This window comes from Aplidium turbinatum, chromosome 14 (assembly GCF_918807975.1).
Source record: "Aplidium turbinatum chromosome 14, kaAplTurb1.1, whole genome shotgun sequence".
Taxonomy (NCBI): Eukaryota; Metazoa; Chordata; class Ascidiacea; order Aplousobranchia; family Polyclinidae; genus Aplidium; species Aplidium turbinatum.
Window position 1 is genome coordinate 4,291,921 of NC_137485.1, and position 72,089 is coordinate 4,364,009.

General features: G+C 37.4%; 4 protein-coding genes across 7 annotated transcripts; 3 read left to right on the forward strand and 1 right to left on the reverse strand.

Moving 5' to 3' along the window:
- Positions 1-12,151: 12,151 nt before the first annotated feature.
- On the forward strand, positions 12,152-38,768 carry LOC145783530 (uncharacterized). Of its 4 annotated transcripts, none has more exons than XM_082595424.1 (7): positions 12,152-12,208; positions 30,434-30,537; positions 32,372-32,599; positions 33,369-33,620; positions 33,955-34,041; positions 34,239-34,377; positions 35,403-38,768. In XM_082595424.1, the coding sequence occupies exons 2-7, from the start codon at positions 30,504-30,506 to the stop codon at positions 35,671-35,673; spliced, it is 1,011 nt and encodes a 336-aa protein (XP_082451550.1). In that variant the 5' UTR covers positions 12,152-12,208; positions 30,434-30,503; the 3' UTR covers positions 35,674-38,768. The 4 variants fall into 4 exon arrangements, with proteins under 4 accessions (XP_082451550.1, XP_082451549.1, XP_082451548.1 ...); XM_082595423.1 differs by lacking the exon at positions 12,152-12,208 and adding an exon at positions 19,640-19,790; XM_082595422.1 differs by lacking the exon at positions 12,152-12,208 and adding an exon at positions 26,279-27,030.
- LOC145782816 (uncharacterized) lies at positions 25,181-26,797 on the reverse strand. The gene has a single exon (XM_082594583.1). The coding sequence runs from the start codon at positions 26,795-26,797 to the stop codon at positions 25,181-25,183; it is 1,617 nt and encodes a 538-aa protein (XP_082450709.1).
- A 7,698-nt stretch (positions 38,769-46,466) lies between the features above and the next one.
- Positions 46,467-58,109, forward strand: LOC145783398 (uncharacterized). The gene is made up of 5 exons (XM_082595258.1): positions 46,467-46,614; positions 52,949-53,200; positions 53,538-53,624; positions 56,400-56,517; positions 57,295-58,109. Exons 1-5 carry the CDS (start codon positions 46,503-46,505, stop codon positions 57,491-57,493), a joined length of 768 nt encoding a protein of 255 aa, XP_082451384.1. The 5' UTR covers positions 46,467-46,502; the 3' UTR covers positions 57,494-58,109.
- Positions 58,110-62,691: 4,582 nt separating this feature from the next.
- LOC145782817 (uncharacterized) lies at positions 62,692-67,406 on the forward strand. Its single transcript, XM_082594584.1, has 4 exons — positions 62,692-62,758; positions 63,636-63,941; positions 65,336-65,444; positions 66,491-67,406. The coding sequence occupies exons 1-4, from the start codon at positions 62,692-62,694 to the stop codon at positions 66,735-66,737; spliced, it is 729 nt and encodes a 242-aa protein (XP_082450710.1). The 3' UTR covers positions 66,738-67,406.
- The last annotated feature ends 4,683 nt before the right edge of the window (positions 67,407-72,089 follow it).

Consider the following 72,089-nt stretch of genomic DNA (forward strand, 5'->3'; position numbering starts at 1 on the left):
CTTCAAATATATCCTCAACGTCAAGGCAGCCAGTGACGGAAGAGAGGAAGATGTTTTCAATGTCCTTGAAACAACGATAGAAAAGTTAACATTATATGCTCCAAATGCAAACGTTTCGTTTGCGAACAGCACCGAGTCACCAACCCAACTGTGACAAGTGCAAAAGAATGTGAAGATGACAGTGGATGAACTGTGCGTTTATGAATAAGATCCTTTGTCTAAGTAATTTGTAGAAACACATGTGTTATACTATATGTGATGCTAAGACTAAAATTTTAGTTTTTATAACACTTGGGGTAACAACAGGGGTTTGTTACAGTGTCATAAAAATGGCATCTGCTTTACTTACAATTTCGGCAATCTTCCTTTGTTACATTAGCTGTATAAACTGTAATCAAGGATGAAGAAAGTAGACTACAAATTGGCTTGTGCTTTGGTGTGCCGGTATACAGATTGTATGTATTGTGAGACAACGCAAAACTGGCTCAGCCAATTTGCCGTTTTTAATTTCCAAGGAAGAATGGCCTCCTTCATCCACAAACCTGAACCCCCTAGACTTTGGCATCTGGTCTTACCTGGAGAGCAGGGTTTCGACTAAATACCACCAAAGTTTGGAAGCAGTGAAGGATAATCTGAAAAAATAATGAGCCAAAATACCCAAAAAGTTATTCATGACTCTTGCAGGTCCTTTTCGAAGCGTCTCCGACTTGTTATCGACGCAAATGGCTGACACATTGAGTAAAACTTGTTTTTCCTAAATATTTAATTATTTGACAATAATATTATATGTTTATTACTCAATTATTATCTATCATTTGTTAAATACATTTGTTTGAAGTTATAACGTTAATTATTGATGACCCTGTATATACTGTATACTTTAAGCAATAGAAACGATGGGGTCCTTGGAGGACCCCACCTTGGTAAACGACGTTGGTGAGCTAGGCTTGGTATGTTAAGGGTTAAATAAAAATACCAAACCAACACAAATTAAAAGAGTATGTCTTGCTTTATTAACCTGCAATCTACTGTAACTACTGTAGCTTTCTCATTTCTGCTCGGATTTTAACAATTTTACCATCGTTGGAAAGCACGATACTGCATCTATCCGAATCAATTGGTTGCATGTCCAAGGTATACAATACATTTATCTAACGCTAATGTAAACTTTACTATTATAACATCAATTATTCCAAAAGTGATATGACGTTTGGACAACACCATGAACTCCAAACAGATTTAGCAATGATATCCATAAGCAGACAATAGGCAAAAAGTGTTTACTAATTCCCTTTAACTGTGTCTTGCTTGAACATTTTTAAATATTCCAGACATGTTGGATCAATGTGCTTGGCCTACGCAGTTTTTGAAGTCAAGATTCAGTTGGTCAAGCAAAATTAGTAGGCTACACATTTAGCCAAACGCAGCAGCACCACTTTTCAAGATTAAACAATAGAAACCCTTTAATGATGCAAAAATCAGTAGTCTTAACAGCATCAAGTTTTACGTCTTGAAGCAGTTTAACATCGCCTATCTTAATACGAGAAGTAGAATGGGTTGACTTTGGTCCAGTTATGAGACACGGCTTACTTTAATTTTGCAATGGTTCTGGGAGTCTTAGATATATTGGCAAAACTCACTCTTTTAATGCAGTTTCATTTAAAATAAGGCAAGCTTTGTTTTAGAGACATAGAAACTGAAAGCATTATTCTCAATCTCGTGACGTCACACGCGTGCCAAAGGGAGGGTTGTAACCCTCACCCACCCCCCCCCCCCCCCCTTGGCTACGCCATTGTGTTGTACATTGCAGGTAGGTCATCTATGCCAGTGGTTCTCAGCCGGGAATCCGCGGACCCCAAGGGGTCTTAGAGCGATTTCAGAGGGTGCGTGAAAGTTTCCGAGTTTGCAGCATGATTGATAAATTACGAAATTTAAAAGTAGGATGTGCTTTATTTGTGTATTACCGTGATTCTCAAACTGTAGCCTACCTCGCGACGTTCTGGTGCGTCGTTTGAAATTTCAAACGACATCGTAAGAAGGTTTGGTTTCCTGACTATTCAAAAGCTTTTTTTAGGGCTACCAAAACAGCCCTTTTTAGGGCTACTCAACAATACAAAGAGTAGTCCATGTTGTGCGAATTTTACACTTAAAAACGACAAAGCTTTCACAGCCATAACAAAGAAATTGTTTCGTTTGTTTGGATAGGTATGCTATAGGCTACTCTCTAAACAATTCTGAGGACAGAGAGTTTAAACTTGAATTGTGTTGCGTGTACTTTGAAGTGAAGAAGTTACCAAAACGTCTAGCGCCTTGCTCTTGCTCTAGCTATGAGAAACATCAGTTTGTCCCATTATGACATTTATACTGTAACACTTTTCTCTTGAACGCGTTGCGACAACATAGCCCACTGTACAGACAATGACACATCACAGATGCAATACAACAAAAGCTGAGACATATAATCAGTACATTGACAAGGAGGTATATTTTTTGGACTCGGACCCGAGGTGATTTGAGGGTTCCGCAACCCTTCCGAGAGGTCCGGGAAATTGAAGAAACTAAGTCATATATTTATACAAAGTGCGTTTTTGTTAGAAGTGCCTTAATTAGGGGCCCGCGAATCTCATGGGTACCGAGCAGGTGCTCCGAGAGGGGGAGGGAAGTCGGGCAACTTTCTTCCCTAGCAAAGCACTGTAAAGGAAAAACGAGTAGTTTTTCGTTTATTTAAGTTTGAAGGGGTCCCTTTTTGCCACAAAAATAATAGTGTACCAACTTAAAAAATTAACAAATTTTTGGATGAAATAGGCAGTTCCAAACATTTTTCGATCATGGATAGATGCTACTTCAGATGTTTCTCATCAAGAACAAATTATTCCGTAAAATGGTTTGACATTGGCCATCAGGGGTGACTTTGTACCAAACAAAAAAAAGGTTGCTGGTTAACTTGAGCAACTTAAAATATTTCTGCAATATTTTGGTCATTTGCATAGGTTTGTAAATATCCTCTTTTGTGTGTTTTCAGAATTTTTAAGAAAAATGTGAATTCAGTTGTTCACTCTGGAGGATCCAATATGGCCGCCAAATAACACCAAAAAATAACTTTGCAAACTTTTACCTGGCACGCCAGTGTCTGACCATATATACTGGGTATGCCAAGCATTGACAGAAAGTAGGTCTTAGCTCTAGGTTCAGTATTAATTATGTAATTTGGCAGCTGGGCATTTGCTTCTTTCACCTAGGTGGCTATATAGTCACCCCTTGACATGTAGAAAATATGGTGTGACTTTGGCCACTTTTGTATGATGTTAATCCACTTTTTATCGTTTATTGCAGAATATTAGCTGTGTTAGTGATCCATTTTCTTCAATTTTGGCTTGATGGAGTGCAGATTAATATTTCAAAAATTGACATACCTATAGGAAATACAAACGGAAACCAGGTGCCAGGCCATATATTAGTGGTACATTTTCGTTCGATTAACTTGATATTTGATACGTAATCACGAGTGTTGATTGTTGAAAGTATTTTAAAAACTCTGAAAGAGGCCAGTGACACCCCTTTTTGGGGTTGACAATGCGCATGTCTTAAAAAAGGATTACTGCTTATAGTTTTTTTAAAACACTGGAGTGAAAACCACTTATGATATAGTTTTTTTTTTTTTAAACTCTACGCATGGACCAAATGACTTCAAACTTGGTAACATGTAAGGGCTCTTGATAGCCCTCAATATGGGTAAATTAAAGTTTTCTCCCAGAACCATTGTAAAATTAAAGTAAGCGGTGTCTCATAACTGGACCAAAGTCACCCCATTCTACTTCTCGTATTAAGATAGGCGATGTTAAACTGCTTCAAGACGTAAAATTTGATGCTGTTAAGACTACTGATTTCTGCATCATTGAAGGGTTTCTATTGTTCAATCTTGAAAAGTGGTGCTGCTGCGTTTGGCTAAATGTGTAGCCTACTAATTTTGCTTGACCAACTAAATCTTGACTTCAAAAACTGCGTAGGCCAAGCACATTGATCCAACATGTCTGGAATAATTAAAAATGTTCAAGCAAGATTCAATTAAAGGGAATTAGTAAACACTTTTTGCCTATTGTCTGCTTATGGATATCATTGCTTAAGTCTGTTTGGAGTTCATGGTGTTGTCCAAATGTCATATCACTTTTGGAGTAATTGATGATTAAATTAGCGTTAGATAAATGTACTGTATACCTTGGACAAACAACCAATTGATTCGGGTAGATGCAGTATCGTGCTTTCCAACATCAGTAAAATTGTCAAAAAAGCTTCATCGAGCGGCTACGTTTGAACAACGATTTCTCGTTTTGTAGATAATATATAAACGTGAAAGTTGTTAGGTTAATAAAGCAAGACATACTCTTTTAATTTGTGTTGGTTTGGTATTTTTATTGTAAAAAATGAATTGCTAAGAATTGGTACAAAATAGTAAAGTTTAAGTTAACGCTACATAAATATAATGCATACTTTAGACTGGCAACCAATCCATTCGGGTAGATGAAGCATAATGCCATCCTACGATAGTAAAATTGTTAGAATCCGAGCAGAAATGAGAAAGCTACAGCATATTTGGTGGAGGCAGTATTCATCGATCACAGCAAACTGTGGGCGGCTTATACTGAACCACGATCGAATCGCCTTGAAAAATGCATTGGAAAAAAGCTTCGTCGAGCGGTTACGTTTGAACAACGATTGCTCGTTTTGTTGATTAGATATAAATGTGAAAGTTAACATATGAATAAACCAAGACATACTCTTTTAAGTTGTGTTGGTTTGATATTTTTATTGTAAAAATTGAATTGCTGAGAATTGGTACAAAATAGTAAAGTTTAAGTTAGCGCTAGATCAATATAATGCATACTTTAAACTTGCAACCAATTAATTGGGATAGATGCAGTATCGTGCTTTCAAACGATAGTAAAATTGTTAAAATCCGAGCAGAAATGAGAAAACTACAGCATATTTGGTGGTGGCAGTATTCATCGATCACTGCAAACTGTGGGCGGCTTATACTGAACCACGATCGAATCGCCTTGAAAAATGCATTGGAAAAAAGCTTCGTCGAGCGGTTACGTTTGAACAACGATTGCTCATTTTGTGGATTAGATATAAATGTGAAAGTTAACATATGAATAAACCAAGATATACTCTTTTAATTTGTGTTGGTTTGGTATTTTTATTGTAAAAAATGAATTGCGGAGAATTGGTACAAAATAGTAAAGTTTAAGTTATTGCTACATAAATATAATACCTACTTTAGATTGGAAAATAATCCATTCGGGTAGATGAAGCATAATGCCATCCAACGATAGTAAAATTGTTAGAATCCGAGCAGAAATGAGAAAGCTACAGCATATTTGGTGGAGGCAGTATTCATCGATCACAGCAAACTGTGGGCGGCTCATACTGAACCACGATCGAATCGCCTTGAAAAATGCATTGGAAAAAAGCTTCGTCGAGCGGTTACGTTTGAACAACGATTGCTCGTTTTGTTGATTAGATATAAATGTGAAAGTTAACATATGAATAAACCAAGATATACTCTTTTAATTTGTGTTGGTTTGGTATTTTTATTGTAAAAAATGAATTGCGGAGAATTGGTACAAAATAGTAAAGTTTAAGTTAATGCTACATAAATATAATATCTACTTTAGATTGGAAAATAATCCATTCGGGTAGATGAAGCATAATGCCATCCAACGATAGTAAAATTGTTAGAATCCGAGCAGAAATGAGAAAGCTACAGCATATTTGGTGGAGGCAGTATTCATCGATCACAGCAAACTGTGGGCGGCTCATACTGAACCACGATCGAATCGCCTTGAAAAATGCATTGGAAAAAAGCTTCTTCGAGCGGTTACGTTTGAACAACGATTTCTCGTTTTGTTGATTAGATATAAACGTGAAAGTTGTTAGGTTAATAAAGCAAGACAACACTCTTTTAATTTGTGATGGTTTGGTATTTTTATTGTAAAAATTGAATTGCTGAGAATTGGTACAAAATAGTAAAATTTAAGTTAACGCTAGGTCAATATAATGCATACTTTAAACTTGCAACCAATTAATTAGGATAGATGCAGTATCGTGCTTTCCAACTATGGTAAAATTTCTCAAATCCGCGCAGAAATGAGAAAGTTACAACACATTTGGTGGAGGCAGTATTCATCGATCAATGCAAACTGTGGGCGGCTTGTACTGAACCACGATCGAATCGCCTTGAAAAATGCATTGGAAAAAAGCTTCGTCGAGCGGTTACGTTTGAACAACGATTGCTCGTTTTGTTGATTAGATATAAATGTGAAAGTTAACATATGAATAAACCAAGACATACTCTTTTAATTTGTGTTGGTTTGGTATTTTTGTTGTAAAAAATGAATTGCGGAGAATTGGTACAAAATAGTAAAGTTTAAGTTAGCGCTACATAAATGTACTGCCTACTTTAGACTGGCAATTAATCCATTCGGGTAGATGAGGCATCATGCTTTCCAACGATAGGAAAATTGTTAAAATCCGAGCAGAAATGAGAAAGCTAGGAGGCACTATTCACTACAAATATTTAAAAATCAATAGCCTTTCCGGTTTTACTTCTATTCCGCGTTTTTGCACCCTTCCTAAAAGTAGTTGCGTTTTTTTGCATGACGTCAGTAACCAAGGCGGCCGATGCTTAACCAGCACCCTACTTTACACATAGCCTATTGGAAACAAAACACAACCGAAAACACATTTATTCAGTGTGCTGAGTGCGACTGCTTTCTGCTGCAAAGCAAATCCAGTCGTTGCTCAATGTTTGTTACTGCTGGTCTCAAGGCGGTTTCAATGTCGCTTAGTCTGGAACGGTATTTTCTTGCGATTGTCGTCAACTTTGATAACGTTGACTCGCACAGACGCGTGAACACAAACGGCAGGGGTGCATTCACTGCTGAGTGAGATAATTAGGCCTATAGATACTCCACTTTAACCAGACAAAAAGTGTGAAACTTTTTTCAGAAAATTCAAGCCGCAACGTAGAGTCGGAAAATAGATCAGCATGTTATTCCTGAGATTTGGAAGAGAGGAGCTCGGTATTTTGTTTTTGTAGGCTATTACAAATAGGTTTTGGATCCAATCTAATTTGGCATCTTGTTTAATTCTGGAAGAAAATACTTTTAAAACTGTTTCAACAGTTTTTACAAGTGGTCGATAACCACAGGCTTAAACATTTGGTTCCACATCACTGTTAGTTAAAAACTCTACAGTAGATGAAAAAATTTCAAATGAATCATTTTCAAATGAATCATTTTCAACTTCTTTTTTCTAGATGTTTAAATTTTTAACAAACGCTTCAAGTTTTTGATTTCTTGATTTCAATGTAAAAACGTTGGTGTATTTTCATTAGATGGATAAATTAAGTTCTTTCCATTTTTCAAGCAAATCTCACAAATAATCTCACTAAAAAGCATAATTTTGAAAGTCAGATGTCATTGCAGAAATGATGGACCAAGTTTGACTTTTTTTTTCCGTTGGAAAAACCACGACTTCATTTTTCAGCGTTAATAGCATTTTTAAAGTTTTGTTTTTGAGAGCCATCTTACTTCACAATTAATGCAGTAAAAGGTATTTAAACTGAACCCTCATTACATTTCACCATATAAACTTGCAAAAATACGGGTATTGAGGGCTCGACTCAAAGTTAATATTTTCATAGCATCTTGCACAATAGCATTTCGATAAGGATATATTTTTTTTAGATATTAAGGTCTCGCAATGAATCATAGGTCATAGCCCATAGTGTGTAAAAACAATATGTGTAGGCGTATCACTCGCAAATCGCACTTTTGCATGAAACCCAGGTGTATGTCCTGTCATTGCAGAAGCTCCCTCAGTAGACATATGCCAACACAATCCTTCCTAAATAGCTCCACTTCCATGCAAAAATTGACGAAATTATCGTTATCGTTCGATTTTTTTACCAGTTTTCGATTGATTCGATTAGTTTTACTTTTTCAATATATAGCTATACTAGTGAGAAAAACTAACTGCTAAAGGTGATCAGGTACTATGACACTTCCTCAAATGGGCGATCAACCTAACACAGAAAGCAATCATTAAGAAAATAAATCAATAGTTTTTTTTCAAGTCTAAACCTTAAACCATTTGATCAAGTAAACACTCACAATAGTATTTCAAATTTTTTTTAATATAATTTATGTTGTGGAACCGGTTTTCTTCCTATAGGATTCATCAGCACAACTGGATGAACTGCATCCTCAATATCAGGAGGAGAGGTAGCACCTTACTCCAGGTCTGGGCCCGTTGGCACCGGAACACGTCCCGCTGGTAGTTCTGGACCTCACTTCTGACATTGATGCCCGTGCCAGGCAGGTTGGCGGCGTAGGCGGATGATAGCTACATGCTACAACGGCTACAATGGCAACATCTTTCAAGAAGGAAAACTTAAGTCAAACCCGGGTTGGCCGAACTCGTTAGTTGTCGTGCAGAGGCATCCGGTCATCAAGACCACTCCGGTCTTTAAATGGAGGTTGGGGGTAAGCAAGGGCATGCTCCCTGTAGAAAAACATGCACCAAAAAATCCTAATGATGAGTGTCAAAAATAGAATGGCCCCCAGTCCCCGGCAGCCCTTAAATGGGCAGGGGGTGCGAAGAATCTCCGGGTTGTCTGACGTTTCTGTTAAAAATTCAGGGATACGACTGGGAAGTCTAAATGTTGGAAGTTTGCGTTGTAGAGGTACTGAGGTGAGTGAAGAGCTGAGAATGAGGAAGGTAGATGTTTGCTGTTTACAGGAAGTCCGATGGAGGAACAAAGGAGCCAGGTTTTTGGGTGTCAAAGGACGGAGATACAAGCTGTGGTGGTCGGGCAATGATATTGGGACCGGAGGAGTTGGGATTTTGGTAAAGGAAGAGCTATATGAAAATGTTGTTGAGGTTCGTAGACAGAGTGACAGAGTAATGGCGATAGTGATGGTGGTCGAGAATGTAGTGATGAGAATAATTTGTGCTTATGCACCACAAAGTGGAAGATCCGATGCAGAAAAAGAAAGGTTTTATGACGAAATGGCCTATGAATGGAGCACAAGAAGTGATCAGGAAATTGTATTGGGTCTTGGGGACTTTAATGGCCACGTTGGCCAACAAATTGATGGGTTTGAAGGTGTTCATGGAGGGTTTGGCGTGGGAGAAAGAAATCGCGATGGAAGGCGACTACTTGAGTTCTGTGATGAAAAGGACCTGTGTGTTGCAAATACCTGGTTTAAGAAAGAGGAAGGAAGAAAAGTGACTTTCAGTGCAGGTGGAAATGAAACCGAAATTGACTTTGGGTTGGTATGCAGGAAAAACAGAAAACTGATCAAAGATGTGAAAGCGATACCATGCGAACTTCAGCATAGGTTGGTGGTTATCGATTTGGACAAGAAAGGTCTGAAGAAAACTGTAAATAAAAAAAGGGTGATCAAAAGAAAAGTTTGGAAGTTAGAAGATGCCGACACAAGAGAAAGGTTTAAAAAGAGAGTTGAAAGTCTTTTTCACAACGATGTGAATGATGTATGGGGATCCTTCAAGAATGGAGTTTTGCAAGCTTGCGATGAAGTTTGTGGGAAAACAAAAGGCAGGATGGATCGAGGAGATACGTGGTGGTGGAATGAAGATGTGAGGGAAGTGATTGGGGAGAAAAAAGTCGCATACAAGGCTTGGTGCAGAAATAGATCAGAAGAAACTAAGCTCAAGTACAAGCAATTGAAAAATCGGGCAAAGAGAATAGTTGCAAAAGCTATGAAGAAAGAAGCTGAGCAGGAATTGACCAAATTAAAAAACAGTCCTAACGAAGTATATAAGTTTATGAAGGTTATGAAGCGGGATGGGAAAGATGTAGATGGTGGACGATGTATTAAAGGAAGGGATGGAAAACTTGGTTTCAGTGAGAAAGATCGTGGAAGAATTTGGAAAGAACATATGGAGATGATAATGAACGAGGAAAACGATTGGGATCAAAATGTGGAAGCCGACGTGGTAGCAGGTCCATTAAAGAGAGTTACTCGAGAGGAGGTAACGCAAGCAATGAAGAAAATGAAATCGGGGAAGGCTCCTGGACTATCTGAAGTCACTGTGGAAATGATACGCGCAAGTGGAGAGACAGGACTGAAAGCAATGCAGGAAATCAGTCAACGTGTGTTAGATGGAAAAGGAATGCCAAATGAATGGAAGATGAGTGTGGTGATACCCATCTTCAAGGGAAAGGGTGATGTAATGGATTGTGGGTCATATAGGGGAATAAAACTGTTGGAGCATGCAATGAAGGTAGTGGAAAGGGTGTTGGAGAATAGAATAAGATCTGTGGTGAAGCTGGACGAGATGCAGTGTGGATTTATGCCTGGGAAGGGAACGACAGATGCTATTTTTATTTTGAGAAGGTTGCAAGAGGAATATCGAGACAAGGGTAAAAACTTGTACATGTGTTTCGTGGACATGGAAAAGGCGTTTGATAGAGTTCCAAAAAGAGTGATGGAATGGGCAATGAGAAAAAAAGTAATGCCAGAAGCTCTCGTGCAAGCCGTAATGGGTCTTTACGACGGTGCAAGGACGAGAGTTCGCGTTGAATCTGCCCTCTCAGACGAGTTTTCGGTGAAGGTTGGTGTACACCAGGGTTCTGTCCTCTCTCCTCTAATCTTTGCCATTGTGATTGATGTGATTACCGAATGTGTAAGAGAAGATTCATTAATGGAGATACTGTACGCCGATGATTTGGTTTTGTTGAGTGACACAATGGAAGATCTGAGAGGGAAATTTGAGAAGTGGAAGGAGTCGTTTGAATGTAAAGGTATGCGTGTGAACATCAAAAAGACAAAGGTCATAATAAGCGGAACGGAAGGGGAAATCACAATGAGCAAAATTGACCCATGTGGCGTCTGCGGAAGAAGAGTGATGGCAAATTCTGTTACATGTACGAAATGCAAGAAATGGGTGCATGGAAGATGTGCAAAGATGAAGAGAGTGACATGCAGATCTGGAGATGGTTTTGAATGTGAAAGATGCAAGAAGATTGAGGAAGGAATGATTGGTCCTGTTGAAAAGCTGAATGACGAAGTTGAATCAGTAAATGCCTTTTGCTATCTAGGAGATAGATTGAATGCCAGTGGTGGTTGTGAAGCGGCAGTGACTGCAAGAGGAAGGTTTGGTTGGGTGAAATTCAGAGAGTGTCGAGAGTTGTTATGTGGTAGAAGATTTCCGTTGAAAATGAAAGGAAGAATTTATATTAGTTGTGTGAGATCTGCAATGCTGTACGGAAGTGAGACATGGTGCTTACGGGAAAACGAATTGGCGATTTTAAGAAGAACTTAGAGAGCGATGGTGAGAGCAATGTGTGGTGTAAAGCTGATGGACAAAAGGAATACCGAAGAACTTATGAGCTTGCTTGGGTTGAATGAGAGTGTTGATAAGTTGGCAAAAGCGAATGGAATGAGGTGGTATGGGCATGTTTTGAGAAGGGATGAAGATGATGTTTTGAGAAGAGCGCTGGAGTTGCGAGTGGAGGGTCGTAGAAAACAAGGAAGACCAAAGAAAACATGGAAAAAGCAAGTTGAGGAAGAAAGCAGCAAGGTGGGCTTGACAAGAGAGGACGCGCTAGACAGATCGATGTGGAGGCAGGGTGTGAAGACGATTGCGGCACTTGGAGGTGAATCCGGCCACCCTCGGTAACGGAGACATCACCGGATTAAAACTGGACTACTACTACTACTAACTGGATCGAAACGAAAAAATTACAGAAGATTACTATTAGCACAACTAGCCCAAAAAACAACGCAAATTTACATGTTAAATAAATAAAAAAATAAAAGTCACTGAATGTCCAAAACACTCATATCCTTGCTTTATTCTTTTTCATTTTTTTTTTTTTCTTCATAGTATTGCCAAATACAGAAAATATTGCAACAATTTGATACGGTAACTTACTAAAGCTGACCGTACAAGCAGCAGTAAAAAGTAGAATAATTGAGATGATTTTTACAAGTATGATTAAGAAATGCTTATGACGGTGCAATATGGAACAAACACTTCTATTACATCATCATGCTAAACTTGCAAGATGCAAAAGGTTAGCAATCAATGCGGCAGAAATAGGTGACAAGGGATGGAAAAACTAGAAAAACCAATCTATGATCAAAAGTGAGAAAAACTAACTGGTAAAGGTGATCAGGTACTATATGACACTTCCTCAAATGGGCGATCAACCTAACACAGAAAGCAATCATTAAGAAAATAAATCAATAGTTTTTTTTCTATTTAACATGTAAATTTGCGTTGTTTTTTGGGCTAGTTGTGCTAATAGTAATCTTCTGTAATTTTTTCGTTTCGATCCAGTTGTGCTGATGAATCCTATAGAAAGAAAACCGGTTCCACAACATAAATTATATTAAAAAAATTTGAAATACTATTGTGAGTGTTTACTTGATCAAATGGTTTAAGGTTTAGACTTGAAAAAAAAACTATTGATTTATTAGCTATACTAGCATGCAGTCCTCAAGCTAGCCCACTACCAGGGCTAGAGGCCTATTTACGCAGAATTTACAACTCAGTAAAAATAATGTTTTGAACAGTTATATCAGTTTCAACAACTGCGTTATAAAATAAACGTCTGAAAACTACCATAGGATAATACGCACTACTTTATGCAAAATTGGTGTACTCACTGCGACCCCTGAAGTTCGTAATGCGACCCCTTGCGGGGTCGCGACCCCCAGTTTGGGAAGCCCTGGTCTACTGTATATTAGGGTGGGCCGTTTTTCACTTTTTTTCGAAATTCGAAAACGGCTAGTCATAAAAAGTGGTACATGCATGAAAAAATTACGTGTGCAAAATTTCATCAGTTTGGGGGTGCATCTTCTGCCCCCGCAGGGAGGTCAAACTTTCAATTTTTTGAAAAAAAATGGGAAATTTTACTTTTCGTTTTAACATAATTTTTTTTTATAATTTTTCTACTGGCTAGTTATAAATTGTAAGTGGGATGTGCCCAGAACTTTCCTATGTAAAGGCATGTTCGAAGCTTAAGGTTCACTGCCCCCGCATCGACGACCAAAATGCTGAATTTTCACCAATTTGAGATGCTATTTTGTCATTGCTCAATAAACAAACTTGTCGCAAAAGGGCGAGATGGTGTTAACGCTGTACGCTCATTTATGTTCTGTCCATTAACTTTGCAGGATGATACGAATGAGGTACGAACATCAGTAGGCTACATATTTATGATAAACAGTTACAAAAAAAAAATATATATAACCTTTTGAAGTCAAATTCTAGAGGTGCGCCTAAATTTCAGCAAAATTTGGACCAAATGAAAGAATCTGCAAAGCAAAAATATTTGAAATCGGTTGTTGTAGCCTGAGTGTTTCAATTTTCTGCAATGTACTTGCCCGCAGGAAAATCGTGTCCCTGTTACAGAACAACAGTTCCTTCTTGATCATAGAACAACTCGCATAATGTTGATTGATAAACATGATAAATCGGCCACAAAATCTAATTTTAAACGTTTTCTGAGGAGAGTCGCAAGATCAGAACAATTCCGTTCTTTACGTGAAGACGCAGGAGCAGGCACAAGTAGCGCTTTCGTTAAAATACCTTTAACTTCTTATTCAAGCTCAGAAACTTTGTCATCCAATGAAGAACGCTGCGAAGATTTTGATTATCAACCCAGTTTTGCCTCGGAAAACCCCAGAAAAAGCAAGGTTACTTCCAGTTTAGTAGTATATACATGGGCGTCGATTTTTTCTTAGAAGCGAGAAATTCTGGGTGGGCGAGAGTTTTCAAACAGATTTCATTGAATGTGTATGTTCGCAAATTCGCAACGCAAATGGTTAGTTTTTCTTGCAAAGGCTGCGTTTCGCGTCGCTGCAGCAATTAAGATTTAATAGGTTTGATGTTTGCTTTCTTGCGCCTTGCGATCTAGTGAGCGCTGCTAAACTAAACAAACTTCTTTTATGTTTTCCTTTGCGACCTAAAAAGCGTGTAACTCGTGACCTGTTGTCTTTAAAGTGGCGCCTTTGGATTTGCCGCAAACTTTTGCGGACAAGTGTCTGCTGACTGTGCTGACGGAACCTTCCCGAACCGGAAGCTGATCCGGCAGCATGCTAATGAAGCAGGTAGATTTCCATGGCTCATGCTGTCTTCTACAACTAGGCCTACCGGTGCATTGCCTGAGACATTGACTTCACCACTGTCCATCCTTGAAGCACTGCTTTCTTCATCAATGTCATCTCTACGTTCATTCGTGTTGGACGTGGCTTCTTCAGCGTTATCGTCTGACGCCTTTTGGAAGCTGGTTTTAAGAATGCGCGAATAGATGTTTGACTTTGCTTCATGTTTAACTTTCAACATCGTGCGGTGCCCCAATTTATACCCAGCAACAAGTTTGTAAGGAAAGATTTGTAAAAAGCGATTGTTTCAGTACGTCTTTCGTTTGTATCGGTTATTTTATTGTCATGTTCATTGTGATGTCATTGTCATATTCATATTCCCTTACGCTGACCCGGAACTGAAGTTTGTTTGTGACGTAACGAAAGTGAGACCATTGGGACAAAAGAACAAACGTGGCTCTCACCAGGAATTGCCAGCGTGTGGCAGTTGCCGTAGCAACAACAATGCAGTGAGTACTGCCTTTTTTTCAATGCAGCATTGTTGTGGAATTGCTTTGTTCTGTCGGATACCTAGCGAGAGACAAAGCGTAAAACAAGAAGTTGCGCTACAGTTGTTTGGATAATTCAGCGTTTAACAAAAACGGCAATAATTGTAACGAACACTTCATAAGTGTCATGAAAACAGGGTGGGCGAAACATACTTTGCCTACCCTCGTTTCACATCAGAGGGCGACGCCCACCCGGCCCACCCTATTTCGACGCCTATGGTAGTATATATTTGCTGAATCATGTGATCGTACTGGTATTTCAGATAGGTCTGCAGCACTTATTGCTTCATCATTTCTACAAGATGCGGGAGTTGTAACGGATAGCGAATCTCAATCAGTCATAGATAAAAGCAAAGTGAGAAAAGCGAGGAAAAAAATGAGGTTTACAACTCAAATGGAAAGTAAGCCTATCATGTGCATAAATTTGCAAAGCATATATTTTGATGGCCGAAAAGATTAAACCATCAAACAAAATGAAAATGCTGGGCGACTTCGAAAACATTTTGCAGTTGAAGAGCACAATACTTTACTTGAGGAGCCAAGTTCTCATTTCATTGGTCATTTTACTGTAACCAACTGATCTAATGTGTCAATAGCTATCGGGACTCTTGAATATCTTGGATCCAATAAAATTAGCTACGATAATGTAACGGCAATTGGATGCGATAGAACTGCAATCAACACAGATCAAAAATGCGTCGTGATAAAGCTCCTGGAAGATCATTTCCAAAAGCCACTTTAATGGTTAATATGCCTACTCCATAGTGATGGATTGCCTCTTAGGCATCTTATAAAAGATATGGCAATACTAGCAGACCTGATAGCTTCACTGGGCCCATTATAAAGCAGGTAGCCACTGTCACACAACTAGATGTTGTAAAATGTAAAGCAGTTCCGGCACCAGAGATTGAAATTGATGAAAATGACCTCAGCACTGACCAAAAATATCTTCTACACATGCACAGAGCAGTGAAAAGTGGAGATATATCAATTCATTTCGCATATAGGAGTCCAGGTATGATGAACCACTCAAGATGGTTGAACACAGCCAATAGAATTCTACGTTTATACGTTGCATCTAACGCGTCAGCTGTATTGGTGGAACGTGTGGACTATATTATGAATGTTTATATTCCAGTATGGCTTTCCATTATAAAGGAAAGCAATTTCAAAACATTTCTTTAAAATTCTACACTCTGCTCAGAAGCTATCGAATAAAGCTCGCAATATCCTCAACAAAGTAATATAGAGGAATGCGTTTTATGCCCATCCTGAAAACATTTTGATTGGATATTTTATACCAAAGAGTACGGTATGTAAGGGAACTAGAATGGAGAAGAATTTTCTATTCAAGAATATTATTACTAGGGCCATTTTTATATGACCTTAAAAAATCAATAATATGACTTTATTTTTTGGAAAATATGACTTTATGTGAAAATCGTTTATTTTTACATGCGAACAACGTCACTCACGGAACTAAAGAGTAAAACATACGCAACATAACAGTAATACACATCCATTTTTATTTTGAACCACTGTTGTAGTACAATTTCATGTAGTGTGGAATGTTAGAGTCTTTGAAGTTACGATTTGGACGTAAAATGACTTTAGTAAGGAAAATGAGCGCTCCACAGACGCTGACGTGGGTTGACACTTCTGCAGTTTTGCATAAAGCGCTGGTAAAATGTCTTGTCTTTGTAGCTCCATAATTTGTTTCACATGGTTTTTGTCCAATCGCTTTTTAATGTAATTTTTGAGCTCAAGCGGATCTTTTCCGAAATCAAGGGCATTTAGATCAGCATGGGCCTTTTTGATGGTGTACGTACAACTTTCCATTTTGAGTATTAAGTTTGAAATATTGTTGTAGTGGAGGCATATTTCTGTTAACTGACTAGTCAACTTTGGATCGTTGACTGAATGTTTGACGCTCTTTACAATAACTCCTTCACCTTCCCATGCATTGACTATTTCTTTCACTTTAAAGGCATAGCCTACTAAAGGAAAATTTCAAACCGGAATTAAGCATTAAAATGAGTAAACTGAACATTCAAGAATACATTTCAAAAACAATTACCCAAAAAAATTTGTTTTCAATGGCGCTGGCAAGGCCCAAAGTCCAGTGTTTCATTTATTTTCATTTTTTTCAAAATTACCAAAACGTGCAAACACAGCTCAAGAATACGTCATAAAGTCCAGCAATAACAAAAGCCACGTTACCAATCTGATGTTTTGAGCAAACTGTCTGCTGTTTTGATGTTAAAATGTGCTGTTTTGATGTAAATACATACATAGCCTACAGTCAAATCGCCCGCAGTAACAATTATTGCGTGATCGGTTGATTGCTAGACTTTATGACGTAGACTTTATGACGTTCTTTACAGTCGCACGCTTCGTTGCTCAGGCCAATCTCGTTTTGAAAGCTCTGACAAAAGCACGCGCACAATGGTGGTCAGACCGCAATGGGGCAAAATTTTATTGAAAATCGTTTTATGGTAGCATGTTAAACACAAAGAACGTGGAAAATCGCCAAGTCAGGCTTTTCCTTTAATACCCCTTTAATGCAATGTGTGACCTCATAAAATATAGGTCTCTGACTGTAAGTGTTATGTAGGCTAATCCTACAGTTTGCCTTCGTTCAATCAGAAATTGCCTTACATTCTTAGTACTTAATTGCTTCACCGCTTAAATTGGTAGTTTTTATTTAAAGTATACAACGGTATGACTTTATAACTCAAAAATATGACTATATAACTTACTGTAAAAAGCTGATTTATGACCTAACCAGGAAAATATGACTTTATATGACTTCATAACTTTCTTAATATACCTCATAGGGATGCGGTTTTTGCGTTAAAATTGATTTCACGACTTACTGATGCATAGAAAAAAATATGGCTTTAATGACTTTAAATGGCCCTAATTATTACCTTACAGCACTCGTCAGCAAAAATTCATCCTGTCAATATTGCAGTTCAGTTCCGAACGTTACTTTGAGATGATAGACTGGCAAAATATTCCAGTTACGGAACCCCCAGCGATGCGTGGTGTTGACAGCTGTTGTAGTATTTGCAATAATATGCTGGAAGCACTGCTTGATGCAATCAGCGCGAGGAATGTCCGATTCTCCAGAAGCTACATTCTTGCGCTGACTGCAACGTGTTTATGTTAATTTTAATCAGTTCGACTTATGCACTGGTAGAGAGCACACGTGTAGTTCTTTTCCCTCAGTTTTCACAAATAAAAGGTATCAAACATGGCGCTGCAAACAGGATAACGATCCTTTTAAAAAATAAAGTGAAATGCTTACACGTTTAGAAAAAGCGACGTCCCTAGGCTAGACCTGGAAGTTGACAGAGGCGCTTCCTTCAACCCTTGGGAGGAAGAATGGAACGCTTATGTAGCAGTGTCTGGGTTAGCCGACAAAGATAATCTTACAGTTTACAATGTACTAAGACTTTCGTTCTCAAGGGAAACCGCCAACGTCGTTAGCAACTTGGGGTTGAGAGAAGATGAAGAGAAAAACCCTAGACGTATCATAGAAGCATTGAAAGCCTATGTGAAGGGGTCTATAAACGAAACTGTGGAGCGCAGAAATTTGAAAAAACGCCTGCAGGGACCGCAAGAGTCTTTCGATGACTATTTAGTATCGTTACGTGACTTAGTGAAAACCTGTAATTACTGCAATGAAGAATGCGCAAACAAAGCCTTGAGGGATCAAATCGTGGAAGGAATCCACGCTGAAGAGACCGTCGAAGAGTTATTGAGAGAAAAGCCATTAACATTGGACAGTCGAGCTCGCAAATCTGCCCTTCGGCAAAGAACAGATCTTACAGTAGATCGAGTAAACCACGCTTCGGCCTACAAGCGGAACAAAAGAAATTTAACTCAGAAGGCTAAAGGGACAACGGCGAGTAAAGAAAGCTTAACTTGTAGCATGTGTGGCCGCCCGTGGCATAAAACTTTAAAAGACTGTCCAGCTCGCAATAAAACCTGCTATAAGTGTGGCAAACTTAACCATTTCTTGGCTCAATGTAAGAACCACATGGCAAGATCTGGTAATAAATTGCAGTTACTAAGCACTAATAAGGCAGATAAAGCTCTAAAATTGATGACGTTTCAAGAAACGACGCGTTCACTACGTGGAATCGGTAGCGCACCACGAGTAAATTTGGAAGTTAGGTCACCTAATGGATCGGCGAAAATCACCGTGCTGCCGGACTCAGGAGCGGATATCTCAGCCGCCGATGAAACGACCTTACGTTTGCTCGGAGAAGACGCACGGAACATAAGCCGTACCACGGCACCAAGAACTATATACACAGTCGATGGATCACCACTGAAGGAGATTGGCCAGCTCAAAGTACAGCTGACGCTGGGTGAGGTAACTACTGAAGACATTTTACACATTTTTCCTTCTATTCCAGGCGGCATGTTAATCTCGTGGAGAACAGCTAAAACTTTACGAATCCTCCCATCGTTTTATCCTAAGCAGATTAATAATGTATCACGGAAAGCAACGACGAGCGCTACACTGGAAGACTTGGTCGAGGAATTTCCAACCGTCTTTGATGGAAAGATCCGGGTAATGAAAGGAGAAGAATTTCGCATCGACTTAATGGATCAAGCGCAACCATTTTGTGTGAGTACCCCTAGGGTGGTGCCTTATGCTTATAGAGACAAATTAAAAGAAGAGTTAAAGCTTTTGGAATCTCAAGGCATTATAAAGGCCGTGACGGAACCTACAGAATGGTGTGCACCTATCGTGGTCGCACCAAAAAAGAATTCGGATAATATTAGATTGTGCGTTGATTTCTCTAAGCTAAATAAATTTGTGCGACGTGAACGTTATACATCTTCCTCGCCGGCTGAAGCTGTAGCCGACGTTGATGCAGAACAAGCACGTTTTTTCACAACATTTGATGCTTTAAAGGGTTACTACCAGTGTCCTTTAGAAAACAATAGCCAACTGCTAACAACCTTCATCACTCCATTTGGCCGGTACAAATTTCTACGTGCCCCATTTGGTATTTGCTCAATCTCTGAACATTACAATCGAAGAATGGATGAAGCTTTCTCTTGATTAGACAACTGTCGAAAGGTAGTAGATGACGTTATTATATTTGACTCTAACGTAACCGATCACATCAATAGAATAAGAAAATTTCTTCAAAGATGTGCAGAACGAGGGATCTCTCTTCACAAGGAAAAGTTTAAATTTTGTCAGCAACGCATTAAGTTTGCTGGATTCGAACTATCCCAGGAAGGCTATAAGATTGATAGCTCCTTGTGTAATGCACTTAGTGACTTTCCAATACCTGCTAACGTCACTGACTTACGTTCGTTTTTTGGTCTCGCTAACCAGTTGTCTAGCAACAGCAAAACTGTAAGCAAGTACTTATTGCATTTAAGACCTCTGCTTAGCAGTAAAAACGAATTTATCTGGACTCCGGAATTTACTGAAAGTTTTAAACAAGCGAGAAAAGCGTTGTCTGAAATCCCTCTTCTTGCTTTTTACGACGTTAACAAACCAACGCGATTGCAGACTGACAGCTCGAACAATGGTCTAGGCCAGTGGTTCTCAAACTTTTTTTGTTGCGACGCCTCTGGAAAAGTTTTCTGGACTTGCGACGCACCAGCAAATAAACGTAAATAAAGAAATTTATGATTAAAGTTTTGTTTATTGATACAACAACAAAAAGCAATGTATATTATTTAATGTGACGTGTGGACTTGTTTGTTTTCGCAAAGTTCATTGAATCTTGGGAGAATTTTTGAAATTGCCATTCGCATTTCTGTTTCGCCGTTTATTCGTGATCGATATTTGGTTTTATCACCGCCAAGGCAGAAAATCCTGCTTGACATAAATACGACGTGGCAAATGGGATAATAATTCGCAGTGCTTTGTTTCACCAAACCTGTTTCACCAAATCGTCATTCATTGAATCCAAAAATTTTCGAATTTCCTACTACAAAAGGATCACATCTCCATTCGTAGTTTGATAAATTTTCCGGGAAGTATTTTGCAAATTTCGACTCGAGCTTGGACAAATATGTTGGCCAAATGTGCTTCGCAAATTTGAAGGAAAAAAATACACTTGCAACCTCAACTCTTCACTGTTTTCAAACATAAATAACACCAAGAAAAATGATACAGAGTTTCCATTTTTTTTTATTTAATTTGAAGAATAGACTATCCATCCAATACTACGTTAGGGTATCAGCAGTGGCAATTTTTTTAGTTAATTGCGGTGTAATCGGCTAAGTGCATGGAACACATGTGTCCCAGTGGTGCTCAAAGGGTTAACCTCATTTTAATAAGATAAACTGAGTTCAGCCGCGTAACGGAACTATTCTGCGACGCCTTTGGAAAAGTGAAACGACGCACCAGGGCGTCGCGACGCACAGTTTGAGAACTACTGGTCTAGGCTTTTTACTTCAACAATGCAGTGACAGCAACTGCCGCACGGTTCAAGCCGGATCGCGCTTTCTGACAGATACAGAAACTAGGTATGCCACAGTCGAAAAAGAAATGCTGGGTGTCACCTGGGCGATAAAAAAATGCCACAAATTTCTTGCAAGCCTACCTCATTTTGACGTCATAACTGATCATAACCCTTTAATTTCAATTTTAAACCACAAGCGTTTAGATGAAATTGAGAATCCACGGTTACAGCGCATGAGGATGAAGGTCATGGAATACAACTTCACTGCTCACTGGCAAAAAGGTGCATCGAATCAAGCCGCTGACGCCCTGTCTCGTAGCCCCGTGTCGGACCCTACACCAGATGATGAAATAGCAGAAAACGGTATCCAATCTGTGCACAGGTTTGCAGAACTCAACGCTTGCGTAGATTTAAATTTAAGGCTTGTCAATCTCAAGGAAGTCGCATCAAACGACCAATGTTATCGCCAACTAAAGCAGATCATCGTCGATGGATTTCCCAATTATAAATCTCAATTGTCTAATACGTTAAAACCCTTTTGGAAGATACGGCATGAAATATCAGTTGACGATGACTTTATTGTGTATGGTGGTCGATTATTCATTCCGAAAAAACTTAGAAGTGAGATACTTACTAATTTACACGAATCTCACCAAGGCGTTACCCGTACCAGGGAACGCGCTCGTTTGGCCGTTTATTGGCCTGGCATAGACCATGACATTGAAACCGTAATTTTATCGTGTCAAAAATGTCAAGATGACCTCCCCTCGTTGTGCAAAGAGCCAATGGTGTTGAGAAATCAACCCATTCGCCCTTTTCAGGAACTAGCGATTGACTTAGCTGAATTTAATGGACAACACTATCTAATTATGGTAGATTGTTTTACAGACTGGCCGTCAATTTATTTCATGAGGCATAACACTACGTCTATTGTGGTCATCAAAGCTTTACGTGATTATTTTACTCGCACTGCAATACCAGATGTTATTTGGTCTGACAACGGACCCCAATTCAAGTCTGAGAAATTCTTCAAATTTCTTCATGAATGGGGAGTGCGGCATCGTACTTCTACTCCAACCTATCCGCAATCTAATGGGAAAGTTGAAGCAACCGTAAAGAGCATGAAACAGTTAATGCGTCGTTCATGGACGTATCGCTACCTCGACGAAGATCAACTAGCAAAAGCTTTGATGCAGTATCGAAATACGCCATGCAGGAAGGACGGATTGTCACCTGCTCAGAAACTGTACGGACGACCGACTCAAGACACCCTTCCAGTACATCATCGGGCTTTCTCTCAGAAATGGAAGAGCGAGATGCAACAAGCTGAAACGCGAAAAGAGATGTCCGTTGAAGACACCAAAGCCTACTACGACAATCGTGCTCATCGTCTTCCTGAATTCCCAATCGGAACTCACGTCGCAGTACAAAATTCGAACACCGGACTGTGGGACATTTATGGAAAAATAGTCGCTGTGGACGACTACCGGAAATGCACTGTTAAAACCGTTAGCGGCCGATTGTTAATTAGAAACCGCATATTCATTCGACGGAGAGTATCCGCGTCTATCCCCTGGCCCATCGAGCAGCCGGACTGTCATGAAACTAAAGATAATTTTATTCATAAGGTTTTAACCAACTTAAAATGCGGCCACCCCAACTCAAAGCATACTAAAAATGAAGGCAGGCAGCTCACAACAACATGCAACACAAAAATAGAGAACAGCCAGAAGGACAAAACACGCCAACGAAGTAATCATTAGAACAAGGAGCAGTACAGAAACAAAGTACGTAGAAATAACGTAAAACAATATATTATAACATTTACCCACTCTAAAAGGTAATGGGATCCCCATATCTAACGGGAGGAACCCCTTTGGTGGACCTAAACGATCTTCTTGGATTTTCATTGGAAAGGCTTGATCGGGTTAGGTCACCAGTCGTTGTTGATTGCGGATTGATTGCTGGATCGCAGTCGATCGCTTGGTCGCGAACAACTTCTTTGACTTGATCGAAATTATTCCCCGGTGAAGCGCCACTGCAAGGCAACCTATCACTCGGTGTGAATGACTTTTCCTCTGTGTCCGATGATTGAGGAGAATCCACAATATATTCCGATGATTGAGGAGAATCCACAATATCCCCGTAAGAGGTATTATTAGCAGGATGTGGGGGCTAAGTCTCTTAGAGACACGTTAGACTCTCGGCCGTCGCTGTATTTGATCCGAGCGTATAATGGGTTGGCTTCGGTTAAGAACAATTTCGTGACTTGATCGTCGTGTTTGCTAGACCTGTTAAACTTTCTCAGTAAGATTGGGCCAGGAGTGCTTAACCAATCAGGAAGGGACTTCCCGTGTGACGACCGTCTAGAGAAGTTGAAGAATCGCTCATGCGGGGTAGAGTTTGTTGATGTACACAGTAGCGATCTCAATGCGTGTAAGGCGTTCGGAAGGACATTTTCCCATTTGCTTACAGGCAGGCCGACTGACTTGAGGTTACATTGTATCGCCTTCCATATTACTCCGTTGTAACGTTCAACTTGCGAATTGCCTTGCGGGTGATAGGGTGTTGAGTGGCTCACAGCTACACCCCTTTCCAACAAGAATTGTTTAACATCCCTAGACATGAAACTTTGGGCTCGATCAGTATGAATAAAACTACAGGTACCGAACATTGCAAACAGTTGAGAAAGGCACTTGATTACTGTGCCAGACGACGTGTCAACACAGGGAAAACAAAACGGAAATCGTGAATACTCATCAATGACACACAATATATATATATTACGAGAACATGATGGTAAGGGGCCCTTAAAATCTAAGTTTAGCCTCTCCATGGGCTGATTCGCTTTGATTAAATTACTCTGGACGGGTTTAAAGAAACGTGGCTTAACTTCAGCGCATACATTGCATGATTCACATATTCTTTTAACATCAGTTGTCGAATAAGGCAAATTTTTCGAACGCACATAATGCAACAAACGAGTTAGACCCGGGCAACACAATTCTTTATGAATATCCATCAAACATTTAATGTTTCGCGCAGGTACCGTTGCGCAAAATGCTCTCGATAAAGCGTCGGGTGCTGTATTGTCTTTGCCGGGACGGTAACGAATGGTATAAGAAAAGGATGCCAGTTCGAGGCGCCAACATAGCACTTTATTGTTTTTGACTTTTGTCCGCTTCTTGCTGTCAAACATGAAAGCTACTGATTTGTGGTCTGTAATTAATGTAAAATGCCTTCGAATCAGAAAATGGGACCATTTTCTTACGGCTTCAATAATACTCGTAGCCTCCTTTTCCATGGCAGGGTAGTGTAGCTCGCTCCCTTGTAATGACCGAGACATAAATGCTACCGGTCGCCCACTTTGATTTAGAGTAGCCGATATTGCTACATCTGATGCGTCACATTCTACGGTAAACGGTGAGTTCTCATCAATCGCTTGAAGGGATGCATTAGCAATAGCTTCTTTGAGGAATTGAAGGTCGTTTATTTGTAACGTGCTTAAAGGAAAGGCATCAACTCCCTTTAGCCTTTGTATTTTGTCAGAGAAGCCCGGAACCCACTTAGCGTAATAGGCAAACAACCCAATTGTTCTCTGTAGCGATTTTTTAGAAGTGGGTGGTGGTAAATCCCAAAGAGCTTTTAAACGCTCGGGGTCGGGCTTAATTTGTCTATTTCCTACGCAGTAACCCAGGATGTTAATGTTCTCCACACCATAGACGGTTTTGTTATTATTGAGCGTCATATTACGTCGTTTCATGGATTGTAGAAATTTTGCAGCGGTCTTCTCTAGTTCTTCAGAATTACGACCGCCAATGATGACGTTGTCAAAGTACACGTACGTGTTTTCGAGTTTGTCCGAAGCAACAACGTTGTCCATTATGCGTTGGAATACTGGGCCACCATTTTTAACACCAAATGGCATGCAATTAAATTCAAATAATCTTCCACCGGCTTGAAAGGCAGTATAAGGTTTATCTTGGTCAAGCAAAGGAATCTGGTGGTATGTTGATTTAAGATCATAAGTCGCAAAACTATTGTACTATGCAAGACTGTTCACGATGTCCTCGATGCGGGGGATGGGGTAAGCGTCGAGTTCAGTAAATAGATTAATTGTTTGCGAGTAATCGACGCAAAGTCTTTTACGTCCAGACTCAGGATTTGTTACTACGACTACTTGAGCACGCCATGGCGAATTACTCGGCTGAACGATTCCTTCAGCAAGCCAATTGTTAACTTCTGAATCGATAAATTTTAAGTCATTGTGACTGTACCTCCGAGATTTAGTCGCTACGGGTTTGCAATTATCTTTCACACTTGAAAATAATGATGGACACTCTACTTGGGCGGTGGGTACGGCACATGTCCCAGACATATTATGTGAAATGATGAGGTCATTTTCAGGACCAACCAATTCGAAAACTAAACGCTTATGCTTGCTTTGAAAATCTAAACCAAGAATTATATCAGAGCATAAGTTCTTTAGAATATAAAGTTCAACGTTGTTATACGTGCGATCAAGAATGTTTAGGTTTACTACACATTTACCGAGAACTCGACTTTTGGCTGACATTAGAGCCATCGTCACTTCGAGCCTTGCCGGAAAAACTTTGAGGTTTAAGTCTTTAACTGATCGTTCGTTGATAAAACTCTTAGAACTTCCGGTGTCAATTAGAGCGGACAGTTCATGACCAGCAATGTTTATAAAAATTGTTGACTGTTTCAAGTCATTGTTCACAGTTTTTGCTGAACAGACATTACCTTGAGAGGGCGTGCCGGTACTGGTCGCTGGACATTGAATATCAATCGATGCTGCCGCCGTGTTATTTGCTTGATGGCCAGAGCTGTTCCCGTTCTTTCGACAGACTATTGCCCAATGTCCTTTCTTGTTGCACTTAAAACAAACTGATGAGCGCGCTACACAGTTCTTGCGGTTATGAGAACGCTTACTCCCACAGAAGTAACATTGATGTTGAGTATAAGTGGCTGATAGATTGTCGGATTTTTCGTTGTTGTCACTAACGTTTATGTCACTCTTAGAGGCTGACGCTAACACGTCCTTTTCAGAGAAATCAGCTTTGTGGCTGTCGTAAACTTCAAAATCTTTGGCTTCTTTTTCTGCTTCAGTTAACGATAACGCTTGGTTGAAAGCTGACTCAAAATCCAAAGTTTTATTCTCCAAAAGACGCTGCCTGATATTCCGCGAAAATATTCCATTGATAAATGCGTCTCTCAGCATAATATTCTTATGTTCTGCTGCAGACACAGCTTTAAAATTGCAGTTCTTTGCTAAATTTTCTAAATGGTGCCGAAACTTATGTAAGGTTTGATTTGAGTGCTGCTTTGCAGATGACAGCACATGTCGCGCATATATTTCGTTTGGTTTCTTGATATAAATTTGTTCCAAAAGCTGCATGGCTCCTTCATAAGTCTCGCACTCATCAATGTATTCAAAAACTTGGGGCGAAATCATGCTGATCAATGCTTTTAATTTAAGTCTTAATTGGTTGGCTTCGCCTGCTTCGTTTTCGGCAGGTCCCTGTTGTAAGTGCTCCTGAATATAGTTCTCAAAGACTTGTCGCCAGTGTCTAAATTCTCTGGCCGCTTGTACATTGCCAGGCTCAATGTCTAATCGCTGAGGTTTTAACAACCTCTCCATCCTTTGCGATTTTTAGTTGAAAATTTTTAAGTTGGTTAAATTGTCATGAAACTAAAGATGATTTTATTCATAAGGTTTTAACCAACTTAAAATGCGGCCACCCCAACTCAAAGCATACTAAAAATGAAGGCAGGCAGCTCACAACAACATGCAACACAAAAATAGAGAACAGCCAGAAGGACAAAACACGCCAACGAAGTAATCATTAGAACAAGGAGCAGTACAGAAACAAAGTACGTAGAAATGACGTAAAACAATATATTATAACACGGACAATGTCAGACTTTCCGCTAGTGTCAACGTGGGCTTGCCTGCTCGACCGCGCAGACAGGTTAAGAGACCGAATCGACTTATTGAAGATCAGAGTTGGCCTTAACCTGCCTGGTGGAATGTATTAATTTTGGTGTTGTATTTTGTAGTGTCATTGAACTTAAAGGGGAGGTGTTGTAGTATTTGCAATAATATGCTGGAAGCACTGCTTGTTGCAATCAGCGCGAGGAATGTCCGATTCTCCAGAAGCTACATTCTTGCGCTGACTGCAACGTGTTTATGTTGAGTTTAATCAGTTCGACTTATGCACTGGTAGAGAGCACACGTGTAGTTCTTTTCCCTCAGTTTTCACAAATAAAAGGTATCAAACAACAGCAATGTGATAAAAGAGCACATCAAAACAAAGATGCCTTCACAACAGTTGTTTTCTACGTTTTCTCTGCCACACGCAACAGATGCTCATCACATGTGGTGGACAGCATTGAAAGAGATGGGTAGCTTACATTAAAGCAATATTACAATCAAGGAGAAACAAATTCTAGGTTCCAGTCGAAACAAGATTTTATGATTCATTAGACTTCATTCAAAACTAAATTTGAGCAAAATCTGGGAAACTGGCTAAAAGACCTTGTTGTTTGTTGTATTTTTGACACAATTTCGTTTTTTTTTTTGTTAACACAAGTTCTTTTTTATCGTTACATTGCTGCCAAACAAAGTTTACTCTTGTATGTGGTTCTGTAGTAGCCTATCAAGTGAACGTTTAATTGATTAAGACAATGCCACGCTTACTGAGTCTATCCTTACTTTACACTTGACCATGGATGAACTAAAAGGTTTGATAAACACAAAGTTCGAATGCCTTCATTTTCCTGCCCATACTCAAGCTATGGAGCGCCTCATTCGGGAAGTCACTAACGACTGTGGAAGTGTTGCTGGCCATCGACTACGGGATGGTTTTATTCGGGAGGGAATTGCTTGGCGAAGGGTCTTGCCAAAAGCAGGCACGAAATATGGCTTTCTTTCATTGGCTGCAGTATAATGTTTTGATATTCACCACTGTTTCTTGTTCATTTTTTTTATTCTTTATTCGTTTGTGCACGTTTTACAAGCACATATAAAGTTGGTTGGTTGATGTGTAAGCTACCATTGGTTGAGTTGCAGTTAGTATGTCTGTCAAAAAACAAATGTAAATCGGCGAAAACAATCGAATATTAATGCAGTGCGTTGTGTGATTATGTAATACATATTACTACAACAAAACCAAAGTGTCATCTTATGCACAGTGCATTCCTACTCTTGCCATAAAAGTGAAAAAAAGCTTTAATATCATCTGGTTTTGCTGACCAAGCAAAATAGGGTTGCCAGGTGATTGTTTAATATCTTACCGTACACCGCCAGCCTTTACCTAAAAGGGCAACTAGCAGTCGCGTCATATGTAATTGTGGTTGTTAAAGTTGGAAATTTTTACAATTTAAAAAAAAAAAAAAAAATTTCTTTTAAAACATTGTAGGCCTACTTGGCAACTCTGTGCTGGCAACAAATGCCTAGGACAAAATTGACTACATGTTTACGGTTACTAAATATTTTTGCGTGAAATTTTACAGAAATACTCTACATAGCAATAGTCACCCTGTGTGATAATTCGATTTTTGATTTTCACATCGCCTTACTGAAGAGGGTTCAATACCCGAAATCGCGCGATATGCAACATAAGAAGTTCAAATTTGAAAAATGCAACAGAAGAATTTCAAATTGGACTTTGTCTCACTTTTATGCATGTACTCATACAATTAACATGTACTCTAAAAGGTCATCGTTTATATTATAGTGTTCACATTTTTCTCAAATTTTTGATGCTTTTGTATCTGCTTTACGCGGATCCCCGATTGACTTTAACGTTGATTAGGGTTTAAAGTAATCGCCCCGTTTTTTAAATAAGTAATAACTATATTTGATTTAATTCTACAATAGTTATAATTTTATTTGATTTTAATGGTTTGTTGAATATAAGGAGAGGTAATACGAGATGTCTATTGGTATGATTTTTATTGCACTGTAAACATTTCGCCGATCAACGTGATAAGCTGTATCAAAGAGCTTCTTCTAGAATCGAAGAAGCTACAATCCAGACACAGACCGAAATAATATAGGTATGGCCAGATTGGTTTGTTGTGTAAACTTTTCATAAAACTGAGTAGAAAAGCGATAGCCACAGTTCGAGGCCTAGTAGGTAGTATGGTTGTGTGTTCTCTTGTAAAGGAAAAGAATGAACAAGCTAGAGAGAATAATATCAATCGAGTTTAACTGAAAAAAAAAATCAACCTCAAAAGAGAAGAGAACTGAAAAAGTGAAGAAACCAATAGGGTGCAAAATCAAACAACAACATTAAAGTGTTTACAAAAGTTTTTAAATGAGTTTTCAAAGTGCAAATTAAAGTCCATAATTACTGTAGGGGAGACTGCGGTAAAGTGTGCAATGGGGTAAGATGAGCAACCCCTGTTTTTGGAAAAACGAGTCGGAGGAATTTTTTTTTTATTCTGGATATATCACTCATAATACCACTTCATTCAACGTATTTGTTATGTCCACTGCGAGTTGCATTTTACAATGGCACGCAATTATATTGTTTATGTCGAAAAATCGAAATTTTTATTTTTTTGCCAAAAACTGAATAACTTTATTTTTACACTATGTAAATCAAATCTGTTTTTTTGTATTGGTAAGTATAAAGTGTGAGGATATTCAATAAAACGTTCAGGTTGGTTAGTCTTGTAGTTTTTTAAATATTTGTAATTTTCTCAGAAAATTCAGGATGGGGTAAAATGTGCAATGCTAGTTGACGTATCTTGGAGCAGTTGCTCAACTTACCCCAAAAGAAATAGCCTTAGCTTATTTAATGTTTGAACTGCTGAATTTGTGTCTTTTTAGGTTCGTATTGGATAAAAAAAAAACAGTGTTGTATTGTAAAGCATAATGCCTCGCAATAGTACAAACAAACTGACAGGGGAATGCTTCAACTTAATCGAATTGCTCAACTTACCCCAGGTCATTGCTCAATTTACCCCATACAATTTATGCCGGGGTAAGTTGAGCAACACGCAAATAAGTATCATTATAAAAAAATTTAAAAATCGCAAGGTGATAAACTCAATCTAAAATTTAGCTGATTCATTAGTGCTTTAAGTTCACCTTATTAAAATTTTCCAAAACAAACCGTTCTTTTGAAAAAGCGACTTAAGCAAAAAGCTGCTCATCTTACCTCACCCTCCCCTAGATCAGCTTTCTACCTTGTGTAAGCCTGAATAGCAGTTTACTGTTAATGACGAAATAAATAGTCTTGAAATCTATTCCGATGTTATTTTGCAGGTGATTTAAGCAAATGAAGATACAACGCTGAAAAATATTTCTCGAACAGTTTTGAACAACATATCAAGCAATGGTTTGGGAAATGCTATTTACATGCTTATTAGGTAATGCTTTTATACACTTTTTAATGGTATTTAAACCTTATAGAAATTACTGAGGACATGGCTTTGGACAAACCGGGACAAGAAGGCCAAGCTCATGAAAGCCAATTGTTTTATCTCTTTCTTGTAAACATCCCGTTGATAAAATTGAAAGGTTGTTCTTGTGCTCTTATTCATATGTGAAGTTTCTTGTTGTTTTTGATTGATTGAGGAAATATTGATCCTACTTTGATTGTCAAGCCATTTATGTAAAAATTTCCCTGGAGGCCATATGTGAATGACGCGGCTTTCAGTAAAACATAGGTGTCATTCATATATGAATGCCATGGCCTCCAGCAGTGCCGGTCTTGGGGTATTTCGGACCCTGTGCGGAATATGCTTTGCGGGCCCCAATGACAATGATCCAATTCAATAGCGTACCGGTTAGCTAGGTATTTTGAAAGGGGAGGGAGTGGTTTGACGGTTGGCGGGCGTTGCCTGATGGTGTGTTCGCCAAAGGCGACACCCAACGGCGGGTGGTCTGGGGGAACTCCCCCAGAAAATTTTGAACAATTACTTTGAATTTGGGGCATTCTGAGAGCATGTTCAACAAAAATTTGGGTATGAATATTACTGTAAAATGGTGCTGACCGCTGTCAACAAAATCGAATTTCAACCTATTTCGTCCCCTGAAAAGATCAAGAGAAATTTTGAATTGTTTGCGGCAACTCCGATCAGCGACTTCGGCTCTGTTGTTTTTTTTCTCTCGATCTTTTCAGGGTACGAAATGTTCAGGATACGAAATAGGTTGTGTCTCTATGTTTTCTTGTTGCGAATTCTTTTGTTGAATTTTTCCATTGGAAATGACAAAAATTACTGCATTTTCTGAGTAAATTGCGGGCCCCCTAAGTTGCGGGCCCTGTGCAATCGCACGGTTTGCACACCCCAAAGACCGGCACTGCCTCCAGTCAAACCCACGTGCTATTCATATATGAAAGCCATGGCAGTCAATGTCCTACTGAGAAAGGAGTTTTAGAGCTTATTCTTGGCAGTTTCGCATACTTGTAGAAACTTTCAACCACTGACGCGGGCCCGGTCATCGAATTTATAAGAGTGAAGTCTTTAATTATCCAATTCCAGTAAATTTCTTGCCCCAACTTGTTGGTTTGACAAAGTTTCTGAATCACTTTTGATAAATTTTCAATTTATAATTTCTGAAACCTCCCTCAGTGGCCTGTGCTTGTTATATTACTCGGATGTTTTCTGCTAGAGTTACAATCCATCTATGTAGCCTAATCTTCGTGTGTATAAAGAATCCTATATGAAACAAGCTTGTTTTTCTGATTTCTTGGATCAAAAACTTTGGGTGATGAAACAAACCTTTCAGACCCTTTCGATTTACTACACCTAAAATTATGCATCGCTTCATTGGTTGCAGTTACTGCCTGTCTATTTCAAGTTTGCACAAACTATCGCTTGATAAGTTTCAACTCAACTTAATTTGAAACAAATAAATAAGCATGTAAGCTGTAGCCTACGGATACGATGCACAAAACAAAAAAAAAATCGTCCAACGAGTACTGTAGGCCTATTGTATCTATCATGTTTGAATATCTGTAATCGTCTTTTTAGCTAAGGACTGTAATTATTGCTACTGACAAATATTTTAGTCTATGAAATACGGTAATCCGCAGTTTTGGAATACCGTTAAGTTTGTTGTACAGATGTGGTACAGCTTTGAGTTTAGCAAGTTTTCAGGCTTTTAATAAGACTTAGAGTAGGCTACACAAACACATAAACTATGACAATAAATTTTTGAAACAATTTTAAGCTTTTAATAGTTAACTTTTTTTGCAAGTGATTTTGGCTGTTGATGGCATCAAAGCTCAATGCTCTGTCACTGATCTTGAAGATGGGTTTGGAAGCATTAAATACTTTCCAGAGTATGTGCATGGAAGCAATCAGCCAAGAACCATTACCTGTGATTGGAAATTTGCAACAGCGACAGAAAGTGATTTTTTGCTCATCATAAACCTTGACTACCTTTTAAACTATCAAAGCAATGATGTCGTCACTCTGCCAGACGGTAAGTCAAACCCCTAGCATATCTTAATACGATTATTAGGAGAACAACAGTTGGTAAAATTGCAGTTACTCTAAGCGACAGTTATTTATTTAAACTGCAGTTTGTGGAATGGTAACTCATAAAACAACAAAGGAAATTAGGATTCTCGGTATGCGACAATTCAGCAAGTACATTTCAGCTATTAGCATGTCAGCAAATGAGATTTAATTGTTTATTTCCGACTTGCTTGGTCATCACTTGTTAAACTGAGTTTACTGACTTGTGACATGCTAAGCTTCGGCTTGCTTAGTTGTCACTTTCTCAGTTTCATCACTTGCCATTTTTACCAATTGCTGAAACGTTGCTAGCTAAATTGACACTTGTTCAACTGCCACTTGCTCAGTTTACAACTGCTGACTTGTAAGAGACTCTTATTAATTGGAGGATTTTCATCAGGAAAGAGATACTTGAGAATTAAACAATTTACTGTAGAGATGTGTCTTTTGAAGATTATTTCCCCAATCCCTAAGTCCTAATCTTTAAAATCCCCAAAATCTCTATTCCCAAGCATTCTAATCCCAGACCTACAATTAGCGTTGCTTATACCTAAGCACCAGTGAATGAGAACTGCCTTTAAATACGTTGCTCAAATGCACGCATTGAGAGTTAAATTAGCGTTGCTTGATCCAGTCCTTAGTTTGCATGGTTGAGCGTTTATCCATCTGATTTATTAGGGCAAACTACTCATGTTTTAAACTTGTGTTTCTAATTTATTTCAATATATTTCCAGGTAATCAGTATGAAGGACATGAGATTAATGCACATGCTCCCACTAAATGTTTCAAGTATAAGCCACAACGGAACTCAACCAATGCAGATTGCATGGCAGAGCTTGAAAGGAGATATTGTCCAACTGTGTCATCTAAAACCGTCATGCAACCTGCAACCTTGTTAATAAATACAACAGAAAATATAGACGAGTATACAAACATAATTTTTACTTATGTCATCGCTGCTTGTCCTTCAAATCAAACATTACCAAGTAGGTCATTAGGTGGAACGTGCATAAAAATCTTAACCCTTTCATTCCCCGTGTTGCCATATGGCAACGTATTTTTGACCTAACATAACCTCTCCTGCATAAAAATCTTAATCCATTCAAATTTTAGAAAAAACTTTTTAAACTGTTATAATTAACAATTTTGTTTGAGTTTTTCGTTTTAATAAAAAGGCTTTACTAAAATACATATTGTTTGAAGTAAGCTGCAGTTGTGAAATAATAAATAAAAATGCTCAACAATTTTGTTGAATTTATACCATAAGTCGCTTTACGAAATTGCATGTCATTTTTATTTCAAAAAGTTTAATTTCTGTAGCTACAGCAACACCTGTGAAGACAGCCGTATCGAACTCTACGTTCAACCTAACCCATTTCAATAGTTCGAGAGTCGTGCAGACCACAGGTGAGGCCTGTCACTTTGTAATCTAAATAATTTATCCACCTATGTATGTATGTAATCATTCTTATCAAAGTACTTCAACAGTTTGGTTCACCTTGAAGTAGGCAATAGTTTATTGTTCTTGTAGACGTTTACATTTACATATTTTTTGTTTTAAAATTTCTTTGTAGTAAAGTTGTTTTATTTTAACACGTTTGAAGGATGGTCTATCAGAGATCGTCTGTCCACCAATCGTAGCATTCAGTCCACACAAGCTTCAACCGCCATTGTCGCTTCCACTCTGTCCGTTCTTTTGGTGGCTTGTCTGGTTGTTATTGCAATTCTTTTCATGAAACTGAGGTAAGGTGGTAGAAGCGTTGATAGAGGGGGTCCAGGGAATATTGTTGGTCCCGGCCCGGAAAGATTTGGTGGGCCCCTAACCCTTCCAAGGGACTCGAGAATTTCACAAAATTACCACGTATTCATAGGATATAATGCATTTTTCTCAGAAAATGTCTTCATCAATAGCCCAAGAATGTTAATGGCACTGAGATCAAATTATCTTTTCGACAACCCTGTAAGGAGGATAACTTACAACTAATAGTGTAGTAAATAATGTTCTTCCCTGGAGGCTAACTCGAACATACAAAACGAACAAACTAATTGCAAAGCAACTGCCACGCTCAGAGCACTATAATTGGAATTGTGATTATAAAAACGACTCCAGGTCTCGTTTCATTCCGTTTAGATTTCTGTATTGATTGAATTTTTGCGAATGTTTCACCTCAATGGGAACATGTAGTACTGTAGTAGTTACAGAAGTTGTAGCTTTTTTGCATGCAATGGCCTATACGTATCTACTATTTTACGCATTCGTATACGTAGCATAGGTTTGTTTGTAACGTACGTGTGTTAGATCATTAGATGCATTACTGTTGGGAAGAAATTAAAAGGTATTACTCATTTTATGAAAGTATGCGTCATTCCACTGCAACCATGACAAATAATAAACTATTCGATAAATTATAATAAATCAACAATAATGGGTCATGTTTGTCACTGCAAAAGATTCACTTGTGGGTATGAATATCTCCTGGTAGATATTAGCCTACCTACAAAACATTGCAATTACTAGTTTTAGTATCAGAAGCATCATGATTATGGATGTTTTGAAATATAACAGAAAGACTTTTTTTTAAGTTAAATTAAATGAATTTGACGTATATTTAAGAGTAATAAATTGATAAGATTGTAGTAAAGTGGCAATGTCAGGTTACTTTCAGTAGATTTCAAATATTGTGTAATGCAGTAGGCTATAACAACTGCCATTACAAGGTTTTAAAGTCAGAACTTACAGCAATTTTAATCCATCTTTCCATTTTTAGACGCAAAACCAACCCTGAATCGACAGTGAAAAATCCTCATCCAGATGCATCCACAGACGCGTCACAGAATAGAATTCCAGAAAGCGGAATTTATGTCGAGCCGAACATCGTGCTTAAAACATCCGAACAGAACTCTCAGTTACACGCGATGGCAGCAAACAATGAAGAAGACGCAGCCTACGATCACTTGGACGAGTCATCCGCGATGCCCAACCACAATGATTATGACATGGCAACAGAAAAAGTTACAACAAAGTCAGAAAATTTGTAAGATGGCTTGGATTGACAGGGACTTCTGAAATCAATGGGTTCAGAGATTGTATGTGGGCCAAACGTCCACCAAATTACTCGCTTGAAGAAAAAAAAGGTGTATTGTACTATTGCCGAAAGGTTATTTTTTATTTCAACTTCGTGAAGTTACTAGCTACCTACACCGTATGCTTTGATGTATCACTTGCGATCATGGCGTCGGCTGCATAGCCAAGTGGTGAGAGTCCTGAAACAGCAATCGAAAGGGCGCCGGTTTGACACCGCTCAAGAGGATAAGGCTGTGTCTCTGGCAGTACACTTAAAGGTATGCTTGAAGGTGGTCACAAAGATTGGCTTCCTCACCTTCCCGTCCTCTTAAGCTAAATCTTTAACAACCAGGTGTAAGCCTGGATACAACAAACAAAAAAACATGGCATAGTTTTACAGTATTTGTTGCCGTTTTACAAGTTTTATTTGTTGTGCTGCACGTTGGAGTTGTTCTTGTTTCTATTTTGATGATATTCATAACGTGATAACATTATTTCCCTGACTTTTCCCCATTTTTTGGAAAATAAATCCTGTTGTATTACTTTTAGCCTTTGGTAAGACTTGCTTGATGGAAATGCAGCATATCTGCGACAACTTTGCTCGGACACTTTTTGCAGGAAGCTTTTATATCTCCTTATTGATGTGTAAGTTGCTGTTATTATTACGGAGCCACGAGTTGGCGGACACTTCTATCACTCTTGTTGAATTTGTAGTAGCCTACTATGTGTGCTTCTTACTTCAATGTATTTTTTCGCTAGATTTAATTGACGGAACCAGCAATGTGACGCAATGGAACGTGTAGGTGACGCGGTTGGTGTGCAGTTTAACCGAAGATATACATTATACAATGAAATTTTCTTGCAAAAGCTTGCTGTTTTATAATGAGCAGAGTTTGACATTTTAAAAAGTGCATTTATATTGATTGAATGTGAGAATCTTTTTCCGCGGACTGAGAATACTTTACTAATCCTGGTAGGTTGCATACTTGTCTATATTTTGAACCACTAATTTAGGCGGGTCACCAAAATTGGCAGAGTGAATTAATCCATCCACTAGACCAGCGGTTCTTAACCTTTTGCCGTGTCGGCACCACCTTGAAATTACCAATCAATTCTCGCACCCCTTCCTAGGATTGGCTGAAAAGTAATAGAGTTCGAAATTTTTGTTGAAACCTGGAGAAACAACTTTGCTTTTTACGTCATATTATAACAAACCTTGATAATGATGTTATTGCATCACAAAAGTCCTGGTAGGCTTCTTCCACGTTGTTGTTGTGTGGAGATGGGATATACTGTGGGGCTTCGTTGCTGAGGAGGCTGTAGTACTTCCAGTTAGCCATTCTGAAGTTCCATCGCTTAACAGGCTTGCTCGGGACAGGCATTGTGAGCGTTGGAGCCGTGATGAGCGAGGGTCAATGTTGGGACTGGGGGAACCTGTCTAGCACACGTCTGTCCGGTTAGCAATTATCGGGGTCATCACTTGCAAAATTGGAAAATGTACTGCAAGTATCTGAAAAGCATTTGCCCTAGGTTTTTTGCATTAAATCATCACCTTTATGCTCGTTGGACATCAGTTCACATTCGTGATATTGAAGCATTTGAGCAAACTGATTCCACTTTGAAGACACATTTTTCTGAAGGGAAGTTTGTGGTTTCAAAATCCGTTAAGAGGTTTTCTGCAATGGCACTTGACCAGAATCATGAGCAGTGCAATGCCGTTGTTAAAGGTAAAGGAGGTACTATAGATTTGTTTCAAAACGAAGAAGCTTTAAAGCGATGAATGATTTCTCAACCAATGATTGTAGAAATGGTGCCAAATTTCATGATGAAATTGGCTTTGGTGATAAAAAACTCCAATAGCAACATCACGAAGAAAGTAAATGTTATCACGAGAGGTTTCGTGAAGAATTGATTTGTTTGGTACAAACGTTTGAAGAGCTTGACAACCCTTTCACCGACTCGTCTGGAAAACTTTTGACAAAGTGGTCAAGGCAAGCCTCCAATGATGAAGGTGTGCAACAGCTTCTAAACCTTCATAACTTTGGGAAAACAAAATTTGAATCGTTTGGATCTTCCAGTTTTCTTGAAGATGAAAATTTTGGAGATCCAATAACCAAAGTAGGCTATCGTTAGACTTGTTCGGCAAAACGCGAATACCAAAGAAGAACACACAACCCATAGTCAAATATAAATCATCCCTTCTTCATAGAGCGTTTGTTTCAAGCTATGTTTGTGGCAAAGATGCTTGCTGTCCTGTTCTTCAAAGCTGTTCTTCAAGCACGAAGTATCATTGTACCCTATAGCATTATCTGTGAACGGTTCTTTGAGATCTACAACAAAATCCTCACAGTTTTAGAACGTTTTGGATGTCCACAATGTACTGTACCAAGTTGCAACGTCTATGTTATAGACGGTTCAGCACTCATGCAAATAATAAAACCCAGAGGTAATGTGAAAACATTTGAAGAATACATTTTTTAAATCGTTATCCCTTACTTTCTACGATGTATATCTGAAAAATAACATCAAATCTGCTGCAAGAAACAAGCAACGATCTGGATGTTACGTGGTTGTCACAAGTTATACTCGTCTTCCTCTCAACTGGTCTAAGTTTTTGAAAAATGACAGCAACAAAACTGCGTTATATCAACTGGTTCAACAAGCTGTGATAACTTCAGTCGATCCAAACTTGTCTACGATTGTTGTTACATCGTTAGATAGGCCTACAGCTCTTAGCAATCAAACATTGGACATGTCTGAGATTTCCTCGTGTGATCACGAAAGAGGAAGAAAACCGCTAATTTTTTCTGACAGTGTTAAGATTCAGACATTGCATAATCTGGTGTCGTGTAGGCCTACTCATTTGATTTGTAGATCATAATTACATGTTATTTTAAATTTTGAAGTGGCATGGCTAAAAGGGAAATTCACCCCTGGTAGTTGCTTTTCTGGTTATACCCTTGATGACGTCATTATTGCGTCATACTGTACTGGTATTATTGTTATTGTTTGCAATTTCAAAATTTTAAGCATTTGCAAAACTTATAATGATAGTAGTTGATCGCTTTTTTCGGAATAAACGTACATTTGGTTCCTGAATTTCAAGTTGTCTAGTCTTAATAATGTAATGTTGGCGTCATAAAAGATGCAATCATGACGAAACTACTTTTGGGAATTGTAAAATGGTTCTAGTTACCGGTACTCCAACTAAAACCAACAGCAAACGACCAAAATCGGGTAAAAAAAAAAATCAAAAAAAATTGATGACGTCATAATGACGTCATCAGTCAAAGTATTTTGTGTTTGTTTTGTCTCACTTATTTGTGTGTGCTTTTTAAGTAAAAATGTGCAAAAATCAAATATGTAATTGCACAAAAATGCCGTAAAAAGAGCTGAAACGTGATTTCTGGAGAAATCCCCGATTTGGGGGTGATCACGTGACCCAAAAAGTTGCGGCACCCACTAAAATCAAAGTTGGGTTGACCAACTGTAAACATATGCAAAAAAAACAACGTGTAACACGTTTAGCCTAAAGATTCCCCTAAGGGCCTGAACTATCTTACGTCATATTATAACAAACCTTGATAATTCAGAATCCTCGCACCACCTAGTCTCAGGTCTCGCACCCCTTAGTGGTGCGTGCACCCCTAGTTAAGAGCCCCTGCTCTAGACACTGCTGAATGGAGAACAATCCTTGAAAGCGTAGCTCATGCGCATACCCCAAGACTCGAACCAGCGCCGCTTGATCTAATACGGTTTCTTCGTAAACAAAGTCAGCCGCGTAACCAACTGAGTTAACGGGCGGTTACATACAACTTCAAAAATATCAAGAAATATGTTGCATACTCGGTGATACGTGTTCTAAGAACTTTCGGTTTAGTAGCCGACTTTAGCAAGCAAAACCACTTGTCGTGAAGTCATATATGACTCAAATATGACTTTTACTCAAGAATCCCTGTGGTTACAAAACTTATCGGAAGCTCTGCTTTACTTCTTGCAAGCCATAGCCTCTAAGAAAACTAAGTTGCTAGTTTTTTTTACAGTTTCTCAACATTTCAATAATGTTATCTAATATTGAACAATTGAAGCCACCCAATACGTCACAGGCATAATGAAAATGCTACTGTTTAGCACTGATCACATAAACCAGGAAGTTACAACCTACATTGTCTTTATCTACAACAACAGAAAATTAGAGGAGTAATATCTAATGGTAGCTGTGACTGCAAGTAGACAGTTTATTCAGTTTCAGTTTAAAAAGAGTTTGAATAGAAATGACTAGTACCAGTAAATAATATTAACAAAGCAAGATATGCAGATTTACTTTAAGCTTTTGTAAACAAGGCAAAAAGAAAACAAATACACAGAGTAAAAAGTGATTAACGAACGTCATGCCAAGCCGTATGTACATTGTACAACTATCGAAGAAGTGATAACCGTAGGCGGAGGGAATATTTAATTTTTGAGAATGCGAAAACAATTTTACTTAGATATAATTAAATGCACCCCAATATTTTTTGCGACTAAACATTAAATTTTACACTGCTTCTAATAGTTTGGTATAAATTTGATTGTTTGAGCAAAAAAATCAAAAATAAGTTCAACATTAACAATGTTTTTGTAACAAAGTTTGGTGAAAAAAACCCGCTAAATTGACGTCTTCGAGGAAAGAACAAGGCAATGCAATGATTTTGCACAAAGCTTATTCCTTTGAAGGTTAATGCTAGACATTTTACGTATTTTTGTTTACATTAAAATAGGACTTCTAACTTTAAAATGTCACTGACGGCTTTTTGGAATGTAAGCTAACAATGTACACAGGGGCAATTTCGTCTCACGACGTTAACATTCCAGATAGCATATGTAGCTTAAACGCTTTAAACAGAAATTTGAATAGTCTAAATACTGCATCTTTGAAACACTGTTTCATCGAGAAATTTACAGTAGGCCAGTGACGATCGGTGAGGGAAAGCAAGGAAAGCAGTGCTTACCTTAGCAAAAACTATGCAAAATATAATGACTGAATTCTAGGTTTAACTTCTTATTATTTTTATCACGTCTATTTTAACTTGAAAATTACTGTATTCGTGACTAAAATTACTCGTAACGCTTGTGAGTAGTCTAAGTCTACACCAAACCGCATGTCTTGCCTATAAATGCCAATTGACGCAAACGCTTCTGTCAAACAATCACTGAGGCTCCAGGTAAGCAACTATCAAACTTGCTTTCCCAGATTCAAAAATGTCAAAAAACGCCTTCGTTTCATCCAATCCTCACTCGTTTTGCAAAACGTCACCAGCTGCTTAGCCAATCAGATGTGTTATGGTTATGGTAGGTTAGTTGTGCTTTCCCAGTGACGTCAATGCGTACATTCGCTAGAGCGACTAGACTAACTCGTCAGAATGGTCTTTCGTCACGGTACACGCACAGCATCATAATGCCAAAAAGGTTGTTGCTGTTTTTTGATGTCTCCTTGCCATGTACTTTAGCCTACTGTACTAGCTTTCATAGCGATGCCTTTGCCCTTTTTACAGCGTTGATATAACGTTACTTCGCCAATGAACGTTCAGGTGCGGATGCAATATTTAGTTTGTTAAGCTTCTATACGCAGGAGGCAAACTTATCCAGCTGTTTGTACAAATTGCTTGCGGTTGTAATGTTTAGGCCTAAGTGTTAGTTTTTGTAGTGTAGGCTTAACTGAATATCTGAGAATGAACATTCATGACGAATTAAACATTTAGACAACTATTATTCCATGTCTAACACAGGATTTTGGTCCTGCAACTTTAAAATTAAGATTGTTCATGACTTCTAAACATTAAATGTATGTATGTATGATCACGACATAGGCGAAGCACAATTTGACAGATTTTTATTTTTGATTTGTTTTGGAAATGCTCTCAGAGCGCACCAAATTGGAAGTGTTTTTTAAAAATTTCTGGGAGAGGCCCCCCCGACCACCCGCTGGAAGCCCTTCGTGCTTACTACCTTGCTGCAGCATATTTCTAAGTTGCTTTCCCAACGGTTTAAGCCACCGAACGTCACTGCAGTAGGCCATGACAAAGTATATTCTCTTTATGTTTTTGATGCAAACGTTAGTATCAAAATTGCATAGCCTACCTCTGCTGCTGTATTTATTAATTATAATCACACTGTGTTGTATGGAGCTTAAGTAGGCTAATCCAGATATCCCGATATAGGACAGAAATCTGCCGAAACATGTTGCAAAATCATAGTTGGTAATGTTATACAGCTAGAATTCAGACTCAGACGTAGCAAAATACTGTAGATATGACCAAATTGGGTTGAAGCAATAAGTGCTGCAGACCTATCTGAAATTCAAGTACGATCGCATGATTCAGCAAATACTACTAAACTGGAAGTAACCTTGCTTTTTCTGGTGTTTTCCGAGGCAAAACTAGGTTGATAAACAAAATCTTCACAGCGTTCTTCATTGGATGACAAAGTTTCTGAGCTTGAATAAGAAGTTAAAGGTGTTTTAACCAAAGCGCTACTTGTGCCTGCTCCTGGGTCTTCACGTAAAGAACGGAATTGTTCTGATCTTGCGACTCTCCTCGGAAAACATTTAAAATTAAGTTTTGTGGCCGATTTGTCATGCTTATCAATCACCATTATGCGAGTTTTTCTTTGATCAAAAAGGTACTGTTGTTCTGTAACAGGGACACGATTTTCCTGCGGGCAAACACATTGCAGAAAATTGGAACACTTGGGCTACAACAACCGATTTCAAATATTTTTGCTTTGCAGATTCTTTCATTTGGTCCAAATTTTGCTGAAATTTAGGCCCACCTCTAGAATTTGACTTCAAAAGGCTATTCATTTTTTTTGTAATTCTTTATCATAAATATGTACTGATTTTTGTACCTCATTCGTATCATCCTGCAAAGTTAATGGACAGAACATAAATGAGCGTAGCCTACAGCGTTAACACCATCTCGCCCTTTTGTGACAAGTTTGTTTATTGAGCAATGACAAAATAGCATCTCAAATTGGTGAAAATTTAGCATTTTGGTCGTCGATGCGGGGGCAGTAAACCTTAAGCTTCGAACATGCCTTTACATAAGAATGTTCTGGGTACATCCCACTTACAATTTATAACTAGCCAGTAGAAAAATTATAAAAAAATTATGTTAAAACGGAAAGTGAAATTTCCCCTTTTTTTTTAAAAAATTGAAAGTTTGACCTCCCTGTGGGGGCAGAAGATGCACCCCCAAATTGATGAAATTTTGCATACGTAATTTTTTCATGCATGTGCCACTTTTTATGACTAGCCGTTTTTGAATTTCGAAAAAAAATCAAAAACGGCCCACCCTACTGACTATAGCTTCTAAGATAGAAAGAGCGTTAGGCTTAAGGATCCGAAATTTAGTTCGAACGAGTCCCATCATATTCTCTGAAACGTCAATTTATGAAAGAATGGCCTAAGAATAAGAATGTATATGGCCTAAGAATGTAAGATATAAAAAAATTTATTATGAAAGAATGGCCTAAGAATAAGAATGTATATGGCCTAAGAATGTAAGATATAAAAAATGTATTATGAAAGAATGGCCGAAGTCCTTGACTTGGGCCATTCTGCTAATCATACAAATTTATTTGCCTTCGATAACAAGTTTCAAAGCGTGGATTTGGATCTTTCATTTGCTCATAAGGTAGCGCTAGGCGTTAGTATTACGATGGTGGGTATAACTCATTTTGCCAAAAATGTGGACTTGGGCTCTTCTCATTTTCAGGTATTCAAATATTCTTACACCAGAATAGAATTGCAACATCGTTGAGGCCATTTTACCAGTGACTGATTCAATCTTTTTCTTAAAGTTTTATGTTTGCTGCTTTTAAAATTCTTTAAATGAATTATATTAATTTGATGGACAACGTCAACATAGGTTTTCTACAGACATAGTTCAAAAAGTTTTACTGTAGATTAGCTTTCTACCTTGTGCAGGCTTGAACAGCAATTGACTGCTAATGACGCAATGAATAGTCTTGAAGTCTACTCAGATGTTATTTTGCAGGTGATTTAAGTAAATGAAAATACTTTGCTGAAAAATATTTCTCGAACAGTTTTGAACAACATATGAAGCAATGATTTGGGAAATGCTATTTGTATGCTTAGTAGGTAACGTTTTTATACACTTTTTATGGTATTTAAAACTTATAGACATACTGATGACATGGCCTAAGGCTTAGAGGCTTGGACAAACCGGGGACAAGAAAGCCAAGCTCATGAAATCAATCAATCACTGGTTTATTTTTTTTCTCAAATTATCACGACAAATACATTGGTACATTACATAAAAGTGAGAGAGGAAGGAAGCGAAAGACCTTATGAGGTCACCAAGTCAGCTTCCACCCCGGCGGCAGTACCGTATTTTACAAAAAAATACTACCAATGAAAATTATACTGAAAACACTTAGAGAAAATAATGAAACGTTGAATAAGGTTACAATCGCAATGTGGGGGTTAGTAAATGCAAGCCAAAACATGAGAAGATTGTATATGAACATAACATAAAAAAACAAAACAAAAACAGAGAAATCAAACAAAACACAAATTAGATCCCAAAAGTTGTCAGACATGTCCGATCAATTTCACTGAAAAATACACAACAGAGTTGCATTTAGCAAGAGTAACAACCGACCAAGTGCTTTTGATATTGCTTTTTGAATGAAAAGGGAGACAAACATTTAATTTCTGAAGGAACCTTACCCCATGCTTGGGGTCCCAAGTACTGTAGCATTTTTTGCCCGGAGTTATTATTAGTTCTGGGTAAGAAATATTGGGATTTTATCTTGTGGCGAGTATTATGTTGATGGATATTATTTAAATCATTAAAATAAGCACTAAAACAATCAAGTAGAAGTCCATTTTTATATTTGTGCATGAAATTGGCATACTCAATTTCAATTAAGTCATTAAGCTTGGGAACATCAAATTTAACATATAATAAATTTACAGAGGCATGTCTAGGGTAAAATAAACATGCTCTAAGAGCTTTATTTTGAATAACTTCTATGGGATGTAAAATAGATTTATCAGCCCTACCCCAATTTATTAATGAATATTGTAAAGGAGATTGAAAAAGAGCAAAATAAACAACACGCAATGTACTAAGTGGTACAAAATGTCTGAGCTTATATAAAATTCCACAAGTTTTATTTAGCTTTGTGCGAAGACAAGTTAAATGTGATTTCCATGATAGCTTGTTGTCAAGGGTAACACCAAGATATTTAATTGAATCTACTTGTTGAATAGGATTTCCATTAATACTTAATTGAAAGGATTTGGCTTTGAAAGGATTTTTACATATTATCATGTATGCAGTTTTTGAATAGTTAATTGACAGCTTATTTTGTCTCATCCAAATATCGACAAATTTCATTTCTTTATTTACTCTTTTTTGAAGGCAAGTTAAGTCTTTATCTGTCATATGTAAATTGGTGTCATCAGCAAATAATGTTGTTTTAAAATTTGTTGCTTTTGGTAAGTCATTCACATATAACAGAAAGAGTAATGGCCCTAAAACAGCCTTGAGGGACACCACATTTTACCTGTTCAAAGTCAGATGTATTTCCAAGTATTTTAGTACATTGTTGTCTATTAGATAAGTAGGAATTTAAAAGACTCAGAACTTTACCTCGAAGGCCATAATTGTAAAGTTTGCTTAGTAAGATTTTATGATCTACAGTATCAAAGGCTTTGCTTAAATCCAGAAAAATTGAGCATGTGAATTCCTTTTGATTCATGGCAGATAACAGTTCGTCATATATTCTTGTTGTGGCTAGTGAAGTGGAGTCATTACTTTTAAAGCCATGCTGGCATGTAGACAAAATGTTATGTTTGTTGAGAAATTTATTAATTTTTTGATATAGAATTTTTTCAAAGATTTTAGAGAATGTCGACAGTAAAGAAATTGGTCGAAAATCAGTTAAGGCTTTGGGATGAGGGTGTTTTGGTACTGGAGTGATTTGTGATAGTTTTAGACAATCTGGATTGTTTTAATTGTTTTATCTTTTTCTTGTAAAAATCCTGTTGATAAAATTGAAAGGTTGTTCTTGTGCCCTTATTCATGTGTGAAGTTTCTTGTTGTTTGTGATTGATTGAGGGAATCTTTATCTTCTACGCAGAAAAGGTTCTTTTAGAGTTTAATCTTGGCAGTTTCCCATACTTGTAGAAGCTTTGAACCACTGACGCAGGTCCGGCCGCCGAACTTGTCAGAATGAACTTTTTAATAATCCAATTCCAGTAAATGTCTTGCTCCAACTTGTTGGTTTGACTAAATTTCTGAATCTTCTCTGTTAATTTTTCAATTTATAATTTCTGAAACCTCTCTCAGTGGCCTGTCCTTGTTATTTTACTCAAATGTTTTCTGCTAAAGTTGCAATCCATTTATATCATCCTCGTGTTTATAGAGATGCAGAGATGAAACAAGCTTATCTTTATGGTTTTGAGTCTACATATCTTGGATCGATATTTTAATCAATAAAATACGGTAATCTACAGCTTTAGAAAACCATTAAGTTTGTTGTACAGATGTGGTACAGCTTTGAAATTAACCAAGTTTTCAGGCTTTTAATAAAAATTAGAGTAGGCTACACAAACACATTAACTATGACAACATATATTTGAAGTAATTTCAAGCTTGTAATAGTTAACGTTGTTTTGCAAGTGATTTTGGCAGTTGATGGCATCAGCGCTCAATGTTCTGTCAATGATCTTGAAGATGGGTTTGGAAGCATTAAATATTTTCCAGAGGATGAAGGAGGAAGAGAGCCAAGAATCATGACCTGTGATTGGAAAATTGCAACACCGACAGAAAGTGATTTTTTGCTCATTATAAACCTTGACTACCTTTTAAACTATCAAGGCAATGATGTCATCACTCTGCCAGACGGTAAGTCAAACCCCTAGCAAATCTTAATAGGACGACTAGTAGAATAACAGTTGGTAAAATTACAGTTACTCTAAACGACAGCTATTTATTCAAACTGCAGTTCGTTGAGCGGCAATTCATGAAACAACAAAGTAGATTGAAATTCTCGGGGTGTGACAACTCAGCAAGTATATATTTCAGTTATTGTCAAGTCAGCAAATGAGATTTACTTGTTCAGTTCCAACTTGCTTGGTCATCGCTTACTAAACTGAATTGCTGACTTGTGACATGCCAAGTTTCGGCTTGCTCAGTTGTTACTTGCTCAGTTTCATCATTTGCCAATTTTATCCACTTGCTGAAACGTTGCTAGCTAAATTGCAACTTTTTCAACTGCCAGTTGCTCAGTTTACAACTTACTGCTGACTTGTAGGAGACTTTTATTGATTGGAGGATTTACATCGGGAAAAAGATACTAGAGAATTAAACACTTTAGTAGGCCTAATGGGTATTTTGAAGAATATTTTCCCAATCCCTAAATCCTAATCTTTAAAATCTCCCAAATCTTTTTTCCCAAACATTCAAGTCCCAGATCTAGCATTAGCGTTGCTTAAAACTAAGTACCAGTGAATGGAGTATTGGTTGCTCAAACGCACACCCTGCGAGTTAAATTAGCGTTACTTGATCCAGTCCTTTGTTTGCACGGCGTTTATCCAATGGATAAACGCTAAAGGTGGATAAAAAAATCCAATTTTTTTTTATCTGGTATGTCAAAAAGGTGCAAATAGCCATAATAACAAACATGCAAAAAAATTTTGGTTTTGACAATTTTTTGATCGCCTTCCCCGCAAGGTTTTTTATTTCCCTAATATCGGGTTCGAGAAAGTCTCCCACAAAATTGTTCAAAACCATAGACACTGTGTGTCTCACTTATGCATTTTATGATGCTATAATAAGCGACTTGTTTTTAAACAGATACAATTGGCCGTTTTATCACCTTGGCTAAAACACGTGTTTGTATATCTCAGCAGTCTGCAATGCTGATTGTTTAGCTGATGCAGCGTTTGATTCTTCAAAAGAATTTTAGATATAAAAGAAGCTTTATAGTACAATTTTTGGCCGTGACGGGCATTATCGGCGATAATTTACCGGCGATAATTATCGGCGATAAACTTTTATCGCTTATCGTTATCGCTCAATTATTTTTTCAGTTATCGTTTATCGTTATCGCCAATAGCAATATTTGATTATCGCCGATAATCGCCGATAAATTTTATTTCGGATCAACGTACACAAGTGGAAAGAACATGAAAAGTAATATTTTTACTAGCCACCTAGTTCATGAAACTAAAGTTGAAACCAGTTCTTCTTCAGTGCCTGAAGTGTGTGTGAACAGGTCGTTGTCAGGAAAGGGGGCACGCCCCCCTGCAGCGACGGCCCTGACAACACAATAATTTTTAGAGTTGCAAATTGCAATGCAATGAAATGCATGCAACAATTCAAAGTAACACAACATCACTGAAACAGGTCATTGCGGAATATGATATTGCTTGAAGCATTTGACATGCAGACCGACATCACATTTTTTGCAACTTGTAGGCTAGTAGTTTTTGCATGACAATAGGCGCATCGAGTTGCGTGGTAAAATTATGCTAAATACAGTATAACTTTTCTCATTTACCTATGCGACATAGCCTTTTTCAATCAAATATTTTTATTCCCACTAATACAGTGCCTATATTGTAATTCTTATCTCAACAACTCAGCGTTCTGCCATTGCTTTAATGATAGTGTTCACAAAGAAAACAAAAAAAATTATCTGTAATTATCAGTAAATTACGATAATTATGTTATTGTTCTAAAACAGTCACGACTAATTTGACAAGCTTGATGGACTTCACAGTATGCACATTTTTACTACCAATACCGCTTAAGTTTACTGATAAATTTCAAGCATTTTGCGTTTTTTGGAATTTTTTTAATTATTGCTGACATTGCTGTAAACAGCCCTGCAGAAAGCAAAATACAAAGTTTGGAATTTTTTATGGTATTTTTATTTGATTTAATTATTTTGCCTGCTGCACGTAAGCGGCAGTGTAACTCAATTGATAAAAGCATCCAACTGGTATCTGAAGGTATAATTATAAGCACGGCGGTTACCTCAGTGGTTTGATTCTGGATCAAGAGGTTAAAGATTGGATACCCACTGCCGCTGTTGCGATTCTATTCATGCATAACTTACAAAAAGTTTTGTCCCTTTACTTACAGTATATTATGTTCGATTTTTCGTCATGTTGATGAAAACAGTTCGTGCTGAATGGGATGGGGCAGCGCTAATGAAGAAAAAAAAATTATCGTTATCGGACATTATCGGCGATAATTTATCGTTTATCGTTATCGCTTTAGGCATTTTTCGTTTATCGATTATTATCGTTATCGCTTAACTGAAAAATGAGTTATCGCGCCCAACACTGTTTGGAATTTGTTTGCTGGAACTGCAGATTCGACAAAGTGTTATCTACGCTTCTTACAGATTAAAAGACAGTTAACTTATACTAGTAATGGTAACCCTGCAGGGCGCTGGCCTAGTTTTATTATTAGCCTACTTGGTGCTTCCCTTCATCAATCTTCACCATTCAGCGTACCAGTTTGACTGCACTGGTAAATATAGCATTGATCTGGCGATGCCCTGGATGCTTGAATCACTCACGATGACTGACTACAGCTAATAGACCCTGATATGAAGACACTGCTCTGGTTGCAACAAATGGGAGATGTTACCTGAATTGCTGCCTCATAAGCAAGAAGAAAAAGAACCCTTTGATTATATGCAGTGGCGTATTTAGAAAGTTTGTTAGGGGGAGGCCAAGACATCGTGTCAGTCAGCCGCGTAGCGGCTGACTCGACGACTGGAGGCCAATGTGGGTCTGGGGTAGTAACCTACACACGGGATAGTCTCAACGGTAGTACAAAGAAAGCTCAAATTTGGTGAAAATGACTGTTAATTGGTTCAAATCTTTTCTACTTCGGTTAAAATTAGACTTGCTATTATAGACCTTTAAATAGGGGAAAAAGTATACCAAAATGTCATATGATGCGTCAGAACCGGGGGGAGGGGTTAGCTGAAACCGTTAGAGTACCGTTAGATAAAGTGGGTTCAAAATCAAGAGAGAATCCACAGAAGTAAGTTACTGTTCCAATCAATGAACCAACAAAAGATATCAAACACTTCAGAATATCAACAATAAGTTAGTCCTTCCGACCTCGAATACCTTTTGAACATTCTCGGCGATTCGCAATGATAATTTACAGTTTAATACGATAGCTGTGCTTGGCAAATATATCAATGACTGCATCATACTCGAGTACAATATCCTTGTTTAAATACATCTGAGCTAGACCATCCAAAAGTGGCTCAGTCATGGTCGTGCGGTAATAATTTTTCAGGGGCTTTAGTAAACTGAAACATCGCTCATTGGAGGCAGTTGTAACTGGAAGCGTAGAAAAGATTCCAAGTAATTTATGGATAATCGGATAAGTGCCGAGTTGTTCAGCAGCTTGAGATAATCCACAAGAATCGCAGGTCGCTTATCCACAGAAACTGCAAGCCAATTCGCTCTCCATCTTTGCAATACAATAGTAGCTGCAAAGCAATTGCTTAGTTCAACATCCAGCAATTTCATGGTAGAAGTCGAAAATCTCGTCGATCGGGCAGTCCTCATCTTCATGAATCAATGAAGGCAGAAATGTGCTGACTTTAAAAGCTAGCGAGCAGTGCTCATTGAATCTCTCGTGAAGTTTTGCCATGCAATTATCTAGAAAAGAAAGACAAACTGTTCGTTTGAAATAGATCTCCGCAGTTTTAGCTGGAATGTTAGGTCGATGTTGTTGTCTAGGTGCTCTCCAGAGCATTTAGATTTCTTCGCCAAAAACTGAGCAAGCCTTGCCAACAAGTGAGTAAAAAAATAACAGTTAACCTCTCAAGTACATGTAGCTCCACACAGAGTGAAATTTACATGTCTTTTGACTCTTTTTTATTTCTTTAAAAGTATTATTGACTCAAAAAGAATGTCTAAAAAGACATTACGAAAAGTAACTAAGGACAAAGGCCAGTGTTTCGATCTTCCGATCTCTTCAGCGTAGTAAAGTGAAAGTAGAAAGTTGTCTTGAAGCGTTGGTTGAGATGATGATTTGAAACTTGAGTGATTGTTGTGAGACAAAAAAAAAAAAAAGCAAAGATGGTCCTGTAACCGGTGGTGAAATCTTTTAAAATGACTGAGACTTTTGATAAATTCTTATTTCTGTTCAAATTAACGTGTACTTTAAAAGGTCGTCGCTAATTAATTGGATACGCTACTGTATTACATTGTATTATAATCACTGAAATCATATTGAATTGATATTAATAACAATACCGTCTATTAATTTTCAGTGCTTATCTAAGTACTGTAAATTAGTATACTTCGGTAGATGTTCATTGTGATGGCTTTTTTGCTTTGAACATTAAGTTTGTTTTAACAAATTGCTGCCTCATAATTGCTGACATTTGTAAATTTGCGGGGATCCTTCTCTTGTATCATGGGCAAATTCTATAGATGTTTGCTGGTACACCCCTTCATTTTCCTTGCCGAAAAGTTGTTGAAAAAGTCTATTATTGCCCCTTAGGTCTCGCAACACAATTGCGCAGCTTCTAACATTCATCATTGCAGAATTCAACGTATGTGTAGGTCCTTGTAGGAGCTTAGAAAGCGGCTTGGTAACCTGGAAGAATATTAGTTTACTTTCGTATACTCTCGCCACTGTATGCAGTGTATACTAGTGATTGCTTGCTTAATTAAATATTTTTAACTTAATGTAATCAAGATTAAATTAGAAGTTGATTTGGAAACTCAGAATATTATTGAAAAATTACATTGCAAAAAGTATACCCCCCACCTCGCGCGCGCTCTAAGATGAATGATCCAAGCAATTCTGCCTCGAGCTACTTTTTTTTTTTTTGCAAAATTTGTATTTTTTAAAAAAATTTTATCTGATCATTAGGGGCATCGCCCTTTATCCTCTCCCCTAAATACGCTACTGATTATATGTCAGCGATAACAATCCGTCTGAGAAAATGCAAGCATTGGTTATATGTTGATTATCCGTGTTTATGCTCCAATGTGGTTTGCAATAAAATCACACTCATCTTGCAAAGATGGAGCTCGACATATTAACCAGATCACGATATCTTAGTCAGAACCACAAGAAGATTATTGACCCAGATATACACCGCAACTCATACTTTGCTCATCCGAAAAATATAATTTTGGCTATGATAACTGACCATCGACCACATATTCGAGAACTAGGCCTGCGTAGAGTGATGAAAGCTAGAGCTGCAAAACTCAGCGCAAAAATACGAAAAATCAAAATTCCCGCAAAGCTTAATTTTGATGCAGTGGAATACTTCGAACTGATTAAATGGACAGATCTTCCTATCACGGAGCCTTCTGTAATTAAAACAATGACGGATGCAGAGCTCCGGCAATTCATCATGATAGATGTGACTCCAACTGTTTTGTTTTTTTTTAATTTCCATGTGACATGCAGGCTGTTGAAAGGCTCGTGAAGCTGGTTACCGACGCATCTAAAGCAGTTTGTAGACTGAAATATCGAAACGGCGTCATTCGTGCCCGAACTGCTTCCCGTCAGTGATACAAACATTTGAGTCTAAACGTGACTTTACTCACTTCAATTTGTAACTGTTTATTATATTGCTCGCGGTCTTTGTATGCTTGAGCGCATAAATTAATAGGAAGTGACTTTGCGAGTGGGCCAAATGTCAATCCTGTCATATAAAGTTTAAGCTTGTGAGTCTATACTCGTCCATCTGATGGTGAATGTTAATAGGCGTTTACCTTTTGGAACCACGGGGTGGTCTATCCGCCAAGTCACTTTAAAATTAATTATGCTGAAAGAGGGTGAATTCAAAACTCTTAAATACACACATTTTCATTGTATTTGGTGGTATATTCGAACCTATTGCCATGTTTACATATATATATATTTTTTTGTCTACATAGCTACATGTCTACATAGCGAGTTAAATTCGAAAAAAAAACTGCCATGCAATCCTTTTATGTATGAGTGCCTGAATTTGTATGTCGCAGGGGGATATCAAAAGCTTGTTCAAACCTCTTCAATTTTTTACATTGTGTTTTGGTGATATATTGACAATTTTTACCATGTTTAGCTGATTAAACTTGAGAAAAAAAATTTTTTTTTGCCATTTTTATCCGCTCTATTATCGATCTGATTTATTGGGGCAAACTACTCATGTTTTAAATTTGTGTTTCTAATTTATTTTATTTGTTTCCAGGTAATCAGTATCAAGGAGATGAGATTGATGAGGATGATCCTTCCACATGTTTCAAGTATAAACCACAACAGAACTCAATCAATGCAGGTTGCATGGCAGAGCTTGAAAGTAGATATTGTCCAACTGTGTCATCTAACACCTTCATGCAACCTGCAACCTTGTCAATGAATACAACAGAAAATAGAAACGAGTTTACAAATTTAGATTTTATCTATGTTATCGTTGCTTGCCCTTCAAATCAAATATTACCAAGTAAGTCATTAGGTGGAACGTGCATAAAAATCTTAACTCTTTCATTCCCCTTGTTGCCATATGGCAACGTATTTTTGACCTAACATAACCTCTCCTGCATTAAAATCTTAATCTATTTAAATTTTAGAAAATAATTTTTAAACTGTTATAATAAACAATTTTGTTTGAGTTTTTTGTTTTAATGAAAAAGGTTCTATTAAAATACATATTGTTTGAAATAAGTTGCAGTTGTGAAATAATAAATAAAAATGTTCTAAAATTTTTTTGAATTTATACCATAAGTCGCTTTACGAAATTGAATGTCATTTTTTCATTTCAAAACGTTTAATTTCTGTAGCTACAGCAACTCCTGTGAAAACCGCCGTATCGACCTCTACGTTCAACTTAACCCATTTCAATGGTTCGAGAGTCGGGCAGACCACAGGTAACCTCGGTAATTTTGCAATCTAAATAATTTAGCCTTCTATGTATGTAATCACTCTTATCAAGGCACTTTAACAGTTTGGTCTACAATGTAGACGTTTACATAACTTGCGTTTTAAAATGGCTTTGGAGAAAAGTTGTTTTAATTTAACAGGTTTGAGGGATGGTTTATTCAAGATAGTCTGTTATCATCTCGATACGAACCATTTTCGTAAAATAGCTGTTAGTTTGTTGATGAAAAGAATAAAATCCTCACTTCAATGTTAGCTGGGTAATGTCTCCCATCAGAATACCAATCAAGGTAAGACTTTAACCAAAACGTTAGCATAGTTAAACTCCTGAATTCAACAGTTGACACCATCTTGAAATTGGATTGACGCTTACCTTATCTAAATAGGAGCTGTTTTTGTTCTCGGAAAGCACGTCACGGGCTATCTTAGCCCCGTGCTAATTAATCGCTAGTAACGCGAGCTATGAAAATCACAGAGCCAAAATATTTTTCAAGATAATAGCTATGTGTATTGTGTAGCTAACTGCTCTTGGCTGATGCTGAGCTGCGTCGGAGTCTGCCTCGCTTTCTGACCTAGTCTTATTCTGAAACGATCCCTGTTCCATATCTAGAAAGCTAAAACCTCAATTGCTAAGGTAACAGGGATCAGTTGTCAGTAGATGTTACAGAAAATATATTTCGCACTTATTCAGTGCATCGTCAGTTCTGATAAAGGGCAGTTAAAACCTACAGGTAATGTTTTAAACAACATTACAGTGACGCAATAACGTCAAAAAAAACAAATGTTTTGACATTATTGCGTCACTGTAATATTGTTTAAAACATTACTTGTAGGTTTTAACTGCCCTTTATCAGAACTGACGATGCACTGAATAAGTGCGAAATATATTTTCTGTAACATCTACTGACAACTGATCCCTGTTACCTTAGCAATTGCGGTTTTAGCTATGTGTATTGTGCGTATAGAAATTAAATTTTTACCCAACAAATTTATGTAATAAATTGTTTGAGATGAAAAAACGTCGGAAAGTCTGTTTTTATTTTTATTTTCCGAAAATAGCTTCAAAATTGAACATTTTTTGAATTACAACATAAAGTAATGCTAAACTAAACAAAAAATTACTTTTTCTCATAAATATGAGCCATTTTTGCTTGTTTTTACATTTCAAAGTAATTTCACCAACATTTATATTGCACTAACATTAACATATATATAACTAACATTGCACGAAAATGTCGTGCCACCTGAGACGAAATACTCATTGTGAAGGGCAGAAAGGTAGAAAAATTACCAGTTTAGGTTTAGAAAATTTAAAAAGAACAAAAATTAAAAGTCGAAATTTCACATTTCTAGCATATTTTTTTTTATGAAATATTTCACTGCTAGAGTGGGGCGTCCTCATAAAACCTCTTGTCGCTACACATAGGGTTAATAGTAACCTATCTAAATCAAATACAGTCATTACTATACCGTATTTAATAATAAAATTAATTTGCGTTCTTCTGGTGACTATTTACTAGGTTACCTCGTGATGTTAAAGATGATAACTAGCTTTTTTTCCGACGTTTCGTCAGTCAGCACGACTGACTTTATCAAGGTGGCTAAAACAGGTTAATACAACCTGTTCAGCAACGATGGCACAACACAAAAACATACTGATAAAATGAGTAAAGTAAAGCAGCAAGAATCAGAATTAAAACACGCAACAAGATACCTAGAGGTTAAACTAAATGCAGTGAATGCCTAAAACCAGTAGGCTACTTCCCGTTTTAGGCATTCACTGCATTTAGTTTAACCTCTAGGTATCTTGTTGCGTGTTTTAATTCTGATTCTTGCTGCTTTACTTTACTCATTTTATCAGTATGTTTTTGTGTTGTGCCATCGTTGCTGAACAGGTTGTATTAACCTGTTTTAGCCACCTTGATAAAGTCAGTCGTGCTGACTGACGAAACGTCGGAAAAAAAGCTAGTTATCATCTTTAACATCACGAGGTAACCTAGTAAATAGTCACCAGAAGAACGCAAATTAATTTTATTACCAAATGCCTGGTGAACAGTCTCTCTCTGTTTTTTTATACCGTATTTACTTGATTGTAAGCCGCGCTTGATTGTAAGCCGCCTTGATTGTAAGCCGCATGTGATAGTGTTAAAAATTTAATGTAAGCCGCCCTTGTATGTAAGCCGCAAATGTACTGTTTACACGCAAAGCTGAAACTGTTTACTGTTAAGTACCATAAATAAAACTGACAACTCCTTTTTTTTCGAATGCACGTCATAAATGCATGTGACAATTTAAAATGCACGTCACAACTTCACAATTGTCGGCATCAGACAACGCAGTACCGCAAAACATCTATGGCAAAGTCGACAAGGAACGAGGCAAAAAGAAAAAAGAAAAAATGTAAGCCGCCTTTGATTGTAAGCCGCCCTTGAATTTAAGCCGTAAACATGATGAAAAAAAAAACTTTATAAGCCACGGCTTACAATCAAGTAAATACGGTATTTGATTTAATTCGCTCTGCTTTGCTTTTTTGCTTAACATTGAGCACTTTTTGTAGTAAGTTATTAATAGTTTTCATTGTTTTAGTAACCTATCCATATGTAGTTTCGGGAGAGAGTTTGCTTTTTTATACCAGTTTGCTTTTTTATACCTATCCATATATACCGAACAATGCACAATGGTTTTTGAAAGTGCTTTCTTTTAGAATAATCATTTCAAAATACTTTGTTTTAAAATACTTTATTACCTCGTATACTTTGTTTCAGAGTCCACCAATCGTAGCATTCAGTCCACACAAGCTTCAACCGCCATTGTCGCTTCTATTCTGTCCGTTCTTTTAGTGGCTTGTCTGGTTGTTATTGCAATTCTTTTCATGAAACTAAGGTAAGGTGGCAGAAGCGTTGACAGAGGGGATACAGGGAATACTTTTGGTCTTTGACCTGGGATGGTTTGGCGGGCCCTTCCAAGGGACTCGAAACTTGACAAAACCACCGCGTACTCATAGGATGTTTAGCATTTTTCCCAGAAATGTCTTCATTTAGAGCCCACGATTTTTAATGGCACTGAGCTCGAATTATCCTCTCAACAGCCCTATAAGGAGGATAACGTACAACCAATAGAGTAGTAAATAATGCTCTGCCATCGAGGCTTCCTCAAACATAAAAAACGCACAAACAGATTGCAAAGCAACAGCCACGCTCATAACATTAGATTTGGAATTGCGATTATAAAAACGACTCCTAGTTTCGTTTCATTCCGTTTAGTTTTCTGTATTGATTGAATTTTTTCGAATGTTTCAACTGAGTGGGAACCTGTGGTAGTTACAGAAGTTGTAGCTTTGTTGCATGCAGTGGCCTATACGTATCTAATGTATCTAATATATTACGCATGTTCAGTTCAAAGAACATGTTCAGGTGTGTAGCTTCTAGTTGTAGGTGTGTGTAGGTGTGTTCAAGTGTGTATGCATGTTCAGGTGTGCAGTTTAAAGTCTTTTACAGCTGCAGCCAACCTTCTACATGACTGATATTGCAGTATTTTTTGTAAGATTGCAGGAAGTTAAAATGTAAGCTTTTTTTCAATTACTTCCGTTGCAACATACAGTAATATTGTTCATAAAATAGCAAATACACACATATTTTTTTAACTCCATGACATTTTTAGAATCAAGGACAAGGAGCATGCTACTCAACATAATTCTCTTCCAAACGTGTCGTACAACTCGCAACACAGTTCGAGTACAGAAAAACGTGTTGATGAAAATCCATACGCTGTAGCAGACATGGCTGAAGATGAGCAAAATATACACTCCATGGCCATCGATGACGACAAAAAAATAGTTTATGATCATTTGAAAATATAGTAGATTGTTTCCAAACAATATGAACATTTCACAATTTAGATATTAACGACCTGTTTTAGCCTGATGTTATGAGTTCTCCGTGGTAATAGCTAATTGCACTTACTAGCTGTCGAAACATAGTTCCCCAGTCATGTGCTATGACGAAGACGTGCAATATGAATGTTCATCATCATCATCCGTTCTGTAAAATGTAGCAAAATGCAACAAGCAACAATATGCAAAACAATCGAAACATTGGCCATTGTCTGCAGTTAATAATGTTTATTAGACGTTTCTTTGAACAAATAAGAAAGAGTTAAAAATCATGTAATTATCACTTTGTGTGGAGCTACATGTATTTGAGAGGTTATAGATACTTTATCATTCACGTGAAGAATCTGCAAATTGACTTTTGACTCCAATTCTAAGAATTTGCAGTTTGACCAACCGGTGTTTTTCAAACAGTGGGTCGTTTAAACTTTCGATGCCCTGACGCGTCGTTTATTCAAAGTGATTAATATTGTATTTCAGCTTAATAATAAGAATAATGTTTGTTTTTATATGGCGCTGTATCCATCGCAGAAGTTAAGTTATTTCTTTACATATGTAGCCAGTGGCGTACGCAGTATTTTCTCAAGGGGGGGGGGGGCATTGAGAGTAGCGTAGCCAGGGATTTTGAAAGGGGGGGGTTTGACCACCGGCGGGCGAAGCCCGTCGGCGTTATCTCTTAAGACGACCTCCAGAAGCGAGGGGTCTGGGGGCCCTCCCCCAGAAAATTTTGAAAACTTACTTTGAATTTGGTGCATTCTTAGAGCATTTTCAACAAAAACGTGGGTATAAATATTCCTGTAAAATGGCGCTGTCAGGTGGCATAGCAAAAGGATAAGATCATGTTTTCTTTGGCATTTTTCGGAAATAAAGCTAAGTCTCTATGTTTTCTTGTTGTTAATTCCTGGCTATGTTTGAATGTTTGGTATTGGCAAAACTCGCTCTTTTAATGCAGTTTTGTTTAAAATTAGGCAAGTTTTTTTTTAGACTGAAAGCATCATTCCCAAGCATAAAGTGACTGAAAGCATCATTCTCAATATCGTAACGTCACACGCGTGCCAAAGTGGAGTTGTAACCCCCCCCCCCCATGTATTTCGTATTGGCCTAGTCTATAAAACAACATTGTTACAGTAATTGCTTTGACAGAGCAAAGCAAAACATATTAAATGCCTTAATCTACGTCGTTAACTACAAAAAATTTTAAGGGGGGGGGCATGGCCCAATGGCCCCCCCCTGCGTACGCCACTGTATGTAGCCATTATCAAGTATTATTTGTTCAAAAGAATGAGATATAAAATATTTCTAATGCGAAGTAAACCTTTGAAAATGAAATTTTAGAAAATTATGTAGGCTATTGTTAAGCATCCAAATTTATGGTTTCATTTAAAGCATTTTTCAGCAAAAAAACACTGTCAACGATTCGAGTACGTACGTCAATGCTACATGAAAATCAGCTTAGCCTACATAGGTCTTTTTTTTCAAATAAGTATAGTGAATATTAGGTAGTATATCATTATGATAAAAGCATACTTATCATTATGATAAAAGCGTGCAAATCGGATAAAATTGCAGTGGCCAGTATCCTCACGCTTTTGTTGTAAAACTGTTTTTGTGTCGTCTGTGTAAATAATAAATGCCACATTTGTATAGTGTCACATACGAAAAGTGACACATTCGTATAGTATCACATTCTTAAAGTGTCACATCCGTATAGTATCACATTTGTAAAGTGTCACATTCAAAAAGTATCACATTCGTAGCAACAATCATGTTTTAGGCACTGTAAATAATAAGTTAAATAGTGAAGTGTTTCTTGTGTTTCATTTTGCCCTGTTAAATGTTTTCAAATTGATCCTTTTATTTGTTTTTACAGTGTTTATAATCCGTGCTTCTTGCAAACTTATTTGAAGACTATGTTTGTGCAAGCTACAAGTGCAGTTGAGGTGTTTGATAGAATCTTTTCAATGTTTTTGTAGTTGGATAAAAGTAACCCAAATAAGGACCTTGAGAAATTTGGAAGACTAAGATTGCCAACGTCTGTATCACATCTAGCACATATTCGTCATCAAGAACCTTGATTTAATTGGCTATTAAAACTAATACGATACCATTCATGATGCAACAAGCATTGCAATCTGAATGCAATTTATCTAGAGTTCTTTCTCTTACGGTGCCTATCAACACTCTTCATAACGCACAGCAGTTATTATCAAGTTTTTTTGCCTTTTTTTTATAGGCCGATATATTTTATTGTTTCTCGCAGACACCAATTGTTGAGTTTTTTTTCATATTTACTTCAATTTTAAAATTTCTCCATGTGAAATCCTCGTAGGCTGTCGAGTAAAACATTTTATTCTCTCAAACACACTTTTACGTTCGAGGTTTATCGCTTCTACCTTTTTCCAGACCCCTGCTATATCATGGCAAATGATATTGGAGTTTCGTAATGCTGGTCCAGATTCAGAAACGAAACTGAAAACGAGCAAACTATTATTTGACACAAACGAAATACATCAATGATGTTCCATGGTTTCTATATACATCGTAAATAAACACTGCACAATGCACATGCATGAAAATGACAATCAGTGGGTCTGTCTGTTCTCGATACGCCCCCCTCCTTACCCCCCTTCCTCTGACGTACACGTGTAGTTACGCCACTGCTTTCAAATCAAGTCAAGACTATGATTCAAGTTAATCTTTGTTACATTAAATTCTTGTTGCATCGTTTCAACATCAGTTATCTTTAAAGTAACGTATAAACGGATGGTTTCTCAACCTATTCACCATCGTTTCCGGTATGCTCCAGTTTCCTGCTGCGTTCAAGGTGAGTTTTAAAACGTTGTGTTAACGTTAAGTAACATCAGTCTACCGCGCAGTATTTTCAAAGTGCCCAAAACTGTTGCAATGTGATGATTTATATCTCAGCTAAGTGTCGTAGAAACCAGCTCAGTGGCCGAGTGGTTTCGCTATTGGCTCAAAGTGCTAGTAAATTTGAAAACGATTCCAGTTTTGGTCAAACCGAAAAATTTACAAAACGCTAGCGATTGAGTTCTTTTTACCATAACGCAGTGAAAATAAGTCGGGTAATAATGTGATGACATCGCATAGGCCTAAATCTAATATAAAACTAAAAATGAGTCCTGTCGTTAAGACCTTATCTGTTGTAGAGCGACAATAAATATAACTATAACAGTAAGTGTCTTAAAACTAATTTATCATTTATTTGAGTTCTGCTAAATTCAATAATAAATATGCAGTAAATGCTTTGCTGTAAGAAAGTAAGAAAAGGCAAAAACTTTTTAACGTCTAGTGAACACAAATGTGGTAATCTGTAATAGAAAATATTCTAAAGAAACAAAACAAACTGTTAAAACTTTAATCAGTGCATATTCAAGTAACAAAATCAGTAAATATCTTTTTACTTTTCAAGCCACTGTTCTGATTTTACGGGTTAATGCGTAGATGTTCGTTTTTACACTAAGCGCACGAGATTACCAGGAAGTCTACTTTGGATATAGAATCGACAGTCATGGTAAAAAGGTAAAAGTACCCCATCGCACAAAGTACCCCATAGTTTAAACTAAAATTCAAGAAGATGCAGAACAAAATCATTTCAGTTGCTGTTTTACTAGGTAAGAAAGTAACGGTATTTTATATCATAAGCTATAGCGTTCACGCAATTTATTGTAATTTGAATTATTGGTCTTATTTTAATAAAGTAGCTTAGTATTTTTTACGTTAAGGTGGCTCGTTTTTGAACCTTTTTTTTTGAATTCTCTCGGAGTAGTGTGGAAATGGTGCCAATGAGTGAAAAAACGCTCATGAAAAAATTTGAGATTCCTAACAAATTGTCTTCAGCCTCCTCATGGGGCCCAAAAACCGAAAAATGTGGTCAAAAACGCAATTTTTTCAAAAATAATTTTAGTTTGGGTAGATACAATATTGTTTAGATATATCTAATTAACCTAAGAAAAAAAATTGAAGTTATTTGAACTATTCCTTCAGCTTCCTCGTAGCTTCTAAAAATTTCCATTTAGCTGAAAATTTCGCATTTTTGTGGGTGGTTACGTAATATATAATTGCGTTAGACATTTTGCCAACTGTAAAACGTCATTGTATTTCTCTTTATAGACCTGCCCTGAGCTGTTGCGTCATTTTTTAATGAAATTGGGTTAATTTGGTAGGAAAAAGTTACGTCTTTCATTTGAATTTACGTCACTGACGAAGTTTGTAGTTATGTAACCACAAACAAAAATGCGAAATTTTCAGCCAGAAGCTCTGAGGAAGCTGAAGGAATAGTTCAAATGACTTCAATTTTTTTTTTAAATTAATTAGATATATCTAAACAATATTGTATCTACCCAAACTAAAAATATTTTTGAAACAATTGCGTTTTTCATCCCATTTTTCGATTTTTGGGTTCCATGAGGAGGCTGAAGACAATTTGTTACGAATCTCAAACTTTGTCATGATTGTTTTTTCACTCATTGGCACCATTTCCCCACTACCCTGAGAGAATTTAAAAAAAAAGTTTAAAAACGAGCCATCCTATTGTACGTTGTTTGATGTAGCCTGCTTGATGTTGTGTTAGTCTGATATTTTGTGTGATTACTGTTAAAAATTTGAATTCTATGGACTTTGAGTCTGACTGCAAATAAAAAAAAATAAAAAAATGACGTAGTTTAATGGGATATTACCGAAAGGCAGTCAATTAAATGTCGAATAGTTCTACTGGTGAAATGATATTGAAAATTCTTGAAGGACTTTAACGAACGGCTTCTCAAATAACTCTAATTTGTTAAATGAGATAACATTTTCAAAAAGTTGACCATGTCCATAGCCTACTTGTTGCTAACAAAAATGTCGAACAATTAAAAGTCAAAAATACTAAATTTTCTATCAATTGTTTCTTATTCTGGAATTATGGCGTTTTATGAAAGAAGATTTTAGATTGTTATCAACGAGATAGCTCTATTGTAGAATAAGCTGATAGCTATGTAGTTAGTCGTTAAAGTTAAGTTGCTGCAGCCTACAGCTCATCGTATGCTCTATTAAACCCTATAGGCTTCTCACTAAATCATTTTGACGGAATTTGTGTTAATGAAACAAAGAAGTGACGAGACCATTTTGCACTCAGGATCATTACAAGTGGACACTGTCACGTCACAATGTACAAGTGGCAAGGTGATTGGCTCTTTTGGGTTGATCCAGTGTTTGCCGAAAGAAAACAAGGACGTGGGCGCTCAAAACTTTTCTTGGTCATTCGGGCCTGATATGAAAAGCTCTGAATTTATGCTGATTTTAAAATTCCATTCATTATATAGATATGCAAAAAATGACGTTATTCTTCTGCCTAATCGTGAGTATATTTTTTGGATGTTTCGAACATCAGACTTGTATCAAATATAAGTTCTCCAGGTAATGTGTTCCAATCAGCAATCACTGCTGCATTCGATGGCTTGTAATCGAATCAATGGTGACTGAACAACTTCAAACGCTTACTAAGAGTTAAAAGTAGGTTAATTATAATCCAAGGTAAACAGAAACAATATTTCTGTATATCTAATTGCGATCAAAGATAAAATTTTAATCGAAGTAATGTACTCAATTGCGCCTCCATGCGGCCACACTGAGACTGTCCGCTTTGTTCATGTCAAGCGCTGAGGAGCAGCACATTCTACGATGAATACAGTGCTTTATGAAAATACACCATGTTGTTACCATGTTATCACCATGTTACATGTTCTTGAGCGGTGTCAAACTTGCGGCTTTATGAACGATGAACCAGGGCTCTCACCACTCATCTATACAGCCAGCACATTTACATATATTTTGCCATAATATTTTATATTTTGCCAAAAACGAAAAGTAAGGGAAAGCACTTACAAGGTTGCTTGCCTTTAAGCATTTTATGTCGTTGAAGGTCTTGCCATGACACAGCTGTGTGGCTTCAGTGGGTGTCGAACTGACATCTATAGAATAAATGAGCGGGACAACTTTGTCAAATCTCTGGAAGTACTATAAATTATTCACAAGAAAACGGCATATCCGTACACCCAAGTTTAATAATGTATTTGTTGATAATCGTTTATAACTTATAATTTGTTTGCAGAAAAACCATTACCGCATTCCCCTACAGGAACGCCAAATTTGCAATATGGAAAAAAGGTTTTGTGTCAAAAATTTGCATTTCTAAAAGATTCCGTGTCACTTGCCACACCGTCTCAATGCATTGGCGTCATCAACCAAACATATTGCTCTGGAGATGGTCTCAAATATCTCAATCAAAGAGCATCCACAGTTACGTTATATACAAACCCAACAACATATAAGAGGTCGGGTAAAATCGAGTACACAAGCTTTCAGTTGACGTACATGTTTGCTTACTGCAAAAACAGTAAGATGATATCCACTGCAGGTAAATGAAAATGGCTTAATGTTTTTGAAAATGTTATAATTTTTATACTTTCCAATGCAAATCGTCTTCAGTACAGCAAACCTTGCTTAATCAAACCAGAGACTAAAAAAAAGTGGTATTATTAGCCGGGCGGCTTCAACAGGAAAAATCATGTAAACAATTAAGTTTTGATTAGTTTAAAACGGTTGAAAATGTATATGTTCCTATAAATTGTAAATTGTGTGAATTTGATTATAGCTATAGCTCTATTTGTGTGAATTTAGTTAGGATCATTTGAAAGTCCCTAGAATGAAAATAGTGTTCTTTTCTTTCAAAATAATGAGTAAAAATGGAATAATGAGACGAGAAAAAAGTAGTGAGAATGGAAATAAACTCAAGAAGTCTACACGGAATATAAGATAAAAGAAGTAAGTTGTGATAGGATTATGTGTCAAGAACTAAAGAAGATTTATATAGGTAAAATGTTCAATAATTTAGTTAGAGATGACGTGAAAGGCAAATTTCCAAAAACAAAACAGAATGAATCAAAAAAAGATGGAAAGGTAGCGTATAGGTGAGTGTATAAAAGCTGCGAGAATACAACAAGACTAGCAAAGTTTATGAAAAGGAAATATATGGTATATAAAAAGTTGGTGGAAACTCCATACCGACGACTCTAAACAATGGGATTAAATCATTACCCGAATTACGTAGGATTGCCTTGGATGTTTTTTAGGACTTGTGCTTTGTGTTCATCTACAAAAACCATTAACTGCATCTTTAAAGCAACACATAGGCCTGCTGTATTTTAAAATGTAAAAACATTTGTGAAAATAGTTGGCAAAACAAGCAGATGACAACAGCAAGTCGTTTGAACAGACGCAAAAACAAGTAATAAAAGCAGATCGACACAAAAAGTTGAGCATTGTTTTTCATGCTTACTTTTGTTCATTCCAAAGCACGATGTGATACGGTGTGGAGTAAGGTTTTTGCACAGGGGTGTCAAAAGAATAATGAGGTCGGCCATCAAGAAAATCTTTGGACTGGAAATCAAGTCACTTTAAAAAAAACAGTATGGCCAAATAATGCGAGGTGGTTTGTTCAAGTTCACCCCTTAGTAAGACAATTACCTGCACCTAAAATTACCCCTGGCTCGGATCTAAAAATACCCCTATATCTCTCTTTTAATGCTACTGTTGCTGCACAGGGATTCTTGAAAGATTTTATAAAATTTCTTGTTGCTGATATGCTTCTACAGTATACTGCATGTCATGAGAAACTCAAGTTTAGCTCTCTCGTTTGAGACAGATTGTGTTCAAACCAACGGGAAACTTGTCGTTATGAAATAGCAATAACAATAATGTATTGTAATTACATAACATTTATTTTTAATATAATGAAACGGTAATATTCAGACAAAAGCAAAAATGAAGAATCTCTTCTTTTGGTTGCTGTCATAGCATTACTTTCCGTCATGATGTTTTCCTGTCTAGCTTTGATTGTATTTCTTTGGTTCAAGCTCAGGTAACGTTTTATTTTGTAACTTCCGTCGGGAAAAATGTTTATTCTCAGATTGCAGCATGTTTGGCCGTCATATTCCTCCTGTTCAGTAAAGCAAACCATGTACAGTATATACCGTATAACCGTATATGTACATTATATAACCGATTAAAACTGCAGTGAGTGTTACATCTTTCTTGTATTTTATTAGAGAGACACAAGACTTTTAAACTATACGGTTTTGTATTTTTCTTAAGTAGTTGAAAGTTATAAAATGATGTCACCAGTGTAGGTACAAAGGATTTGCTTTAGCTTGATGCTGCGAGTTTGCTGTGGTGGTTTGTGTAGGCAAACTAACAGCATTAGGGTAAAACAGGTCGTTAGTATCTAGATTTATGAAACAACCAACGATCGTGCTGCTAAAAGCGAAACTCAATTTAATAAATAAAATACTTGTCCAGCAGGTGGAGCCAACTAATTAAGTAGAAATGATCTTGTTCCAGGTTCTGCAATAACGTAATGCAACAAGGGACTCGATAGTCGTAAATAACTTATACCATCAATAAACATAAATATTAAAAATATTGCAAACTAAATTTTCTAACTTGTCGATAGCGCTTGATGTGTTCAGCGCTGTGATGATAGAGGTTTATAAAGTGCTGAAATCAATGCATATCTGTGATGAAAACGAATGTTGCTCTTATAAAACCACCCAGCATGAACTTAATGTATTATTAAATAATTTGAGATGTTCTACTGGTGCAAATTAAGCTAAACTATCACAAGATGTATAAAGTGACAATCTGCTTTTATTCCGACGTTTCGTCAATCAGACACGACTGACTTCTTCATGGGGCTAGACCAGGTAGTGACCACCTGAAGAAGTCAGTCGTGTTTGATTGACGAAACGTCGGAATTAAAGCATATTGTCATTGTATACATCTTGTGATAGTTTAGCTTAATTTGCACCAGTAGAACATCTCATATTATTTAATTTAATGCCTGGTGAACAGCATCATTCAATTTTTAATGTATTATTATTATTATTGTAATAATTATGTTTAATCTAGAAAACAAAGCAACGAGAAACAATCTGATGGAATCGAACAACAGCGTCACGTTGTCGATGACTACGAGTCAAGCCGCCAAACTGGAAACGAATACGCTGTTGCGGACTCGAACCAGGATCCCACGTACAACGAAATACGCTCGTCATCACGAGACAATTCAAACGTGCAACCAAACGGCAACCAACAACCAGCCGTCGTGTACAACGCTTTGTACAATATCTGTGATGGCGACTTTGCTAGTCGCTGACTTGACTGACCGGCTGACTGAACAGCATAGACTTCCGCTGTCGGTATGGTACAAAGTTCTCTTGTACAATACGGAATAGAAGGGTCCATGGCTACGTCATGCTATGTAAAAAAATCCAACTATTTCTTATTCAGAAAATTCTTTCTTTGTTTATTGTTTTAGACAAAAAAAACAATAATTACCATTCAAAGGACCTGTCAAACCCTATCCTCAAATTGCAAGCTATTTATTGAGAATTTTTACGCAAATACCACGTTGTCAAAACATACACAACTCCGCATATCTCCAAGGCAAAGCAATAGACGCTGCGAGCAGCAGCGATAATTGCTTGTTCCATTGCAAAACAACAATGCAAGTAATTGCCATAGTCTTTACTCTGAACTAAAAGATAGCATGAAAGGAACAGGAAACAAGCGTATCAACTTATGAACAAACATGTGAAATGTAAGGATTTCGGTTAGCTTATGTTATTTCTGCGAAATATCAATAAGTTGTCGTTATTTGGTAGTTTTGTTACTATAGAACTGCTACGTAAACGTTATACCAAAAACAAGCGTTTACAATTTTATCTCTTGTGGCAAGGCAGATTTATGTTTTACACTTGCGAATCTACAAACACTTTTTTTCTACCTAAAAATTCATCTTTCTTACGTGACTTGGTTTGTTCATTGTAATATGAATCCAGAAATAAAATTCATTTCAGAAAAAAGAGCTCAGGAAATACTTGCAATAAACAAACAAGTCTGTGAAAAATGTTGCTTGCAAACGTGTATAGATTAGTCAAGATGAACTTTGCAAACAATGATAGGCGTGCGTTTGGCAGCATACAGTGTCCCGGTAGGTCAACATTAATTTTGTGTATCTCAAAATATTCATGATAAATTTTGTGTGCAAGAAATAATGGTGGAGCTCATAGGTCTTTCAATCAAGAAAATTATATCAAGGTAATAAAAATAAAATGAAAAAAATTATCAACTGATTTATGGAAACATATTACAAACCTTCTGTTAAAACTCAACCAATAAACGAATAAAGTGTCTAATTACAACCAGCTTGGACTGCGCATGGGTAATACAGTATAAGCCTCTGCCAATGTGTGACTTTATATCAATTTACTTTCAAGTCTTTTTGGTGCTGATTGTTGTAGCACAATTGTTGCCTAGCTATTGCTAGGCTATTTTTTCATGTTTTTATTTAAAACCTTTGATTGTATATAGACGGCTGCGCGCAAGATGCACATGTGTCTCTGACAAAGCCAAATCCGTCATTTTTACATTGATTCCACGTCTACAAACGTAGAATCAAATGTTTTATACAATTTGTGTTCTGTTCCTGAACACCAAAGGCATCCCAAAGTTGTGAATACATTCTTGAATGTGTGTGATTAAGTTGATAATTAATTCAAAATCCTGTGTGAAAACAGACGAGACGCACCACCACCTTTATCGGCGGCTGAGTTCGAATGAGGAATGAATCTCAGAGTCAGGGTTGAACAAAAAAAAAAATAAGAGCAAAAGATTTTCAATATGTCAACTTTTTGTTTGATAATCTTGATGATATACCTTTAATGTAATACAATCTCCCTTTCTGTAATAAAAAAAAAAACGCTCGAACTTTGTTTAAAACAAATCGTCAAAAGTACGGTATCGCAAAGGAAACTGCTTTATCAACACCACAAAATTATTTGCAGAATAATTACCAACTTCAAAAGCTATTAGTTATTAATTGCTGATTTCTGGAAGTTTGCCAACATTCATGTCTAGAGCAACTCAGTTGGTCTAAAAGTTTTAATTCATCATTTTGTGACAGATGTTTGCACCGGAAATGCAGGCATAGTTAGAAAAGATCACACTGCAATAGTCTTGTCACAATAACATGGTAACGTGGCTTTTGCCTTGTCAAATCAATATTTAACTGAAAGTAGTTAAGCTTATTTAGTTTGCCATTGCTCTAACGTCGTATGGATCAACTGTAATTTGATTTGGTAATACTTTGTTATTTTTAAGAAAGTGTACAATATTATGTTAGTTTTAATCCAGAATTAGCATTCTGTAAAACTTATTCAAACAGAATTATTTCGTAATTTATCATTGTATTATTTCTGTCTGACATCATTGCTTTTAGTACAGCAAATAGTAAAAGTAATAGAACCATTTAAATCATGTGAGAGGTTATATGTCAATTTAGTATATTTTAACGAGTATAGAATTAGCTATATTATCTAACACATGTAATCCGCTTACTTGAAAGACTTAACCACAGCTAAGTGCCTCTCATAACGTGGGTCTTTGTTACAGCAAAAAATACCAATGGCCTCTTTTGATTTCTTTTTGAAGACCTTATCAAGTAAGTGCGTTTATTCTACTATATGATTAGGTGTGCTGCTTTAAGGACTGTGCTGCTTTAAGGGCGTTAAGGACTGCTCTCCATTCAGCGGCACCTAATGGATGGAATAATTCCCCAGCAACAAGACTTCAACAGTCGGAAACTTCACTCTGTCAATCTCAGTGACCGGGCCTGCGTCAGTGATTCAAAGCCTCTACAAACATGCGAAACTGCCAGGATTAAGCTCTGCAAGAAGCTTTCCCAGTCCGAGGATAAAGATTCAATCAATCAATCAATCATTTGACAACATGGGCTAATTAACGAAAGCAAAAAATATGTCGCAGGAAAAGAGTTTGGTAAAATAAATGTTACAGCCTTGGAGAGCTAATTTTTTTCCACATTACAGTCCTTTGCATATTTGCGCAAGGAGACAGCTATTGTAATCGCAATGTATCGTTTCCTTTTGGGCTGGCGTACTATCAGTCAAGAGTGCAGCCCGGAGAGCAAAAGTGTACATGGACATTCTACCCACAAAACAACCACGAAGATTTTACTTTGATCATAAAAGTTCGAGACTTTGAAGGGATGAATCATTCTGACTACGTAGATTGGCCCGATGGTAGGAAAAATATAAAAAACTAAAAATTTCTCAGCCTGCAGCTTTCAATGACATGACAATAGTTTCGTACGCTTTTTACTTGAACAGACAAATCGTTTATGCACAGATGTAGGCTATCATGCAATCATGCAATTAGTGTCTTTTAAACCACTTTTACAATGCGTAATCTGCAAATGTGTAGCTTGTAGTGTTAACAAGCGCTGTAAAAATATATTATTAGTTAGGCCTAAAAGATATCATTTGTAGAGCAAGCTAATGTGATAGACGTATGTTTAGTCGTTTTGGTTACGCAGCCAAAGCCTATACTAGCAGGATCATTGCAAATCATGCCAATTTACACTAAGTTCAAATTTGACAAACAAAACAAAGTAACCTTAGCGGGTTTAGCATAATGCACTACACACAAAAATATAACACAATAACTCAAACATTTTTGACCCGTAGGCCTACGTGTGTCCTCATAAGGAATTACTTAAATCTTTTAAACCCGCTAAGGTTACTTTGTTTGTCTATGGTTTCAATTCTAGTTGAAGTTATTTTTTTACTTGTCATGAATCACTTCAAATGGAAGTGGTGACTTTCGTTGTCAACTTCGAAGGGTTGGGGAGAGTCGGAAGTTTAAAGTCTCTACAAGTACGCCATGTTCAATTGCTAGGGTAAACGTTTGGAAAAGATTTTACAGTATTATTCCGATAAAAGTAGATTGGTCAAGGAAAATTTTTATTCTTTTTATCACATTTCTGTTTTATGACGTAGGTAAGAGATGGAACGGCGCTGATCATTCTAGACCTTCCAGAAACAATTGTGTCAAGTACGTCAAGCGTCATGGTAAATCCAATGATTGCTTAAAAGAACGTTCTCATCAATATTGTCCTGAAAATGCTATTGAGCTTGAGAGGTGGCCTCCCATGATGTCAAGCTCTGCCATTGGAATCCCCGGAATCACTCCAACTCCATATCTTTATTTTGAAATCTTTTACATTTATTTGTTTTGCCAACCTGTTAAAGACACCACTACAGGTGAGCATCAAAGCTGGTTTGACCTACACCAAGTGCTTTCTGTTTACTACTATTGCAAATAATTTCAGATTTTAGAAGTGCTTAGGATGTCTACAGAATCTTATTTCGACCTAAAGTTCCATCTTAAATCAAGCTTGCGTACCTGTTTCATCCATGTGGATTTCAATTTTTTTTTAGATGCAATCATCCAAACCACTTTCCAAAGTGCTACCAAACAAGAGAGAATAGCTACAACTACAAAAGGTGGGTCAAAAACATATCTAGATTACATGTGACCAGTGGCGCGGGAACTATTTTTCTCTAGGGGGGGCTGAAGCTGTCGTAGTGTTATCAGCTTCTGGGGGGCTTCGCCTCCCAGACCCCCCCTTGTGTGCGAGTACATTTATAAAACTGGTAGTGGCCATCCTGGCGCCTCCTGTATAAGATAAACGACGCCAAAACACACATATTAAAATCGAACAAATTAAAAAGTTATATGAAATCGACATTTTGTGGAAATGAGCTCTCACACGCTTCCGAAAATTGATTTTCGCTCAGATGTCGTTTTGTCTATGAACTGTGTCATGAGTTCTTTGACATCGACAGTGTCCAAAATGTTTTGGTGAACATGCATTAACGCAAGATGAGTAGCCTACCGTGAGTCTTTTTTTATGTCATTGAGCTTCTCAACCACGTTTTCAGGCGTCTTAGAGCAGAAAAAGAACGTTGTGATGATGCAGCTGAAACCAAGAGGTAAAGGCAGAGAACGAATTTTCGCGTTTCTTTGAAAAGATCTAGTGTTTGAGGGTTTAGTTGCGATAATAGCTCAGCAACCTTTCGAACGGTGTTTGCGGTTTTTTCACTTACAACATCGCTGAGCAAAGTAAGTTCCGTTTTTAGGCGATGGCATCGGGTAAGCTGATCTCAGTATCAGATCTTTCCTCACCGTTTACACAGCTCAAAAGGGCCTTTTCTCTGTTGGCTGCTGTAAGCAGATCCGCCTGGCCGAATCTTCGATCAAGTTCAGCTTGAACCAAATCAAGGGCTTCGATGTATTGCCGTTTCCAAGCTCCTTCTCCCGCAGACGACAAACTATCCGATTCCTCTGTGTTTGAAATCTTGCTGGAGTTTTGCTCACTCGAGGATCTTTTGGCGTCTTTAGGTTATTAGCAGACGCAAAGACGTTCGCTGCTTCCATAAGCTTGGAAACGAATTCATCTTTTCTGAGATTTCTGATCCGTTCGCGGAGAATGGTCATTGATTCCAAAGCTGAAGAAGCAAAGGTCTTGTTTTGGAGCTGTCTTGCGATTGCTTCGGCAGGCTGAAAAACTTCACCGCTGCAGGTAATTCGCAAAATAAAGCCGCATAGTGCGTGCCTATTTTACCAAGCCGAATATGTTTGCATGTGC

Excerpts from the sequence above, each read along its gene's own strand:
- LOC145782816 (XM_082594583.1), bottom strand. The coding sequence starts at position 26,797 with ATGGAGAGGTTGTTAAAACCTCAGCGATTAGACATTGAGCCTGGCAAT.
- LOC145783398 (XM_082595258.1), top strand. The coding sequence starts at position 46,503 with ATGACCTGTGATTGGAAAATTGCAACACCGACAGAAAGTGATTTTTTG. Across the intron at positions 53,201-53,537 it reads TTCAAATCAAATATTACCAA|CTACAGCAACTCCTGTGAAA; the intron begins GTAAGTCATTAG and ends TAATTTCTGTAG. Across the intron at positions 56,518-57,294 it reads ATTCTTTTCATGAAACTAAG|AATCAAGGACAAGGAGCATG; the intron begins GTAAGGTGGCAG and ends TGACATTTTTAG.
- LOC145782817 (XM_082594584.1), top strand. The coding sequence starts at position 62,692 with ATGTACAAGTGGCAAGGTGATTGGCTCTTTTGGGTTGATCCAGTGTTT. Across the intron at positions 62,759-63,635 it reads TGCCGAAAGAAAACAAGGAC|AAAAACCATTACCGCATTCC; the intron begins GTGGGCGCTCAA and ends ATTTGTTTGCAG. Across the intron at positions 65,445-66,490 it reads TTTCTTTGGTTCAAGCTCAG|AAAACAAAGCAACGAGAAAC; the intron begins GTAACGTTTTAT and ends TGTTTAATCTAG.
- LOC145783530 (XM_082595424.1), top strand. The coding sequence starts at position 30,504 with ATGGTTTGGGAAATGCTATTTACATGCTTATTAG. Across the intron at positions 33,621-33,954 it reads TTCAAATCAAACATTACCAA|CTACAGCAACACCTGTGAAG; the intron begins GTAGGTCATTAG and ends TAATTTCTGTAG. Across the intron at positions 34,042-34,238 it reads GAGAGTCGTGCAGACCACAG|GATGGTCTATCAGAGATCGT; the intron begins GTGAGGCCTGTC and ends ACACGTTTGAAG.